Raw genomic sequence first — 63988 nt, forward strand, 5'->3', positions numbered from 1 at the left:
CCAATAAAATTGCCAGAACTACCAGTGGTTCCCTAAGGTGACTTTTCTGCCGACAGGGAGAAATGTATTAAGCCCAGCTTTTCAACACTGTTCTGTGGGAAAACACAACTGCCTTAATGGCAGAAGTACAGAAATCTGAAATGCCACCAGAGTCAGCCTTTAGAGTCAGACTTTTTGCAGGTAAAATTAAGCTCGTAAGAAGCCGTCTTCCCTTATTATGTAAATGTAGTGGCACAATAATTGAATGTGTAAGATAGGGTCTCACACAAGCTTGCAGTACAGTTTCCAGCTGTGTTAAACCTCTGTCTGTGATTTGGGTTGCAATTCTTTTATTGAAATGGCATCCACGATCGCTTTGCAACCATCTTAAGGTATTCAGTAATTCAAGCAGGGTTATTAGGCAATTCAGACTAGGCAATGTGACTGTTCTGTCTGAAAGAAGATCCTCCTTCATCCTCTTTCTCTGTTGCTACTCTTATCCCCCTCACCAAACTCACAACCACTGTGCGTGCAATTAGTGAGATGAGTAAACACACTGCACTTTGTTCAGTGGAAGCTGTTGCATCCCCACAGCAGAAGGCAGCTCTTCTGCACCCTTTCCAAGGACAGAGCAAGCAGAGTGGGAGGGAACCTCAGCCCTGAGACGCCAAGTGGCTGAGCCAGGTGTCAAATCTGCACATGCTATTTCTGACCCCATCACAGTTCCACCGCAGCTCTGAGACAAATCTCTTCCTGTGCTGCAGCTTCTCATTTGAAATACAAGAAAGTATTCTGTAAAACGTGGACTTTTTCCACCACTGATGTAAAATTAAAATTAAAAAGCTGTCTGTTCTTCTGCTGGCACTGTGTGGAAGACACATTGATGGCATTGGATAGCACAGACACATAGCGAAGACATGCTGCACAGCACAAATCGTTGGCCTGCAGTCCAGTTCTTTAATTTTAAACACAGCAAATTACACACGATGGCTGCCAGATGGTTTAATATCATCTTATACAGCTGGTCAAAAAAACAGAATTCATACTCATAAAATTGAGACAATTTCTGCTACTTAAAAGTGTACTAAATTGGAAACTGCCCACTAAGTAAATTTTCTGCTAGCTTTCCTAATGGGATGGTGTGCGCTGAAGTCTTGTAAGTGCACTTTGCCTGTATGATTTTAATCTTTCTCCATAAGCCATTTTCCTGATCTTTCCTTACTCTGAATAGGGGGAATATCCTGCTCTCTTAAGTACTTTTGACAGTGCCTCTTTCATCCTCTTTCTCTGTTTCTACTCTTACCCTCCTTACCGAACTCACAAGCTCTCTGCTTGCAGCTAGTGACATGAGTAAATGCACTGCACGTTGTTGAGTGGAAGCTGTCGCGTGCCGACCGACACACAGACGTGTGAAGAGGTTGCAGAACTGGTAACAAGGCATGCATTGACACATTATTTCCAATGAGTTTTGTAAGGGAAGAAATTGGCCTCTGCTGTCTTTGAGCGTGTGCAGTGCCTGCTTTGTCCCCATCCTTAGCTGCACTGAAATTTTGGTTGAGGCAATGTACAGGGTGCAGGTGTCGAGGAGCTGGGATCCAGGGGCTGCTCAGCCCCTCAGCCATGATGGTGGCACCTTGGGGAAAGCGGGGCAAGGGCAAACTGCTGCACAGTCAATGAGGAGTGAAGGGAAGAGTGTGAGAAACAGCCTTACAGACACCAAAGTCAGAAAAGGAGGAGGGGAGGAGGTTCTCCAGGCACCCAAGCAGAGCTTCCCCACAGCCCCTAGAGCAGACCATTCTGGAGCAGGTATCTACACTGCAGCCCATGGAGAGGGCCACGCTAGATCAGGTGGACATGCCCTTAGGAGCTGTGGCCCTTGGAAAGCCCACACTGGAGCAGGTTTATCTTGAAGGATGGCAGCCCATTGGAAGGAGCCACCCTGGAGAAGGAGAAATGTGTGCGGAGGAAAGGGAGGCAGAGATGAGCTGTTACGGACTTACTATAGCCCCCATTCCCCAACTCCTGTCCTGTTCAGGGGGAGGAGGTACAGGAGTCGGGAATGAGAGAGTGAAGTTGAGCATGGAAAAAAGGTGGAGCTGTAGGGAAGGTGTTGTTTTATTTGTCTTTCTTTCTCAGCATGGTACTCTATTCTAACTGGGAATAAATTCAATTAATTTCCTCCAAATCAAGTCTATTTCGCTCATGACAGTAACTGGTAAGCAATCTCTCTGTCTTTATCTCCACACGTGAGCTTCTTCGTCTTATTTTCTCCCCCATCTTGCTGAGGAGGCGGAATGAGAGAGCGGCTGGGTGGGCATCTGGCAGCTGGCCACGATCAACCCACCACGATCACTTACAACACAAATCATTACGCTTTAGGAGACACTCTTGGTAAGTACTCAGCTTGATTATTTTTACCAGCCCACATTACACGTGCCCAGTTACTATGTTTTGTTTCTGCAGACAAATTGTTACCCACTTGCTTCTAAAACTTTGCAGAAGTACAATGAATTCAGAAGCCAGGACTACAGCATCATTCAGAGAAGCTGCAGGTCACTTTGCTCCTGTTAATAAGCTACTTTCCTCTGGCTTCTGCATACTGCTAATTCAATTTAGAAAGGGAATAGCTTCTAGACACCTTTAAGGTGAAAGGCAAAGATCAGATATGTTCACGCAAAGTTTGAATTGCTTTCCCATCAAGGACCAAAGAAACACATAGATTTGTTTTCAGGGATCTTTTGATATGCTTTGCAGCATCAAGAAAGTTTACTACCTATGCATGATTATTGGGAGCATGTGTTACTGGAAGATGCCAGCCGTTCATCATCCAAAGCGCTTGTTTGCTTTCTCTGAGGTTTGTCACAGCAACAAGCTTCAGTTTTTCAAACTTTTCCAGGAAATGATCTACAGAATTAAACAGCCTGTTATGGTTCTTCTGGTGAGCTTAATTTTATATCAAAGGATTTGAAGCTTCTCTTTGTATCAGAGGGCAGGTTTATCAGTTGTCCTGGCCTTTTTCTCCAGTACTGCAGACTTCTTATTTTTAAATACTCCAATGTCACCTTTAAGGCATAGGAGGATAACTCAGCTGTGAAAATGACATTATTCACCAGCTGACAGTAAAGAGCTAGTTTGCTCATCTAGGGCTCCCATATCCTCCTGAACTTAATTAGTGTTCTCTCTCTATTTGCTTTTGTTCAGTTGTTGTTCTTTTACAAACTTCTCTTGACTCCTTTTATACACACATACAATACTCACCTCCTGAATGTAAACACTAACTATTTTGCTTTCTAAAGAAGAACAACCAAAGATTCCTCCTGAGCAATTAAAGAAGTCAGAATCCTGTTTTACTTCCAGGTAAAACATATTATCTAAAATTCATTTCTATTCCAAGATGATGTGCCACTAGATAGGTGTAATCATTCTTTGTGGATGCTACTTTCCAAGAAAAAGAGAATTCTTTTATTTATAATCTTGAATTTATTAACAGAAATATGTTTAATACTCCAGAGGGCCTTCTTAAATTATGTGAAGTGGACAAAAAGTTTAAGTCTTATTCAGAAAACCTGACCTTAGCTTTAGCTTTGAAAAATACCGTGGCACTGAAGACTATCAAAAAATTAATACAGAAAGAATTTTGTTCACTTAAATTTTTTTTGTGAATTTTTGGGATGTTGTGAATACATTGTTTTCTTTGACATCAGGCTGGAAAATATGGTCTCAAACTTCTAACTGCAAAACCAGGGTTGTTATCTTTGAGTAAATCTCCACGTTTAGACGAATTGCTCTAGGAGGTGTATCTTGTGTCTTAGACAAATCACATCAACATGGTGATTTTTAAGAACTGTGAGAGAAGCAGTATTAGTCTATTAAAGGTCAGTTTTCCAGGCTCATGCAAACAGCACTTGCTGTCAAGAATATTCCACATACTTCACTGTGATGTGCTTTTCAAGGGTGAGGCCTGGTTTAGTAAGGAAATTAACTTGGGGTACTCTAGAATATTTTTTCCCATCTCTTTCTTCTACGGAAAAGAACTTGGTAACTCTTTCATGCTCACTGTTGCATGCTGAACATGTGATATTTAAGGACTTAGATTTTTTTCTTGTCATCCCATATCTTCCTGGGACTTTCCACCAGTTCAGTGGATACTGTGTTCTCTAAGAAAATGGAAGCTTGGAACAGATTAGAGACATTCTTAAAATGCCATCTCGTGAAATCGGAAGATCAGTTGAGGTCTCTATTTCCACCTAAGTATACTAGCTGAGAGGAACCTACTTGGCTTCACAAACAAAATGTGTAACCTCCATTTCTTAAGCTAGAGAGCACTTTTCATGAAATTAAACATCTTTGGAACCCCAAACACTTTTTTTCCCCTTCACTTTGTTTCTTTTCAAATTCTGATTGCAAATCTGAATCCAGTTTTTCAGAGTTTAGAGTTCAAGTAGTTTACTCTTAACTGTGAATGCTGATATGCTGACCTATTACTTGATGATGAAAATACTTTAAAATGAAGAAAAAAAGTCTGTAATGCATCAGTAAAATTGTCTGGAAACAGTCATCTTTACTTTTTAAAGTCTACCAGATTTCCTGTGCTTTTATTTTAATTGCATGTACTGATTAAGCATGTACATTCCCCTCCTAAAATCACTGAAGTTGTGCCTTCCTACTCATACAGTGCAACTTCGTAGTGAAGACTAAATTCTCCAACATGTATTTTCATCTTCGTCAGTTTTTCAGACTGAAACATAGTTTGTCAATATTTTTTGTCAATGCTTGATGAAAAATCACTTGAATACATGTTGTGCTTACTGATATTTTTTCATATCTTGAAATCTGTAAAGAATTACAGTAGTCAGGAACTATCTTTGAGTTTGCTGTGGTGGTGAGAGACAACTTTGCAGCACAGTCAGTGCTGCATAGCACAGTGGTGATGAAATCCCTCTTGAGGAATATAAACTATAAAAGTTCAAAAGATTTTCCCACATCTTTCTTTTAAACTAAATTCCATGTTGGTTTTATTTTTGTGCATTGTCTCTCAGGATGTAATACCAAATGTTGATAGTACGATCAAAAGATTTCAGTTTCCGTTTTGTTTTCTTTGTCTTACCTTGTTAACAGATTTGCTGTCAACTGTTAGGGGTCCTCTGACAGAAAAACAGGAGGGAGAAAACAAAACTTATAAGTTTTTTCAGTCTGACCTCAGTAATATAAAAAATCTGGCATTGTGGCTGTTAACAGGCTGGCAAAGGTTCAGATAAAACTTTTTGGATATGCTATGAAGTAAGTTACTGTAACCATCTGAGTCCGTTCTGCATCAGTTGCTGTTGACCAGACAGGAACCATGGATGTACCTTACAGCCCATTGTTTGCATGTCCTCGGTTATGGTTTATTAACCATGATGGCTTATTAGTTAGTAATTCTCTACACACTGATGAATATTTATTGTAGTTCTCAGCAGAAATATATTTTAAAGTGACTGCAGGGTTGCCTTATTCAGGATACAAAACAAAGCAATCTCTTTACATTTGAAAGACTATTCCATTCCATTTAAAAAGCAAAACAAAAAAAAATAAAAAGAGGAATATTCTGTCCCTCACTGCATCTACAAAGCAGAGTATTACAGCAAACTGCAGCAAAGCTGTGTGGTGCAAACACAGAGGTTCAAGGAAAACCTAGTAGCCTAAGGGGAAAGATGGCAGAATTACTAAAGCACCTTCACAGGTTAAATTACATTTAATTTCAAGTATTTCTAGTTATTGAAGAGAAGACAGAAAATGTGGCCTGTCCTGGGCTTCCAGAGTTAGTTGCATGTCCATCTACAGGCATAGATGCACAGAGGTGGCATAGATGCACAGAGGTAGCATAGACGTCCATCTATGGATTATTTGTAGCCTGGGAGCCGCGCCCTGGTGCACCGGAGCTGAATCTGCTCCCATTTCCTACCGAGTCCCTCTGCACCCAGGTTCTCAGAGGGAATGTGATGCTTTCTGTGCTGTGAATTCCTATGCCTGTTCGCTTAGCACTAATCTTGCCACTTAGATAATCCCAGACTCTATCTAACCCAGCAAAGACTGACAGATTAGAGGCAATTACTGCTGTCAAATCAATTTATGATTTATTTGTTAAATGTAAGATTTCTTTTCAAGGCCAGTGGTGCTAAGCATTTTATGTATGTTCTTCAACTTGAGCCTGTATAATCACTTTACAAATATAATTGATAAATGTTTTCATTAATACCTTTTGGTGAATTTTATAATATTTAATATCCTTCGGAAGGAGGAACAACTTTTATTTACCCTATCTCTTTTTCCCACTTGGAGGGAGGGAAGGAGGTAGTTGCCTTTGGCATTTTCTTTAAGATAAAGTAGTGTCTGTGTTGCATAAGAGCCCCAGAAAGACAATGAAGTCACCTCAATACTTTATAAAGGGCTTCACTGATTATAAAGAATATTAAGTAACCTTACCAAGCATCTAATGACATTTATGAGAATCATTGCAAATTAATTATTAATAATAATGAAAACAGTAGAAGAGCAAGAATTATGGGTTAATTTCCATCTACTAATCTCCTCAGTGTAGGCTATCACAACTCTTTCTGATTTTTGTTCTCTTATTAGCTGATATCAGTAGAACCCTGTGTTTGTCCCTGTATGCTTCATGACTTTGGTAGCAGACAGATTTCTGCATATGTATTTTTTTGTCACTTAAGAAAACAGATATAGGACATAACACAGTAATAAGCCACTAATTTACAGGTTTATTACTGTGTATTCAGAGAGGCATATTTTCACATACAAGGACACTGAGAAGCTTACAGGCAAATTAAAACAGAAAGGGCCCTAATAAGGAATCACTAAGATTGTGTGAAAAAATGATGGGAAGATGCAAATAGAAACTGCACATAAAAATAATTTACATCAATGCTTTTATGATAAATGTGCAAATTACCAATAAACTGGGTTCGCCTGCATTGTACCCAGACAACCATCTAAGACAGGACTTTCGAAATAGTGTCCTTTTTTCCAAAATGTTTGCTCTTCATTTGTTCAGTCTGACCACCAGCTGGATAAAGATAAGCCAATTAAATGCTCTTTGCATCGTGTCTGGTATACAAAAATAGCCATACTTCAGGTCAGGTCAAAAGTACTTCTGGTTCACTCTCCTATCTCTGGCAATATCCAGAAACGTGTGCCTAGGAAACGGGTACCCCTCCATTACTATCTCTGCTTCCAGCAGCCTGTGGCCACTCAATCAAATAACCAGTTCAATAAATGGGTTTGATGGGCTTTTCCTCCATTAAATTTACTAATTGATTTTTGAACTCATATTTACTTTTAGCCTCCATACCACCTTGTGGTAATCAGTTGCACAGTACAATTACACAAACATTCTTTTTTTTATTCCTAAAGAAATCTGAGTGATCCTCTCTCAAATTATTTTGGAGGAATATTTAAAAAAATTCCAGAAAGGCTGTCTTGAGGTTAAAGGAAAATAAGACTTTTCAGTTCCGTGACCTGCAATTTTTATGATCACAGTTAAGATCGTTACCTGTCACTACAGCAAAGAGATCAGATAAAAATTCTAAATGATGATGTCTTCCCGCATCCTTAAAGTCCAAGCATCTTATTCCTGTGGATTGCAGAGACTGATGATGCTAATATATAACACTGAGAGAGATTTAGTGAGAATTTTGCTATGGGGAAAAAGCTGGGGTCAGAGTTTAGTCCCTTGAAGCTTCTCCATAAAACAGCTGTTAATCTCTCTGTCCTGATATCGTTGTCTTCATTGTCTGCAATTTTTATCTTTCAAATGCTTCATTACATTTTCCTCTATATTTCACAGCTTCATGCATAGAAACTTGAAACTTCCTAGATAAAGATTGCCAGAGCCTCCAAGGCCTTTATTTTATAACCTGCATTAGTAGCATTGAGTCACCTCCATTACATACGATGGCGCCATCTGGTACAATGATGAGAGGCTCCAGGTTACCTGGCTTTTTTTCCCCAGTCATGTTCAGAGGAAACTAAGCACATGGTATGTATTTGATAAAGGCACTACTCGGGCAATAGGTTTCTGTGTACACCTGTTGATGCTGGATTTAAGTCTTTGGAATTAAATTCTGGTTTTCACTCTGATCCATAAGTTCAGCTTCTTCTTTCCTGGCCTCACACTTCTTTTATGGCAGAATTTTTTTTTTTTCAACCTTTCTTGAAGTGCTTTATATTCTCAAAGTCCTGTCAGTCTCTCTCCTATGTGTTTCTTTTCCTCTTCTAGCTGCTTTCCCTCCCCTTTATATTACATTGCCCGCAGACCTACAATGCCAGTTCTTCACTACTTCTGCATTCTCCGTCATTCTGCTTCTGGACTTTGCTTGTAAGGTCATACATGTGAAGAAATATAATCCCCAACTAACCTGGATGCACAGATATGATAAGTCTGAGGAAAACCATGCTTTAGCTAGAGAAGTATCTTTTCCTCAGAGTGAAACCAAGGATAGTATTAAATTGCTAAAAAGAACAGTGTTGCCAGCATAGCGCTTCTAATCTGTGTCTTCTGCAACACTATAATCCCCCAGTAAAGCTGTGCTAACAGGGACATGGCCTACATGGACTCCTTTAAAAGCAGCTTCTCCTACTTGAACTTTATTCTAGCTTCCATGTTTCCATTTTATTCTGGGCTAGTGTACTGCTGCTTCAAGTCTTCTGGGTGTTCTCTCTTAGTTCTTTTTGAGTTATAACCTTCAATGATAAGCACGTCGTGTTTGTTCATATGCTGATTTAGTCAAATGCTGCAGTGTAAAATGTAAGTTTTTTTTCAGATTCCTCAAACGGATGATTAAAATGTGGATTTCTCTGGCATTTTAACCTTGTCTTCTGTAAGGACAATAACAGGGTTAGGAGATTCTTCCATGCCATATGAAAGAAATATGCATGTCTTCATGGACTGAGATAGCTTAGTCTTTGATACACACATTTATGCTGTCACATTTTTCATAAGTACATTTGAAAATGAAAATGTAAAAAAAATAATTGTACTCCTGTATTTTCAAAAAAAAAATTGCCTATGCCTTCTGAAAGTTGAAATCTTTGATTCTTCCTTTGAACACCATTGTTATTTCTGAAAAAAATGGAAGTCTGAGTAACATTTGAGTTTTAAAACATTCCCTCTTTTTGTTGAACAAGAAATTTGGTAGGTATACACTTGGAAAATTCTGTGTTGGCGTTTTCAACCACTAGCTATTGAAAATTTATATTTGATGAACAAAGGTAAAAGACTGAAGATTGCTACTTCAAACTACCTTTTTTTTGCTTGCCATTCTTGGTTATTACAAATACAGCATTCTATGCCTGCTAGTGATATTTTGAAGTGGAGTTTTTCCAAATACCAAATTCACGTTTCAGATTTATTCTGGTGTTGTTCAGCGTTTTATGTAGTTAACCCCTGCTGCTTCTCAGTATTGAAGGCCTTGATCCTATAACTGACAGCATGTTACCAGACAGCTATTGTTGCCCTGGGCAGATGGTTGAAAGGGGTGCAAGAAAAGACTAGAGATTAGGAAAATCACCTTTTAAAGATAGCTAGCGTATATGTGGCTATAGAAGTCCTCCAGGCGTTCAGGTGTGTTTTTTTTCCCTTCTCTCCCTCCTCAGCAGCATTGCCCTGGCTGGCTGCAGACTCCGGTTTATGAAATGTATTTGTAAACACGTGCTGAAAGCCTGTTCCAGTCACAGCCCAGCTTGTTCCAGCCCTGTCACCTTTTGCAGTGAAGACTTGTACCTATTTCTCAGAAATATTTTGAAATTCTGTTCTTACAGGACTAGTGTGTCCCAACTCCTTATTTGCCTAAAGAATTAAATAGAGCTCAAAACACTGAATGGCCACGTGAGTCTGCATGCTGTGACATACAGCCTGCCTTAAACTCTGTGCTGCAGCTTGCCTGGGTTCAGTTACTCCACCCTCACTGCGCACACCCAACGGACACACCACTGCTCATCCCTCGTGTCACCTGAAAACCAGGTTTTGTGACGTGTCCAAAAGTACCATTCTGTTTTTTTGCAGATTTGAGAAGAAATTTGTCTCTCACGACTGTCGATACCGCTTTTGCAGCTGAACGTTGGCCCAGAGGAAAATTCAGCTCGTGGGGCTGTACGGCGCTCTGGGGCAGCCGGACTGCGTTCTGCTCTGCCGAGCAAGGCAGAAACGCTTCTCGGGTAGTGCTCGCTTTTCCTCTTGTGAGGCACCACCAGAGTGCCATCGGTGAGACAACACCTTTACAGTAGACTTAAGTGTAACAATTGTATTTTTACATTCCAACAGTTTAGTGTCTAACTACTGCGTGCCATATTATATGCTGTAAGGCTTAAATGCTATAAAACTGTAAACTGCTATGTACCACTATACAGCACAGACATTATGACATTACACTACAAGTTTCCACAGAAATTTAAATTGGCAAAAGAAGCAGTCCTGCACACCCTCTACTGCTGGCCCCCCTTTTCCACACCCGCTCAGTCTGTTCTCTTGTACCACCCAAGGTTTTCTGAGACTAGGCAACGCAAAATCTAAACGCTGTTGTCTAAAGCTAACTGTATTTGTGAGATCTAAATTTTACTGCAAGCTTGTGCCTGGATCTGTTCTTAAAGCTGTTCCCAAGTGCAACCACAAACGCTCCTGCTGGCCTAAGGGAAGGGAAAGCATGGGACTGAATGAGCAGTGGGGGAGCAGTTTTTAGGACATCATTGGCTTATGTAAGACTCGGATCCTTGTAGAACTTCTGTCTAAAGACATTGGCAAGCTTTTTGTGCTTAGTTATAGATGCTTTAGTTCTTTTCAGGCTATCCAAGTCAAATCATGTTGCAGTTTTGGCCTGCAAGGTAAGATTTGGACCACAGTACACACAGAAGTAATACTACAAAGCAGCTGCACAAAAGGCATCCAAATATAAAAATGAGGCTGAAGGTTTAGTTAAAATCTTGTGAATTATTAAAACAAAGGTTTAGAAACTACTCTCAAAGACCCTGCATGTTGTTTATTCAATATTCATCCAGTTTACTTAGTTTTAGCACCACGGATGCCAACGCAAGGTAAGAATCAGCATAATCGGTCCTCATGCCCTGCTGAGGCTTTGCAAACTGACTGTGCAGAAAGACTGTAATCAGCTGATAAAACCATGAGGCACTAAAACCCGGGTGCCAGCAGTCTTGCTAGGGTGCTATATTTACTGAGTCTATATTGGTAGTGATCTGTAAGCGGCTTAAAGTAGCTCTCAAAGGCAGAATTGATGTTTCAATGATCACTGCTGGGAAGCAAGAATGAACTTTTGGATGAATAAATACTGAAAAAGGTTACCTGGTATGTTTGATGCTATGGGTGCTGCTGGATCGGCGGATGACATTAATGCTATGGAAATTCACCATTGGTACACAAAATTTATGAAAGAGTGCCCATCTGGACAGCTTTGTCTGCATGAATTTAAACACGTCCTGGATCTACATGGACTTACTCCAGAAGCTAACAGCTACGTTGAACAAGTATTTCACACATTTGACATGAATAAGGTAAGAATTCGTGCTGAACTTCCTGGCTTTCTTATGGCTGTATCATTTGATGCATTCAGGGACTTGTCTCAGAGGGCTGGCAGTGCTCACTATTCAGAGGTAATGGAAGTGATTTAGAGGTGATGCAATAGAAAACTATGGGCAAATTAACATGAGTGGCAGGCAAACAATTTTGAATGTTCTGTTCCCAGTACATTTTGCCATTTTGAAAATTGTACACAGTCATTCTAATACAGATTGAGTAGTTTCTCATCTTTGAAACTCGGATTCTTCTTATTATTTTCAGTGTGTGTTTATAATTGGAAGTTTTATTTATATAACTCTGCTTGAAAAATGTATTTTAAAGCAGTAAGTGTTTGGCTGGATCCATAGGTATTAATGCTATAAGAACATGCAACATAGGCACAATATGATTCCTTCTGTGACTGTATTCATTACGAGCACCTTCTATGGCTTAGTTTGGTACCAGTCAATCCCCCTTTTCCAAAGACACATCTGTCTGTTTTTGACCCATCAACTCATTTTTACTGCTTAACATCTTAGGTCATTCGAAAGGAATCCAGCAGCTGTTACTCGCTTTGATGTCTTGCGTTCTTCCAGCTCGGTGTTCATACAGGTTCCTTCTAGCCATGAGATCCATCCAGAAGACTGTGCCTTGTTAGTTTTAACCTGAAGCCAAAATAACACTTTTTGTGAAATGTTACAAAAGAAGTGGAAAGTCATCTGTAATTCCTACCGAAGTGTTTGTCCTTGACTGAAATAAGGTTTAGGCTGGGTTGTCAACACTGCACAAAGTCTGCTTCCAGCTAATAGAACAGATGGGCCCATCATGGTATAAAAACTTTTTTTTTTAAAAAAAAAAAAGTGTATTAGTGTTCTCTATCCATGCCATTGATCTCAATGAATTTAGAGATGTAATGAAAAATGTGTTATTACATTACATGAATTACTTTAGTGGCCAGAATAAAACTGGTTCAAATTGTAGCCAGAACTACTCCAGACAGTTTCAATTTCCAGGAATGGCCTTTCTGTTCTTTATTATGAAATTAATTATATTTGTTTCAAAAAATGCTGAGAGTATTTTGTACTTTGTGTGTTTTTATATCCAAGCTTCACTTTCTTGTATGGTGCCCAGTAGACTAAGAATTCTCAGAGTCAGTACCTTTATTACACCATTTTCTTATTATGTGTATTTCCACACATACACACCCAATTCAGCTTGATTTTTTGGTATTATATAATTATTATCTACATAATCTTCAAGGACTGTTCCTATAATATCGGGCTTGTCACATGCTCTTTTCTTCGCCCTGCCAATTACCAGATGGTTAAACATACTGGAATTTGATTAAGTAGCATCACCTAACTCAATAAATGTGCTAGTTACAGACGATGAGCAAACTTTTAGTCCATAAACATGGAATTTGACTGGCAGAAATTGTCAACTTACTGTGTTCTTTTCAATTAATAAATCAATGCATTAGTTCCCCAGTAAAGCTTTATCACTGCTAACTTTCTTGGGTAACACACATAGACAGTGTCTTAGCTTATCTAAGAGCGTTTTCAGTTTAACTTTGATGTTTACTGCAAAAAGCCTTCGATGTTTCAGTGCTCTTGAAAAATATTTGGAAATATTTCCAAAATTTATTTTAGACAAATATTTTCAAAGCGACTAGTGACTCAAGGATGTTTCAGAAAACTGAGCCTGTAGCTGGTTTTAGTTACTCTTTAGAAAACTGGACCATGAAATAAACATCTCTGAAAATCAGGATTCTGTCAAGGTTATAGCATACCAGTGCAGGACCAGCCTCAGTGTTTGCCATGAGATAACTGAGAATGTGGAGAGGGAATAAGAACGTACCCTTCAAATAGTTTTGCATCAACAGAAATGCCTAGGAGAACGTGCCACTACTGCTGATATTGGTCTATATATTTGCAAATAACTACTGCATCCAGTACAGGCAGAGAGTGCAGAATAAATTAGATACAAACCTTCAGGGCACAGTTGCTCTTCACCACCATACCCCATTCAGATTTCTCTACTTTTTGTAGTCTTTGTAATGTCATGTCTAATCAAAACTGTAGCAGTTTTCTTCACTTGTTTGTATTACTTATAGTATTGAGAATGTGCATATGGACACTGACATTTGCTTTTTATATACTTCAAGCATTATAATACAATATGTTACAGCTGTGAAGCATACTTTTCTATATCTAGGTTATTTAGAGTACCTTTCCATAAGGAAAAAAATATATTGCAGAAGCAGCTAGTCACCCTGCTTGAAGACAAGCCTTAGGTGAACCTGGAACCTGTGTAAACAGGGAAAGAGCTCCAAACCAAAAAGGTGGGGAGCTTTTTGGGTTTTTTGGCTTTGGTTTGGCTGGGTTTTTTTTGCGTAGGGGCAGGAGGTGTCTTTTGGTTGGCTAGTTTTTCACAAATTACTAATTGCAGGGCCTCCCTCCCAGTTCAGATAGCTTAGCACCCAGGGAGCCAATTGCTCAAGTTATCTGATTAATATTAAGACATATGCCTTAAACCTGTGAGGTTATACACATATTGGAGTTTGACTGCTACATAGTTCTATCCGTCAATCTCTGCTCCCCTTCTCCTGTTTCCCCATAACTTTTTAATCAACGGGTAGCACGGGCACACCCAGAATGAATGCCCCACTCATGCAGAATTCAGCTTTTATTCATTGTTTAAGGCAACAGCTGGCTGGCAAAATGATCAGGTACTTCTTTCCTTTTGCCTGGTGAGGAATTGGGGTACCAGGGTGTGGAGATTTAAGGGACAAAAGACAGGGTCTGTAAAAATCTGGGCTTTTGTTTTGCTGCTTCCAAAAGGGCTTGTTTAATTAATGTTCCATGTTAGACAGAAAAAGATGTTTCAATGATTTATGCATTTGGAAGCCTTCCCCCCATTTTAATGAAATTAAACAATGATTTGGCCTTTGGGGCTTCATAAAATCCACTATAAACCTGCTTATGCTAGGCTTATAACTTCATTATTTAATAATGAGCTCCAGCTAAAAATCTGGTATTCATTTCCAGTTCTGCAAGATGTTGTTACAATCCTCCATTAGCTACTGTAATCTGTGGCATAGATTTTATCGTATATTTTCTTAATTGAGCTGTTGCAGCAATAGGCCTAGGAAAAGTTATTTAGTAGACAAGACTAAAATGGCACATTTGGAATAGTCATATACCTGGGACTGTATAGTCTGTACACATTTGCAGCTGGAAATAATATGAAGAATGTGGCGTCTACTTTCAGATAAAAAGCTGGCAATTTTTTCTCCTTGTGTAATCTATTCATACAATTTAATGCCTGGAAAGGCTAAAAAACACTTAGAGAAATTAATCCAATGAACCAGAATGTTTTACCCAAATGTTTTACTTTACCTTTTTAATAACAGAAAAAAAGAATAATCCATTTTTGATGAAACAGCAATACAATTTTTAATGAAATGGCAACAGTATAACTGAAAGATTCAGATACAACACGTAGTATCAAGATAAGCTGTAGCTCAGTTTTATTCTTCTCTTGCCTTGAATAAAGTCTTGTGAAAGCCTTACTGCAAAGCCTGTGGCAAATGAGGACCAGGACCTCTCAAGCCACATGCCAGGATTTCATAAGCTTCCCCTTTGGGATTCACACCGAGTCTGTTTAGTTTGATATGATGTGTATATTTATCTGTTGTAACGTATGTTTCCTCTGAAGTAATTCTGTGGGGCTTCAGGCTAGCTTAGGGAACCAATTTATGTAAGGAGAACGAGTTGTTGGCATATTAGCTTGCCAAGAGTAAACGTATATGGGATTTTTATGGCTTGGCATGGGCTGTCTCAGTAACAATATCCTCATACTGCTCTTAATCATCCTGACTATATCGACACTTCTCTAACAAGAGCATGACTTATGTGTAGTACAATCAAGACGCATTTGTCTTCTGCTTTCTGGTCTTAATACAGAAATCCAGTTCAAGACTCCTTTTCATGCTTAGCAGAGCCGAAGGATCTTATTTCAAGATGACTCAGCTCTTTGCAAGTGAGATGAACCAAGTTTCTCTGCCCTCCCTTATACTTCACAGGAATAATAACCTGCCTGATTTGGTCAGCTGAAACTATTTAACTCTTTCTTAACAGAATAAGCAGATATCTATATTGATTTGTGAAAGACACTACATGTAAGTCAAGGTTCTGAAGTGACCTAACATTTAGAGGTGCAAAAACTCATTATTGTTCAGACTGTCTTGCCCACTGCAGTGCAATTATATTTCAAAGTTGAAAATTGCAGGGTTAGTTTTCTTTTGTTTGTATCTTTTTTTTTCCCCTCAAAGTCTCTATGTTATTCTATTTTTCTTCTGCTAGAGGATCAGATTTTGTCTACTGCCATGATGGTAAAAATCACTGCCAGATCTTTGACATTGCTGGATGAGGAGGAGAATTTGGGATCTAACCTCTTGCAGCACACTTTTGGCATTTAGGAATTGAGATTCCAAGCAAACAACAGACTTTGGTGCACTGCAAGCGTCTCCCTGAACCTGAAATTCCTGAAGGTGCCTCTGTCAGCTTCTAGTTTCTATGATAGTGAAAGTGTCGTACCTTAAATATTCATATTTCTATCACTGTACTATCTGAAAATCCATCACAGAGACTGTGTGAACAGAACGTGTGTGTTAAGTGGATTATGCAAATGAAGAATGATTACTTTTTAGTGCCTCCGCACACTCTTACTGTTTCAGAATTTTATAAAGAAGGACATGTTCCTAGTTCTTTTTGCCATAAGATTATATGAAATGTATTTATCACATGCTTGGTTTAGATGGGATGTTAAGTCAAATTGAAAGTATGTACTTTTAATTGGAGAGTCATGAAGAGTCTGCCTTCAGTTAAAAAGTCCCATTCCTGAATTTCACTAGCTCACTATATCCTTTCTTCCGGTTATGGTGTGTGAATTTCCTATCTTTGTATTTAAATAACCTGATGTTTCCTGTGAGAGATTATCAGAACATTTGCTTTCAATGTTAATGTTATGATGCTGTATAGTCTCTCTACATATTACCTTCCTTCAGCTGGATGAACACTTACTGGCACATACCACAGTCACTATACACATCATTAGTATTTTGCAGGATTTATGATTCTCTCTGTTTTCCAAGGGGCTTAACGCAAAGCCCCCCAAACAAAGCACAGCAATGCCATTTCACAGCCTGGGAGGCATTCAAAGTCATCTTAGCCAGTGCATTTTTAGTACAAAGCATTGTAAGTTTAGCAAGAGTACCAAGGCTGCAAGCCTGACATAGGATGTTGCACAATGTGAGCATAAATTTCATGTTTTGTCTTCAAGAGAGCCCCTGGAGAAGCAGGCTGAGTTGTGGGATCACGTTGAGGTGTCGAGTTAGCTCCAGACAGAGAGAAGGACCCACCTATTGACAAGCCTGCTTGCATTCAAACAGGTCACGAAGGATGACCCTGTGGAGTTTCTATTTTTACCCAATCCAGATCTTTAAGAAGTTTATGGTAGTTTTACAGCTCCTGGTTTGTGGATGAATTCTAGCTGGAGGTGAGCCAGGGAACATGTAAACAAACAGCACTGCGTGTATGGAGAGGAAGGGTGGATGGTGCTATGGGTGCCGGGGAATCAGCTGATGACTGTGCTGCTATAGAAAACAGTCAACAGTACCAGAAATTTATGAATCAATGTCCCTCCGGTCAACTTACTCTCCATGAGTTTGAGACAATACTGGGTTTATGTGACATGAACCCTCAGGCAAACAAGTATGTTGAGCAGGTGTTTCACATCTTTGACATGAATCAAGTAAGAAATTTTCTTGGACTGTTTTCACCATGAAGCATCTGTATTAGCGTGAACAGTAGAGGACTTTGGCCTAGTGATATCAAATAAGAAGCAGTAGGTAACCAAGAATTGAGGGGTTTTTGTCACTAATTTGCAGCAGCTGTTCAGCATTACTTAAAGTGAGAAAAATGGATATGTTGGATTCTTGTCAATGTCATTTAGACTGCTTAAGAGGAGAGCTCTTCAAAAATTTACTAAACAAGTTTGATTATTTGTAGATAGGGCTGGACAAGAGTCTTAAAACCCTCATGTTCCCCACTTTCATTGCTGGAAAATTGCATGAATATTTCTGTCTTCACTCTCCTTTTTAAAAATTATTTGCTTCGCCATTTCCAAAGCAAAGTCTCCTCAGATGTCGAGACGTGTTTTTGGACAGTTACAGTGAATCTTTTTTTTTTTTTTTTCTGTATTTCATTATCACCATTTTTATTCTTATTTGGAAAGTTTGTAAAAGAGTAAAATAGCTGTTTTGGTTCCCTACCCACTGCTTAAAAAAAAGTAATTTTTAAAGCTGAGCAGTGGAAGAAAGGTAGACTTGAATTCTTGCACAGATCAGAAATCAGAAGACCATGTTACTGCTTCAATAAATAAATAATGATAAATGGAAAGAATCAAGAAATGCAGTGGAAAAATTACAGTCAAAAACCAGGAATAGCCAGGAATATGGTAAATAGATACTGCTTTTCCAGGAGGGGGAAGAAACAAGTGAAATGTAAAACAAACAGTCAAAAAATCAAATTAACAAACTTCAGGCACAAGTATAAAGAGATGGAAATAAATGTTCAAAGAGCAGAAGGAGGAAATAGTATTTCCTCCCTTCTTCGTATGTTAATTGAAACCTTTGTGGAACCAAAATGCAAGCTGTGGAGAAAGTGTTGACAGCTAGTTAAAATCTTAGCGAGAGACTCATTTTCCATCAGAAAGAGAGCTCGGACAAAAACAACATCCCAGAATAAACGTGGTCGTTTTCTCAGCTGAGTGAGAGGGAGAAGCAGAGGCTGGTAATGGCAGCCACAAGATCCAGCCCCTCGGGGTGTCTCTCAGCAGGGCTCCCCTCTCCCACTGGCCCAGAAGTGCTCTTGGACAGGAATTCCCAGCCAGAATTCCCAGCCAGAAATATCACTGTGCACTTTAGCAATCACAGCGAACCCTTGCCTTGCTGACCGGAGCCACCAGGAGATGCAAGCCGCTTGGTGTCTGTCCGGTTTGGGAAAGACTTCAGACACCAAGAAGGAGAACATCTCCAATCCAAACAAAACAACGGTCCCTAATCAGGGAAGACAGCTTCTGCTTTTAATTAAAAGTTTACTGTTCCCTCTCTCTATTGGCTCAGTTTTCCCTCTTCCAAAACGCTTAACTCCGTCCAATTTATAGCGGGGGGGTGGGAAAGATGATTTAATATCCAAAGTTCTTCCAAATAGCCATACTGCCTAGAAAGATAAAAACAGGAGGCTGGCATTTAAAGTTATTTAAGAATCTATATGTAACATTATAAACTGAAAAAATCCAAGTTGTCTAAACTGAAATCGTTCATGAAAACAGGCTGTGGCATCAAAATGCCTTTGGGATGGGGGGTTAATTCAAAGATACTACCCCTAACACAAAGATTTTGGGGGAGACTTTTGGAACAAGAATTTATTAACGTAAATTACTTTTTAGAAAAAAGTGGTAACTAATAGTACCTATAGATAGTTGAAAATACAGTATTTCAAATTTTTCCAAAATTAGGTATTTTTTGTGATGGGTTTTTTGGGTTTTTTTCCTCCTTCCTCCCCAGATCATCAGCATGCAAAAGTTCAGGGGTTTCTTTTCTTTTTATTTCTCCTAGTTGGAGTCAGGACACTTCATTGGCCTCTCAAATTTTCTCTGGATGAGAGGACTCTTTCCCTTCATTTCTAGTAAGACCACTTAAAAGTAATAATTTAACAGTCATTACACTGCCTTTCTGTCCTTAATTAACCTCTGCTAGACCCACTTGCGGTTCCCTGATGCCCACAACATAAGGCGCAGCCCTAGCTCTTACCAACCTTGAGTTCAGGAAAATCGGTGCATTTGCAAGAGCTACAAAAAGAAAATATTCCTGACTTATCCTCCTGACAAAGGAGATGCAGCTCTCTGGCAATTAGAAACCTTGATGAAAATCGTAGTTTCAGGAGTGGGCCCTCATTGTGTTAAGTCTTTAACTCCAAATGGAAAATGTAAAGTCGGTATCTCTGAGCACTTCCCACAACCATTAAAATGAAAACAACTGCACTGCAAATGGTTCTGTGGGATGTTATTTCATTATGCATGGTCTGCCAGCTATTTATAGAGACCGATGCACTGTGGCATGTGTGGCTAACAACACGCTCAATATCGTGTCTGTAAGTGGTTAGTTTAATGACAAAAAAAGGCCTGGGCTGGACTGTGCAAAACCAAGATAAGCACAATTGCTTATCTTGTCACCAAGACATGTATCATTGTGCTATACTCATAATCTCCATGTCAGAAATAATGAAGCAGCAGTACAAAAAGGAATCGGATATAATGGGCTTCTATAGATGTATTTTTAAATGGTCACTGCTTTGTGTTTCAGTTTTAAATCCACACACAAACCCAAGGAGATAACTATTTCTAGAAATATAGTAACAGACACATGAGGAATGTGATTATGAGCTAACAAAGTTGTGCCAGTTCTTGATCAGTGTTTTCACTGAGAGAATAATTAAGTGATTGTATGTATATTCTCACACAGTTTGCTGTGTATGCCATGCTTAAAATGCCATAGAAAGTAGTGATGGCATGTCTTTTCCTCATGCCCACGCCTGAGTTAGCAAGAATTTGGTGAGTCCTCTCCTTTCAGGCAGAGAGATTAATGGTTGTGTCCCTTGCCTCATCAGGGCAAAAGCTTTCTGGTTTATGAAGGAGAGGAAAACAGTCCTTAACAAAGTTAATAGAGGGAGATGGCAGGATAGGGGGAAGGAAACTACGCTCTTAAGTCAGCTGGCAAGGCTGGGACATGGGAATGCCTGCAACAGTGCTTTTTGTGGTCCTGCCCAGGTAGCTCCCCTCTGCAACTGAAATGAGCGGTGGCAGATCTCTGTATGTGCTCAGCACTGACAGGAGCCAGCATCTGATAGCAGTGGAGTGCAGGAAAGAAAGGGAATGGAAAAAGAGAGAGATAGGGCAAAGTGCAGAAGCATGAGCTCAGTCACACAAGAGAAAGAAATGTCATTTTTCAGAGTAAATGGCAGGTAGAAATTGCCAAGGAAGGAAAAAGAGAGTGAGGCTGGAGTGAACCAGAGTGGATTAAAAAATCAAAAGGAAAGGACAAAAAGTTAACTGGCAATGACACAACTTTTAGATAAGAAATCTGTAGATAAGCTTTTTGTTCATATGCATTTAAAACTTGGCATTTGCCATTTCAAACACTAGCAGTTGTCTTTTTTGCCTTATACTTCAAACAGGTAGCATTCAGTTGAATCTATCAGAGTGGAAAGACGTGTGACCTCCTTGTTTCACAACACAGGGATTTAGTATCTGCTGCCTACAGAAAAGTTACTGCTGCTTTCACAATACCCAAAAGAAAGGGAATGTCATCTTTATTATCTTGCTTTTCTGCCTTTTTTTTTATATCAAGGTAGTTGCAGATCACTCCGTTGTGAAGTTTAGGGGTGTTTTTTTTTTAAAAAAGAGCAACTGTTATTTTCAAACTCTGTCAAAAGACTACTTCTTTTTCACTTGTAAAGAAATCTAGATGACATTATGCCTTCCAAAACTGATGATATATTATACCACTTTCAGAGCAGCATTAATGAATCTGCTTTTTTTTCTCTTATGTTTCCCTGCAAAGAGAGTTTTGCTTTACCTGCAGCGTGCATTTTCTGCGTGCCCCGTGTTCTTGCAGTTTAGCAACAATCTGCCCTTGAACCAGCAGTCTTCTTTATTACAGGACTGTCATTTTCAGAGCAAGTACATAGTCCCACTGTTGCCTGTTTGTATCTTTTTCTTAATTCCCATAATATTGTACAGACTACAGAAAGCTTCTTGGCACCTCTAACGCAGATCTCAATAGATACTCTTGATTCTGTCTTCACCTTTTATCATAAGTTGATTTTGCTACAGATAGCTCATTTGGAATTGCTTCTCTGGTCTTCCTGTATACAAACTAGTCTCCGTACCCACTGCTTCAGTGTTCTTTGAAATGGCTTTAATATATTAATTTAATTAGTTCAGCTCCACAATGTTACAATTTTTTCTATTTTTATTTATAAAAGTAGAAATGTTCCATTGCCATTGGCTTTAGGAACAGGTGATTTCTGTAGAATTTCTACTATTTCAGGACTTGTTTCCTCTGTGAGTTTATTAAGTGCTGTCAAACTATGCTGTGGGTTATAAATTTTAGCCTTTTGGTGCTCCATAAAACTCACCTTCCCTTTTTTGTCAGGTGTAATATCAGCTATTACATACTATTCCGGTCCCCTGCTAGAAGTGAGGGATGCTGTGAGACTGAAGTATACATCAGATTGCTTTTTCCCCAGGCATTTTTGCTGTCTTTTACAGGTATTTTAGTTATTATTATTAAACTAAAGGGACCCTGAAAACAGGTATTAAATTAAAGTTGGAATGATTTTAAAGTAATGTTCTCTTGTAAGTTTTTTACCAGAAGGTACAAAATCTGACAAAAAATCTCGTTTCTAAGGCCCTACCTTTAAGTCACTATAAGCGATCTCTCTCGTGTGCCTCATTCACCATGGGTACACTTCCCAAGACTTGCCATTCAGAAGCAAGTAGCAGCAGTGTGTTTTTCCAAATGAGAAAAGAGGAGGGAAGGGAGAGGCCTCAGTAGATGCGAGCAACTCCCCGGTTCCCTATGCCTCAGTGGGATCCTGTGAACAATGATTGCATGAGGTCAGTGAAGAGATGCAAGAGAGTTGTTATTGTCCAGCTGGAAGAGACAAAAGAGGAAGGATGACTAGCACTGGGCGAGTTACTGATGGACATTTCTTACTTCACCATATCGTCTAAAGATTGCAGCCTGCCTAAGTCCTGTTCCTGGTGCACTGTCTTTCTCTGGCATTTGCCACAATGACTGGTCATTGCTTTAACAGCAAGGCATGATGGCTGAAGAAGAAAATATGGGATTTTTGTCACACTGTGCATACCCATGAGGTTTGTCTGCTTATTTCCTTTCACCTCCTTTGTCCTCATTTCCTTTCCCCCACCTCCACTGCTTCAGCCAGCACTCACCTGCCAATGAGATGTCCCCACTCTCCCTTAGCCATCAGGATCACACGGCAGTTCTAGGGCTCAGAGACAGTTGCTGGGGGAAAGGCAACACATTAACTACCCCATTTGCTGTATGTTCTTTTCCTACTGAACCAGTTTTGGCTAAACCAATGGCAGTGTCTGTATCTTCCTGTTTAATCACAGAATCATAGCATCATAGGTTGGAAAAGACCTCTAAGATCATCAAGTCCAACCATCCACCCAACACCACCAAGCCTACTAAACCATATCCCGAAGTGCCATATCTACACGTTTTTTGAACACCTCCAGGGATGGGGACTCCACCACCTCCCTGGGCAGCCTGTTCCAGTGCCTGACCATTCTTTCAGTAAAGAAATTTTTCCTAATATCCAACCTAAACCTCCCATGATGCAACTTGAGACCATTGCCTCTCGTCCTATCACTAGTTACCTGGGAGAAGAGACCAACACCTGCCTCACTACAACCTCCTTTCAGGTAGCTGTATAGAGTGATAAGGTGTCCCCTCAGCCTTCAAAAGTTCATGGGCACTTGAGGAGTGTTCAAGCTTTCCTACTCAAATGCCACATTTTTAAGTGTATGGTATTAAACTCAATGATGTCCTTGCAAAGAGAGCTGTAGATTAGCCCGTTAAGAGTATAGAATCATAGAATGGTAAGGGTTGGAAGGGACCTTAAAGATCATCTGGTTCCAACCCCCCCGCCATGAGCAGGGACATCTTCCACTAGACCAGGTTGCTCAGAGCTCCATCCAACCTGGCCTTGAACACTTAAAGGGAGGGGGCAGCCACAGCTTCTCTGGGCAACCTGTTCCAGTGTTTCACCACCCTCAGGGTGAAGAATTTCCTCCTAATTTCTAACCTAAATCTGCCCTCTTTTAGTTTACAGCCCTTCCCTCTTGCCCTATCACTACACACCCTTGTGAAAAGTCCCTCTCCATCCTGCCTGTAGGCCCCCTTCAGGTACTGGAAGGCTGCTACAAGGTCACCCTGGAGCCTTCTCTTCTCCAGGCTGAACAGCCCCAGCTCTCTTAGCCTGTCCTCGTAGGAGAGACGCTCCAGCCCTCTGATCATCTTCATGGCCTTCCTCTGGACCCACTCCAACACATCCATGTCCTTCTTCTGTTGGGGGCTCCAGAGCTGGACGCAGTACTCCAGGTGGGGTCTCACGAGAGCGGAGTAAAGGGGCAGAATCACCTCCCTCGCCCTGCTGGCCGTGCTTCTCTTGATGTAGCCCAGCATACGGCTGGCTTTCTGGGCTACAAGCGCACATTGCTGGCTCATGTTGAGCTTCTCATCCACCAGTACCTCCAAGTCCTTCTTCTCAGGGCTGCTCTTGAGCCACTCTCCGCCCAGCCTGTACTTGTGTTTGGGATTGCCCTGACCCAGGTGCAGGACCTTACACTTGGCCTTGCTGAACTTTATGCGGTTCACACAGGCCCACCTCTCCAGACTGTCAAGGTCCCTCTGCATGGCATCCTTTGCCTCCAGCGTGTCAATCACACCACACAGCTTGGTGTCATCGGCAAACTTGCTGAGGGTGCACTATCCTTTTCAAAAAATTGACCTGATCCTATAAGATATTGATTGCTTTCTGGCTTCAGTTGGGCTGGAAAGAGGTTGCCATTTTTCATGAGGCACTCGGCACCTCACAGGACTGTGCTCTTTAAGTCCACCATGTGATTATAAATGAAAAGGATAAGTGAGTGGGAGTGTCTTGTTTCTGCATCTCTAACATCCTACAGTTTTACACTGATATTTATAGCTCCAAACTTGTCTGTGCTATAGTAATGCTCCTGAGCCACTCATCTCCTTGTATAGCAGTTAATCAGTACAGAAGTATTATTGATACCTAACCCCCTCCCTGGCCTTAGAGAAGAAGAAGGAATTCAGCTCCTGAAAGCTGTAAAATAAAAAGCAGCACTAGAGCACTGACCAACATCAAGGAAAATTGTAATTAATTCACTTCTCAGACCACAGTGATTCTTGTTAAAGGAGTGACTGTAAAAGATTCCTCTTCCACTCAGGTTCTGTCATGAGCTGGTGACCAAAATTGTACGTTTTATCTGGGGACCCGTGCTGAGAGGGGGCAAATACAGTGCAATTTCACACAAATACAAGATACCTCACAGCATATTCATAATAAGAACTGCCTCAAGGAGGAGTCCTAAGGGCTCTGTCTTTAGAAAGGCTTAATCCACCTACAATAGAGAGAAGGTAATAATGGGCATGTCTGTTTGTACTCTCAACATTTACCATCCTTATTTACAGCATAAATTGTAGCTATTCCTTACAGTCAATCCAGGATTACACTTTTACATGTTGATACTGGTTTGCGTATAACTCGAAGTCAACTACTTTGAGGATCTCCTCATTTTTCTTTTGCTAATATACACATTTGTAGTCAGTGGGAGAGTTTGGATTTTCATGAAATATAACTTGAGCACAGCTTTCTTTACTTCTACTTTAACCCCATTCTGAAATTCCATCTGGTTTAGAATTGGGCATCAAAGGTAATCTCACATGAGTACAGATAGTCACTAAATAAAAATAGAAACGTACGCTGTAAGAGGTTTACCGTGGCCATTTAAATGCAGTATTTGTCTGAGTTGCAGTCATCAGCAAGACTCTGAACCTGAGAAACGCAAATGTGAATATAAAAAAAAGAGACACTTTCTGTATAGTAACATGGGCGCCAAAGAATCATTACCAGGTGATGGCTCTGCCCCAGAGATGCATCATTATTACAGCAAATTTATGAGAGAATGCCCATCTGGGCAACTTAGTCTGCACGAATTCAAGAAACTCCTGGGTCTGCAAGGGCTGGATCCAGAGGGAGATCTATACATTAAACGGGTGTTTGATATCTTTGATCTGAACCAGGTAAACCTTCTTTTCTTTACTTCTTTAATCTCATACTATTGCTTTATTTGCGAGTTGTTGCCTGCAGGCTCTGCTTTGTGCTTTGCTCACAAAACTGCTGCTGTGACAGGGCTGCCATTATGATGCACTAGAAGTGAAGATATGGGACTGTGCTTTGAAGGTTTTCAGTAGGATTCATGTTAGTATTTCCCAGGGGTACTTAAAAAATGTCAAGAAACTATTCTGAAAATGAGATGTAATTTGCAGTTCACTGGTTATTCTTCTTTCCTTTGCTTTTCCTGCACTTGTATGTTAGCATATGAAAATATTGGTATGCTCAAATGCAAAGTTACTAAGTTTTTACAGCAATATTAGACAGAGACGAAAATATGGTCTGCACTTAACCGATGAAGTGCAGCATAGATAAACAGATTTGTCCAAAGCACCGTATTGAACCTGTGGCAGAGAGGAAAATGTAACTCAGATGAGGAGATCACACACAGTGCCCAAATATAAGACTGAACAGACTATCGAATGAAGAGGTGAAGCAGCTTTTCCAGGGTAATTCATGCTCCCTGCCAGTGCAATAACTGCTTGTGGTTGCAATCCGCTCTCCGTAATATAGCTGGCTCCCAGACAGACAATATATATTTTCCTTAGGTGTACAGACAAGGCCAAAGCCATGGTCATCTGATAGTTGTGTGTAGTACCTCTCATTAGGTGTAGAGAACCTTAGACCATGTGGTTGTGGAGGGAGAGGGCAAAAGACATCAGAGAATCTAACAACTGACAGAGTGGCAGACAAGTGCGGGCTGTTTTCTAGTTCTGTCCTGAGCACTGCCTCATGCTCGTAAGGTGCTGGAGCTGGCCACCTTGAGCCCTCCATTCACTGCAATGCTGAAGTGTCCCAGGGCACTGCCTGCCAGCACAGTCTCTGCGGATTTGTGAAACCTTCAGATTTGTGAGACCTTCAGATTCTGGATTAACGTAAAAGTGATGTGAGTGGAATAAAAGCTGGTTTTAGAAAGAGCGTTTGCTCACATTTAGTTGCTGTGGCAGTGGCCAAACACACTTAAACCAAAATGGGAACCCTCTGCTAATTGTTGCTTCTCTTTCTGGTGTTTCAGAGTTGTGTCACCCTGCTCTGCAGGCTGTCATGACTCTCATATATGAAGCAGTAAAGTTGCTAGATAGCAAAGCAACTTTTCCTATAAGAAGTAGAGGGCAGATGCTTGGAGGGACTTAATACATGTGTTTTAAGCATAGAGGGACAATATTTATAGTGTGGAGGACACAGAGGCAGGATGAGCTGCACCAGGATTGTTTGCTGGAGAACATGCCATTTTTTCAGCATGGCTTTCAGGATCACCATTCCTGAAAGAGCTCAGCTGCTTCATCTGTGTGACTGAACTTCTTTTACCAGGAACTTTCTTGCTGCATCTTTCTGAACTTTACCTTGTCGTTATCTTCATCCCCATCTTCCTCGGATGAACCAAGATCAATCAAGGCTAAAAGATGGAAAAACAGGGTAATGGCCAGGAATTCAGTCTCACAGAAAAACTGCTTCTTCAGCCATCATATTGCTATCACACCTTTCAGGAACACATCCTTTGGGGACAGCAGGTTATGGCTGTATAGTCAATACAACAGAAAGCATTTCCTCCTACTGTCTTCTCCCAAGTCTCTGTTTTGCAATGCTCGGGGTCACAGATGCCAGACCAGCAAGGGGTGGCCTGCTTGATTACAGCAAACTGGTGGGTTGGAACAGCAGTCCCTCCACCAAGGAAGGCCATATGTGTCCAGCACCAGCATCTTGCCGTCTGCCAAACAGGGACTGGGCCACTCAAGTACAGAAAACCTACACATTTGCAAGACTTCACAGCTCAGATCTTTTCCAGACTCTCATGTGCATGGCCATTGACAGAAATTGTGATCCCTGAACACCTCTCCGAGGGTCTTAGTGTAGCACCTCTTCCAGTTCCCATAGATATCTTTTTTTTGTCTAGGTGTTTCACACCTAGGTTTGCTGAAAATGTCAGCTCTCTGTGTAATGTGCAGTTCAGCTGTGGCTACAGCAAGGAGATCCCAACCTGTAGATTAGCTTCCAAGCTAAAAGAAAAATGAAGGGGAAAAAAGCCAGAAAAATTAAGCAAAGGAATGGATGTTAAACTATAGAGCAGCTGGGAATCAAGCTGGAATGTACCGAAGCTCAGAAATCTATGTTGATCACTAGCCTGTGAGCATTTGTAAAGGTATGTTAGGTATTGAGAGGATCAACCTTGCTAGTGAAAGCTGTCAGCAAACATAACTAAATTTGGTGTATCTGAGACCAGCAGAGGTTTTAATTCAGAATAAAATTGGAAAGGAACAATTTAAGATGTAAGATTTACATCTGGAGCCCACGGAAACTTTTTACAGAGCTTTACAGATTTTTTGTATTTTAATCTCTATGAAGTATAATGATTGAATTTCTGTTACCATGTAACTTTTGTTTCTTTTTCTAACATTTTTAACAGCACTCTGTTTTCCTAAGGTTAATTATATTTTTTCCTTTGTTACCAAAACTAATAACCACCATTTTAGAAATAAAATGCATCAATCAAATATTTTTCCAGTATATGGCTATGATGCTTTTTTTGTGGTTAAGCTGGGAATGAAGTGGCAACAGACCAGCCTCTCAGGGCAGGAGAAAGGAATGTTGCATGTTATCAATGAGGTAAAATAAGAGAATCTCCTTATTCCATACACTCACTTTTTGTCCTATAACCTTTCTACAGCTTTTTCTCCTCCCCAGGCAGAAATGTAGGCTTTGATCCTGAAAAGTGCTTTTAGTTAAGTACAGATGTGTGAAGAGTGGTCAATGGATGGCTGACTGGGAGTATCACACTGTGGGCTCTGAAATAGCAGCTGCGATTGTACAAATAAGGGGTCATTATCCTTCTATGACATTATGTAGTACATTTAGGCACTGTGCGATATTAAACACATGATAATCTTTCATCTCCAAGTCACAGAAGTTAATGGATGCAAGTGGTTGCTTACATAACACGAGAATTCAGAAATAATCTAGCCATTCGAATTTTTGCTTACAATCAGTTTCCTTCAGTAGTATAGCAAATTCTCAGGTTTGTAGATCAAAATTGTATCTCCTTTGCTAATTTATTCTTGTCTGGTTGTTGCTTTCTAATAAAGGGGCCATTATCCCACTGAGTGGTGAAGTGTACTTCATGGAAATAATTTCCTTTCTCTTAATAGTACCCTTTATATAGAAGTGCTGTTTAGCTAGACAGCTAGCAAACTTGAGCCATCTCCCATGCTTTCCCCAGATGACTTTTATAGGTATACGATCTGAATTTTTCCTTAGCTAACTTTTTGTGGCCAGACAATACCATGGTTTAATTAATACTGAGGTTTTTACAGTTTAAAATTATTATGAACTCATTGCTGAAGCTTAAATATAAAAGCACATAGCATGAGGACTTGTTTACAGTTGATCTAAATCTAAAGAAACTCATTCTGGAAAACTTCAGTAATTTAACAAGGTCTTCTACTCTCATCATAAAATAAATTTTTCTCGTGTAGGCTTCTGTTTTCTCACAAATAGGAATGTGCTCAGAAAGCTATGCTAAAGTGTTAGGCCTGAGATTAATCTATAATTCCAATTATAGCAGCCTAATGCTCCTTGAGTTCAGTTGGGGTCATCCATGCTTGGAAGTATTCTACCATAGAATAAGACAATAAAACACTCTTAAAAGGTGCATAAACTTTCTCCTCTGTGTTTCATGTATGCCTGTCTTAAAACCTCTAGCAGGTAAGCTGTAAAATATTAACCTCATACGATGCCAGTGGGTCTTGGCGGGGTGGGAGAGAGGAGGAGCGTAATTACAGTTATGAATTGCATTTCACCTCCTTGTTGGCCTTGTTGCTTCCAGCTGAAGTCTGTTACAGACATCCTTCTCCTACTTAGGAATTCCATTTTAAATAAACAACTTGCCCATTAACTGGAAACAAGTTTAAAAGGAATTATGGCAGCCTGGTAGGTTTTTTTGCAACTTGTGACAGGGTGAAAGCCTAGCCGAAGATTGTTTCACTCAAGTCAGCCCTACAAATACCATCAGGAATTGAGTTGTAAGCCAAATCTTATCTTTCCCTGCATTTCTTTAGCTTGGAGATAATAGACTAGTTCAGCTCCCCGTACATGGAAATGACTATGGTCAGCGGACATCTGACAGGGAGGGGAACACCTTCACAGTCCAACTCAATGTCATGTAGATACTGTGGTTACCTGTGGTCTTGGCAACAGGCAGACCATGTAAGCTCAGAACATTGATTGCGCTAACTTATCATGCCAAAGAGCCAATGCTGCTGTGGCTGTATGGCTTCTTGTTTGGACTTGGTTATCTTGCATGTTTGTATGTGGCAGAGCATAGGACTACACAGGTATTCACGCCTCTGGCTCAACAGAGTGTTTTATACATTTGAACGTATAAAAGCTGTTTCCAGTCAGTGCCAGCTTCTATTAATGACATAGGCTATGTCCTAAAAGCTTTCTTCTCAGGAACATACTGAAATAAATACTAACCATTTCTGGTGTGGCTCTTGTGCAGACCACCAGCTGTTTTATAATTCCATGACCTTATAGACCAAGTATGAAGATATCTTTAATTTTTCCATGTTTCTTAAAAACAATGGTTCTATGTCAAGACTTTTCATCCTTTCCCTGAACTCTGTGGGATGCTTTGCTAATTATTAAATAAACAAACAAATAAATAAATAGGCTAATGTAGTTTGAAAGTTGTTCTTCATTATTCTTACCTCCAGTGAAAAATAAAGATGCTGAATGTTCAGAACTGTAATTGCAATGTTAACTTTCCTTGAGATTATCATGAGGAGTGCAGGAGCTAGCATCTGAGCAAACGTTTTATTCATGACTCATACATTAATACTTTTAAGCATTATATACAATGGCTTTGGCAGTATAATAAATGGTGGGTTTATCATTTGCCACAGCTCTCCAATGAAAACCTTCAAAAATGTTTTTATTAAATGTAGTGTAACTGAGTTCATTTTTTAAAAGAATCCCTTTATTGGGTCACTTTAGGGAAAAATAGTCTCAGTCTTCTTCACTCTTAAGATATTTGTAATGCAAAAATCAAAAAGCTGCAACCACATAGAAGTAAGCTGAATTCTTCATGCTTTTTTTATTCCTTCTGCATCTCAGTCCACGCATAACTGTCATGCAGTCCTAGTTCATGCAGCCTACTCATGAATTTGAGAGAGAAAGCAGTTATGTTTATCTAAAATACCTCAATAGTTGCCAAGTATACTGATGCATATTTAGTTTTCTGTGAAAATATGTATCGTATTTCAGAGAGATCATATTCCTCAAAATGAGGTTACACCAATGTTAAAGGAGAGAGCATATCCAGGAAAATAATGTCTGCTGTATCCATAATATATTGGAAGTGTTAGTTGCTCTTAAATAAAAGAAACATTCTATAGTCAGCACTGCTACTATTTAACACTTATTCTAAAAAATCTTTTTTTAAATCCGAAATCCAGATCATTGTCATCCACTTCCACTGGCTTGCAGGTAGTTTTTTCCACCACTAAAAATAAAAATTGAATACTGTAAGAACTGATTGATTGATTGACTGGGTTCTTATGACCTGTGAAGGACAAAATTTGCATAGCTCTTTAATATGTGAAGCAATGTACTGAAAATGGGGTGCTGCTATTCTAGTTCTCTTATTGCTTATTTTGGCATTAATTGAAACTAGCTACAGGAATAAGTGTCTGTTGCTTCGTAAGAAAATCAGATTTTAAAAGGTAGGATATACTGTGAAGGGTAAAGAAGATTAACAGGTACATGGGACTGAAGGAAAATTATGCAAGTTCAAGGATTTTCTGTTTAACATTTTATAATGCATTGTATAGTCCTCAAAAGCAAAAAGTATTTTCTGATACACTTCTTATGCAGAGATAAAGTTGATAGATGCAGAAAAATGGACACTCCACAGCAAAGAATTTAAGAAATTAGATAAGGAGCCACCAACTAATGTTAATCTTTAGTCACCTTTCTAGTTAGTGCTGTTTCATTTAAAATTTAAAGTAGTTCTGTGATAGAGTTCATCTGACATCATTATGCAGATAAGAACTATAAAAAATATTTTAAAACGAATCCATTTTAAAATCTAAAGAAGAAAGTTAAACCAGACTGTTTGATGTAGAACAGATAATAAGAAATGCAAAAATGTGTTACTTCAATAGAACTTTGTTGTGTGTTGAAATTTACTTCAATAAAACTTTCCTGTGTGTTGAAATGACTAGTAAATCTCAAGTTACATTTTTCCACCCCCACTCGCCCCTTCACTCATACTTTACACAATGCTGACAAGTGTTGGGAGGCAGACCACCACGCCTTTTATCCTCATCCTAGCTCCTTCTCCACTGTCCTGCTGTGTCTTTATAGTTCTGAATTTCAGGTAGACTTCTCATGATCTGATTCTGTGTTCTGGCTATAAATAAATGTTATCCTCTCTAGTTATAGGGACATGAATGGGATTAGCCAAATATATCTTCTCAGGTATTGTAGTAGAAGAAAATGAGAATCATTTGGCCATGAAATTCTCTATGAAAGCAATGGTTGCACCCCACATTCTAAGAAAAGTGTGCAAATGTTCACAGAAAGATGCAATATTTTTCAGAGATGTTTTGATGATTAATGTAACTCATTCTTCATTTGACTTTCAGTTGTTTTCTCCCTCCACTTTCCCCCCCTTCTTAAGAATAGTGAGAGACAGAGGAATATCATTTTCATCAATATGAGACAGTTGCTAGAGATTCTACTGAAGACTTCATTTTATTAAAGATTGACGTGGCCCAACTATGCAACGGTTACCTAGTACTGCGTGATAGCTGCCTTCCACACTCTTATTGAAGGCATGAAGAGGTCTTAAAAGATGAAATAAAATGACTGCTAATGAGCAATACATGGAACCTAAATATTAAGTGATTCCATCTCTTGTGATATTAATTATAATGGCTCAGGGCATCTTTGCTAGCCCTCATTTGCTGGAAAATTTGATCTTCAGCTGGTCTCCCTTTCTCAGATTGTCTTACTCTGATGTGTCCTCAGGACCAGGAACAGCTGCTGTGATAGGAATTGTCAGGCCGCCTAAGCAACTGCCTAGACTGTTTGCTGCTCCCTTACCTGTTCGCAGGCATTACCGAAGTTGACACAGTAGAACTGGGTGCAATAGTTAATAGTTATCCAAAGCAGGGTGAGAGAGGATGATAATTATAGAAATATTTCCCAAACTTTCCTGAACAACTTTCCTCTTTTGTATCCTAAGTCTTCAAATAGTTATGCAAACGTAAATTCAGCAGCACACAAAATTTTAGGGATGTCGTCAGGCTGAAAGACTCCCTGGACAAGTACACTTTTCTTAGCCTCCTCTAACTAGCCAGTTTAACCAGGGCAGTAAGGCTGCAGCAGCAACATCTGCATTATAACTACAGTATGGGGCCAAGAGCCATATAAGCTGGTATTGTGGTTAGCCAGACATACTATGTTTTATGCTGTTCCTTCTCCATGCTTCTTGAGTTGGTCCAGCACATGTGGATAGCACTACCACTTTGCTCAGAGAAGTCTAACTCTTGCTTGTTCTGGTTTTGAACAATTTTCATGCACGATCACCTCTAATTAGTCTCCACAACAAGAAATACTTAGAAAACTTATTTTCATTACAGTCACTGCTATCACATTGTAAACTCAGTGATAAAAGCCTGTGTGTCAAAATCTTAATCAGCTTCTAAACCAAGGGCTAGAAGAAAATAAGAATCAAGATATCTCTAGGCCAGAAAGAATTATTCTGTCAGAAGTAACAAAAATCTACAGCTCTTACTTCCTGAAATATTCAGGCTTCCTGGAGCTGACATGTACATGTACAAATCCCTTTCCCATTCCCATAAACCAATAAAAGCAACAAAAACAACAAATCCAAACAATTTGCTTCTCCTTAGTTTGAAGTAATGTTGCATGAAATTATCTCAAATGTAAAGTAACTAGCCTGATTACTGTAAATAAAGAGAAGGTTAAATTATGCTTTGCTGTGTTCAAGGCAGTGTAGTTATATCATTTTTGTCAGCACACTTAAATACCTCTGAAAGGTATTGTATCCTTGTAAAAAAATCTATGGAATAGAAACGATGTTCTACAAGTATTTCACCTTGTTCCATGAAACACTATTCTATTTATTTGTAGACTGTCTTAAAGAACGTCTTTGTTCTATTTCTTGACTACCTCCAGAATTTTTTTACATCAAATTTTATATATTGATTCCAAAAATGAATCTATTACTTTGTAAGGACTTCCCACAATTACTGGTGCAATTTCATAATCTTGGTTTTGTTTTCTAGTGGTTTGGCACAAGACATACTGCCGTGATTGTACTAATGCATGCTATAATAATGTGTCATTATCAGCTAAAAGCCTACGTTAACACTACCATTAAAATCATCACTTGCTTAATGTCAGTACAGTTGAATTCTTGACTATAGAATTTGATGGTACGAGTTATGATCTAAAAGTTTTAGACCAGAGGTAATTCCCCAGTAGTGGCATCCCACCATCAAGCTTGGGAGGCTGACTCTTTCTGTGGGATATTAAAGTGAGGTCTGCCTCAGATTTCTGTTACAGCGCTGCAGAATTCAGTGGTTTTTTTTCACATTTCACAAAGGGTAATCTGAATGTCCACGAAATTTTCTCTTTAAAAACAAAATTTCAAAATATTCATGTGGGCTACTGCTATTAAGCAATATTCCAGTTGAATTTTCCTTGCATCGCAGTCTTGCTGCTTAGCTGGATTGCATCAAGCTCTGCGATGGGGCAGGGGTACTCAGTGCGCACCGTGGAGCGTCTCCGCCTCCCTGAACAGCCTCTTCCTTGCCATCTGTGCACAGCATGTCCAGGCTCGCTGCGTTTGCCATAGGGATTGGCTGCACTTGGGCAGTAGGCCTGTCACACTGTTGAGCATGTCCGGATCAAAGTTCATGTATGACGCAAGGCCAGATGTGCTACATCCACCAACGCGCTGGCAGCTGGCTGTCAGGAGTCCCCTTCCACACTAGGAGCCAGCACCTGAGATCCACAGGCTGAGACAGCCCAGCCCATAGGTCTCATATGAAGCTGTGATGCCAACTACGTTGCACAAGAGACCTAGAGAAACTGAATCACTGCATTGGATACAGAGAAATCAGTGGCAAAAAATACTGACAATAAAAATTAAGCACTTAGAGATCTGGTCAAGTGATTCTTTGGCTTAATGTTTTTTCTTTATTTTTTTTTTAATGCGGATTAAATTTGTATCACAGACATTCTTACTGAGTGTCCTGCAGAAAAAAACATAGCAAAACTCAATGTGAGTCAGTATAGAAGGGGAGGAATATGAAAGAATTATGAAGTTAAATTTTATTTAAAAATCTTCATTGTCTACACATTCTCCCATTGAGTTGTGCTACCTGAGTTCCTACAGTCCCTAATTGTTTTTAAAACAAAAGAAAGGGTTTAGAGTTGTCTCCTCTGCAGTTACTCAGTGACCAATATTACTCATCAAACTGAAGAGATTACAGTTTTCTAACATCATATGCAGGGTTTCTTTGAAAATTTCTTTTACGTGTAAACAAATTATCAGGTACTCTGCAGCTTTCACTGAGCTTAAAAAGCACTTGGAGCATATTGCTACCATTACCAGCTAACACTGTAATTTTGTCACATTATGTGAATAGGCAATGAAGATTAACTGTGTACAATTAATTGTAATTACTTTTAAATACTGCTTGTTAAATTATTATGTAGCTAAAGGGAAAAGTAACTTTAATGAGAAACAATTCAGGAATCTACTTCCTATATGTAAAGACTTTTTAAGTATTTTCCTTAAAGTGCAACTTTTTTTTCTATTTATTTCCTTATTAATTATTAACAGAGTGATTAGGGGCTACTCCAGGTCTACATTTTCTTCATTTTCCTCTTTATGGTTTAAGTGTTGCTTTGAAGCACCGAAAATTCTGCAATCATGATTCACACATTTGTTGGTGACAATGTTAGTGAACCACACTTTGGAAATAATAGTTGCAGAAAAAATGGAGCAGAAATTGGATGATCTGTTTTAACTAACTTGGCCTCAAACTCCTGTAATGACTATAAATTGGTAACTGCTTTCTTCTGACAAAGTACTGTCAGCTATTTTCCAAGTCCCCAGATCTCGCAGGTCCTCATCATCTGGTTAAAGCAGAACCTTGTATAACAGCTTGGTCACTATAGCCTTATCTCTTTATATAACAGTGGGTATGCAACCATCACAAAACCACTTAATGATCTGCAGCTCCTAATCCCCTGATTCATTCTTCATCCTTATCTAATAGCCTTTCCTTGCCAAGAGTCTCCCCCCTCGCCCTGTGACAAACGCCAGCTTTGTTTACTTCTTAGGAAGAGGCTCTCCAAGCCTCAAACTGCAGTATCAGACCTTAGGGATATGCCAAAGTAATAGAGTCACAAGTAGCTCTGTATTTCTTCATTAATGCATATGCAACATTTGAGGAGCAGCTGAAAGTCTTCAGAAGCAAAAAGAAAGCAAGGAAGTGGGGGAAGATGAAATGGAGTGAAATTAATCCTCCTTAAGGTTTCTGCGGGTGGAGAAAGCAGCGCTATATTTGAAATGGGGTCTATGGAGAAAGAGAGAAGCACACAGGATTAGCTATAAATTTCACAGTTATTCTGAGCTGTTGTAATCTGCTGTTTGACCTGTGCCTCCTCCCTCTGCCCTATGAGGTTTAAGTAGTATTCTGAAAGACAGGGTCTGGGGAGGAAAGGTGGCTTAATGTCCCTTGGTTTGAAATGCCTAGACCGTCTACATTTGCACACTTGTTCATCTTTATAAAGCCTGTTGAGCTATTCTCCTGGTGTCAGGCTGAGTTTAGAGATTTTTCAGGAGCAAATCCAAAAACAAGACACTGCTTATTGTGTATAGACTCTTAGCAGAGTCCTCAGTACTCCAAGTAAGACAATGAGTTCAATTATCATAGGGTTCTGCGGGGACAGAAATCTGCTCTTTCCACATGCTCTGCCGTGGTGTGCTGTGGGAGGTGGGTGGCTCGCTGTCACAGTAGCACCACATCGACACGGTTAGGAACTCACGTTCAGGTAAGGGCTAGGAAGTCAAAACGCCGCGTTCAGATCGTGCCGGCAGAACCGTGAATTACCGTGCCGTTTGAGGTCAGCTGTGTATCCACAGCTGACAAGTCAATTATTTTTAATCTGTATTCAAATAGCTTGAAGCCGTGGGAGTTTTTTAAGGACCTGTGAAGATTAGCAATGCTGTTTTGGGAACAGAAGGATAATGCCCTCCTACAGCTCCAGGCTGGGGTATTAATTGCTGTTGTGTAACCCTGTGGTCCTTCACTGCCTGGCTTTGCCCTCACAGGACGCACAACCCCGTCCTCACCAAACATAAGCAAGTAGTCTCCAGAAACTGCACATAGGCTGACATTCTGAAGCAAAACATCTCATGAAAGGATAAAATCAAATTGCGTTCTCCTCAGGAGATCCAGTAACTAATGAACAACTGAAATGGGGCCTGGGACCTGGGCAGGGGCAGTCAGGGCTGATCGTGCACTCAGGGCCGTGAGGATCAGATTGTTATCTATGGTAATTTCTTCTTCCAGTTTTGGAACCTTCTTTTGTCTTGTTTTGTGCATGAAACTGTTCCACGCAGCTTAAAAAATCACTCATCAGTGAAAGTAAAACAAACTACAAAAACACATCATCGAAGGGCACAAACACATGCACAACAACAATGCATCCTTAAGTTTTTAGTTCATCTGGTCAAGCCATTAAGAGACTAAAAAAAAAGTATGTATTTCTATTACGTCTACTATACTGAGCGCAAAGTCCAGAAGACTTTGGGGAACATAAAAGAAGTTCTGAACCCACTTTTTGGTATCTCTCTGGCCCACTCCTCAGAACCGCATTAGGAGATTCCTGCCTCCCTATTTTACACCATATCCAGAGGAGGTACGCTATGACCTTACCCCAGCTGGCTCTCCACTTTTGGGCAGGGAAGGGAGCAGGACGTCACCGCCCCTCCTTTCTACCTACAATGCATGGGTTTTGGTGTAGAGGAAAAACAGTACATTTCTCATCAATGCTTTTCTGCAATGCTTCTGGTTCCACATCATGTAGATAAACATGTCTGCCTTCTCAGTATTTCTGTTTCTGGTGCGCTGGCTACCAAGGTTACCATGTTGCCAATGGTCTTTGCATGTCTAGAGAATGTGTCTGGGGCTTTTCTGGCAACTACAATTTCCCTGAGGTGTTTTTCAGAGGTAGACGTTTTCTGACCTTGGACTTCAGCCCTCTCCTGCTTGGGACAGGCCAAATGATCCACCAGATCAGAATTACATACCCAAACATATTAAGCTGATTATTACGTTGTCCAGACTTCTGATATTTTGTCAGACCAACAACAGTGACACAAAGACATAAGAAGAAAGCAAACAAAATACTACTTTCCAAAATCCAAATGTAAAGCAGAAAGAAGAAAATTAATCTGGTCATAGACATCCAGTAAGCTTAAAATTAATCTGTAGTTTCAAGAAGTAGTATGAAATGCAATAAACTTGCAGCAATGTGAAATGCATTTAACCACATTCTTAACAGATCTGTCAAATCAGATGATGGAAATGTAATCAGCAAAACAAACCTCACCCTCCAGTAATATACTTGATGAGATGCTTCTTGAAATAATACCTCCAAAACTGAAATTCAAGCTGGTGTGCCAAAAATAAGCATAAAGTTTGTGGTACACAATGTGTCATTTTTTGGTGAAGCATCTGCTTTTAATACTGGTCCTAATCTTGTTTGAAAACCACATGCAGTTACTGCCAAATTTCATTTAATCCCAAACAGTGGCTGAATGGTGCCTTTGCTTTTGCTGAGTTTGCTGTGATTGCAATTACAGTAAATCCAGCAACCACAGCAGAACCTGCGCAGAGAGTCTGTGAAGCAGTCATCAGTCTGCACCAGTTATGCATGCACCGTTTCTGCATGTACATTGAATCCAGTGCATATGAAACACTGAATTTACCTCTCAGGTGCCACTTTGCTGAAAAGCCTTGTGTAGGCACTACAAGTATGGCAATGAGTCACACTGCACCTCTACAGCACTTCTTTTCCTTTGGTCTAGTACAGTCTCAAGGACAGACTAATGTCTGCTGACCGGAAAATCTCAGCTGGCAAGACGTGTGTTGATATATGACAATAAAAATAAGTAACATGTGAAACCTACTGAATAGTCATCCAACCTTCTCTTCTCAACCACAGGCCATCTGAAAGTGATAACAGTCTTTCCCAGGTTTTCCAAGCGACTGGATTCTGACCAACGTAAAGATCACAAGATTAAATTTACCAGCTGTTAATTATTTTTTTAAGCACATGAGAAACAGTTAGAGCAAATACTCTCCAAAATCAGCAACTGTTTCTTCCATCCTCACCACATTTTTACAGAAACAAAGGAACTGTCATAGTGGCTTAGACTACCGGACATGGAGGCCTGTCCTTGACAGGTTTCCATCAGTAGCTTCAGAGAAGGAAGCAGAAAATAGGGAATTAAATCAATCTCAAATGCTGTTTCCCTATTAATATCCCCCAATCCTCACTATTTAGAAGCTAATTTACGACTTGAAGCTTTTCTGTCCCATGCAAAATATACTAGTCAGAGAGACCCAATGTTAATACGGATAAACCACAGTACCTGGGGTTCATGCCAGGTTATTGGTTGCCATGTACAACACTTACTACACAAACTCTGAGATAAGTAATACCTGGAACAGCTCTGCTGCACTGGAAATCATCCCTAGTTCTTCAGTACCTATATAAACATAAGGAACTCCACTGTAGGCATCTCATTAGTACCAAACCAGATATCCCAGACTCTCTTTTTCACATATGGACATCTACAAGAAAACTGTTTCTCTTCTTCTCAAAAAATGTCAATAATAATGTCTCAGAACAGATTTTCCCACATCACTACTGCCCTCAATTTCAGTGGAGAACAAAGCTGTCTGTGCTAACACCCCTTCCTACAGTGCTTCCAGTTGAGCACATCTTTTTTAAACACCACAGGAGATTTCTATGTTAAGGTGCTTTATAAATCAGTGTGTATTATAGTGCATTTGATGACCTGTTTCTGTGAAATTGCCAGAATGAACAGAAAACCAATGTTGTTAAATAGGTTTTTCTCTCTTTCTCTCTCTCAGGATGGATTTATAGACTTCTTGGAGTTCATAGCTGCAATAAATTTGGTCATACGAGGGAAAATTGACCAAAAATTGAAATGGTACTTTAAGCTATACGATGCTGATGGAAATGGATGTATTGACAAAAAAGAACTATTAAGCATATTCACGGTAAGCAAGTTATGACCAATAGCAAGGACATTTGACATAGCACATTGCCCGTGAAGTAGTGGTTCATCACATGTTGTAAATGGATTACCTGTACTTTACCTAATGTTTTACAGTTGTAAAACCAGAATTGTTCTCACCAGTGACACTTCTAACATTAGTTTCTCGCTTATTGAAGTAAACACGTATAAGTAGTATTTTACTTTAAACCATAGTTCCACAGATATAATGCTTCACTGAAAGTGAAAAACTGTAGATACGTTACTGTGATAAACTATACTATCAGGCAGTGTAGAACAGTAGCAACATAATGAATAAAACAGCTGGTTACAAGTGTTTGTGCCAGTCTGTTGTGGAAAACTGGCCCTCAAACTGAACTTGCTGCAAGAAACAATACAGATGACATAAAAATATTCCAATATTTTAATTTTTTAAAAGTTTTTCAGATTCCTTTACTGCAAATGCCATTAGCCCCATTTTAAAATTAAACTGGGAAAAATTAATTTTGTCATTAAACTATGCAGTGACATTTGGATACAAATATTGTAGAAAATTTTGCAGAAAATGGGTCCATTTCAAACCCGTAAAACCAAAGCAGTGTAATTCATTCTTCAAAATGATTTCTGCATTTTTCAGCTTGCTCTACTGAAATAATATTTTGCAATTCAGTAGCTGCTTTCATCCAAAAGTTATTACAGGATTCCTTGCAAATATTAATGACTTAATACTGTTCCCTAAATGTACAGGACTCATTACAGATCAAGGTTTTGCTGCAGGGAGCACAAAATCTAAATAGGTATTTAATGTCATAATAAACAAGGAACGTACTTTGCCTGGATTCTGTATTACTCCTGGTGTCTGGCTAGTCACTGCTAAGAGACTTTCAAGAGCCACTGCCCAAATTAAAAGGAACTGGAGCCAGATGGAGACATGGGGTCAAACAAATAAAACTGATGCACCACCTTCTGAAGAGCAGCTTTCTAAAGGTAGAAGAAGAGGCTGCATCTCCTAGATTTCTCCTCATTTGAGACTAATGATATCTTTCTTTTGCAGATATTATCCATCATTTTTCACCCAGAGACAATGAGGCAACTGTGTTTTGTCTTGGGCTTTATCCAAAAAGAGAATTAAAATCCTTCTAATATAAAGAAGATTTCTTTTTCAACTTACCTGGTTTTAAAAACAGTTTAAACCTCTGTGTGTTTTCTTCTCTTTCGGAGTTCAAGAGCTTTTAACTTAAACCTGCCTAGGTTTAAGTCATTTGACCTAGGCTAGATTAAAATCTGTAGGCTCTGAACAAAAATAAAAACACATGGCTCACAGCCATTAAGGGCCCTGCTTGTACTAAGCATCAGAAAACAAGGGCTTGTCCGAAAAATTATTTAATATCCGAGACATTAATTTAAATCACTGAAGTCCATAGCATTGCACAGCCATGCAAACTTTGGACCAGCAGATCATTATCAACCATCAAAATTCCTTCCAGAGAACCATGCATGCTCTCAGTGCCTTTTAACAGCCCTGTCAGTAGCAAAAGGAAGGCTCAGTAACAAAAGGAAGGCTAGGGACAATGTGGGGCCGCTGCTGAATGAGGCGGGTGTCCTAGTGACGGAGGATGCAGAGAAGGCAGCGCTACTGAATGTCTTCTTTGCTTCAGTCTTCAGTGCCAAGGCAGGCCCTCAGGAATCCCAGGCCCCGGAGGTAAGAGTAGAAGCCCATAGAGAGGATGACTTTCCCTTGGTCGAGGAGGACTGGGTGAGGGATCGCTTAAGCGATCTGGATGCCCACAAATCCATGGGCCCCGATGGAATGCACCCACGAGTGCTGAGGGAGCTGGCGGATGTCATTGCTGAGCCACTCTCCATCATCTTTGAGAGGTCCTGGAGGACAGGAGAGGTGCCCGAGGACTGGAGAAAGGCCAATGTCATTCCAATCTTCAAAAAGGGCAAGAAGGAGCACCCAGAAAACTACAGGCTGGTCAGCCTCACCTCCATCCCGGGAAAGGTGATGGAGCAGCTTATCCTGGAGGTCATCATCAAGCAAGTGAAGGAAAAGAAGGTTATCAGGAGTAGTTAGCATGGATTCACCAAGGGGAAATCATGCCTGACCAATCTGATAGCTTTCTACGATGGCATGACTGGCTGGGTAGACGAAGGGAGAGCCGTGGATGTTGTCTACCTGAACTTCAGCAAGGCTTTTGACACTGTCTCCCATAACATCCTCCTAGGGAAGCTCAGGAAGTGTGGGCTGGATGAGTGGTCGGTGAAGTGGATTGAGAACTGGCTGAATGGCAGAACTCAGAGGGTTGTCATCAGCGGCACTGAGTCTAGTTGGAGGCCTGTAACAAGTGGTGTCCCTCAGGGGTCAGTACTGGGCCCAGTCTTATTCAACTTCTTCATCAATGACCTGGATGAAGAGTTAGAATGTACCCTCAGCAAGTTAGCTGATGACACCAAACTGGGAGGTGTGGTAGATACACCAGAAGGCTGTGCTGCCATTCAGCGTGACCTGGACAGGCTGGAAAGTTGAGCAGAGAGGAACCTGATGAGGTTCAACAAGGGCAAGTGCAGAGTGCTGCACCTGGGGAGGAACAACCCCATGCATCAGTACAGGCTTGGGGTGGACCTGCTGGAGAGCAGCTCTGTGGATAGGGACCTGGGTGTCCTGGTGGACGACAGGTTGACCATGAGTCAGCAGTGTGCCCTGGCTGCCAAGAAAGCCAATGGGATCCTAGGATGCATTAGTAGGAGTGTGGCCAGCAGGTCGAGGGAGGTTCTCCTTCCCCTCTACTCTGCCCTGGTGAGGTCTCGTCTGGAGTACTCTGTCCAGTTCTGGGCTCCCCAATTCAAGAAAGATGAGGAGCTACTGGAGAGAGTCCAGCGGAGGGCTACAAGGATGATGAGGGAACTGGAGCATCTTTCCTATGAGGAGAGGCTGAGGGAGGTGGGCTTGTTCAGCCTGAAGAAGAGAAGGCTGAGAGGGGACCTAATAAATGTTTATAAATATCTCAAGGGTGGATGTCAAGAGGATGGAGCCAGACTCTTTTCAGTGGTGCCCAGTGACAGGACAAGGGGCAATGGGCACAAACTGAAGCACAGGAAGTTCTGTCTGAACATGAGGAAGAACTTCCCTCTGAGGGTGACGGAGCACTGGAACAGGCTGCCCAGGGAGGTTGTGGAGTCTCCTTCTCTGGAGATATTCAAGACTCGCCTGGACAAGGTCCTGTGCAGCCTACTGTAGGCGACCCTGCTTCGGCAGGGGGGGTTGGACTAGATGACCCACAGAGGTCCCTTCCAACCCCTACCATTCTGTGATTCTGTTATTTTATGTTATGATTTATGGTGGTTCTGTGGTAGTCCGTGATTCAGGTATTTCAGGAACCACTGCTTTACTCATAGCACTACAACAAATTTAACTGTGGCAGTGGTACAACCTTCTTCTGAAGACTGCATCAGGGTCAGACGTACAAAACATCAAAAGTATCTGAAGTATGAATTAGTAATACAAACAGATTTATGTACCTATTTTTGTAAAATTCTTGCTGCCTTATGGAACTTGTTTGTGCAAAGTAAGATAAAGACAGTGGTCAAGAACTCCACATCAGTTTAACTTATGTTTTATTTAAATATAATGATTTCTAATATAATGTGAGGAATACTGAAAGAAACAGCTGGCACTTACAGTGAATTATCTCACACAACACAGTTCTTCTCAAGATAATTCAGGTTTAGAAAAACAAATTCTGTAGTATGTCCATTACAGAACACATATGCACATGTATTTATAAATATATATGCACATATTTTCCCAGTCATTTACTAATTGTGATACTGAGTTTGAATCCAACTCTGTAAACGCATTCTATTAACATGTAGGTTCCTATTTTATTAACACAAATGATCACCATAATGCAAAAATTACTGTCTCAGTGAATAGGGTACAACTTTGCAAAAATATTCATTTATACCCCAAATATTGGGTCCTTTTGCCACAGGAAAAGTAGAGGGGAGACTTCTGGTTTTCTTAATTTGTTTGGAGGACAAGTAAATTCTGCCAACTTCCAGGACTGCTGGTCTGACTTTTTTGTGATTACTAAGTTAAACGTGTCTTAATGGAAAAATGACTTAGGCTTTCTACTCACATGCTTTCAGCTGTGAAAAATAATACTATATTTAAATGACACAGACCATAGGGCACTCTCCAAAGACACAGAACTCTCTAGGGCCTAGAAAAAATGCTAGTGTGGAATCTAAAATGTATTGCAGAGCAGAGGTGCCACATGGTTTCAGAAAACCTTCAGAGATATGCAAATTAGTCTGTAATCTTCAGGATGTGTTATGTTAATTAAATTTCCAATCCTCATTACTGAAGATTTACTTGAACTAGCTATTTATTTAGTGATTTTTGAAAGGGATGGTGAACTAAAGAGCTGCATCGCAGTTACTGCAGTTGCCAGTGTATTGTTTTCACAACCTCATGGAAAATGTATGAAAGAACTTTCTGCATTTCTGCCTTCAGGCTATCCAGGCTATTAACGGCCACACCAACATGTCTGCTGAAGAGTTCACAAACATGGTATTTGAGAAGATAGATGTGAACAATGACGGTAAGAATCTAGGTTTTCTTCGCATTGGCAGGGATTTTCCCCCATAAGGAAGTACAGGAGCAAGAGGGGAGTTGAACACACAATTGAAAAACTGACTTGTAGATGAACTGAAGGCCTGAATCTGCTCCTTACTCATAGTGCATCAGCTTTACAGTGAGGCGTAAATTAACTGACTCTATTAAGATGACATAGGAATTACATGCAGTAGGGGTTAAAACACAGAGGTTTTCCACTGTTCATCCAAAATGCCAGTCCTCTGGTTGCACAGCAAAATGAAAGTATGATCAAGGTTATTTTTTTAGTATATTTGTGTTGGCTTAACCTATCTAAAATGGATAAGAAAACCAATTAAGACACATGGTTGCACTGGCTCTAGCATGTTCTAAAGATTGGACAGCATATTGGATGTCCCTTGAAGGCTGATCGTTAACACGTGCTAAGACACATGCTACTGTTTTTTCTCGAGATAGCTAGATTAAGCCAATTGGACTTGCATTTGGAAACTAAAAATTTAACTCACTGCTTCAGAGTTATCTCTAAAAGAAAAGCTGTCACGTGTGAATGTCTGCCCTCATACTTCTAATCATGAAGATCCTCATTCCACTGGCAATTACATTTTACATGAATTACTGCAATCATTGACAAAATAAGAATATCAGGAAAGCATTGCAGAGCACAATCAGATTCCAGCTAGGAATTTTGGGCATTTTGTTATTCATTTTTCTGGTCTTATTTGGTGTGTTAAGGTTACTTTTAAAAAAGCTGTTTAAAATCAGAGTATAAACAGTGATCTTGTGATGCATGTGAATAACTCGTAGAGGATTTTTTCCCCACCTGCTTGGCCCATCTTTCAGTAAAAGCAAATTACCAAAGGACTCCAAATAATACTCAGTCATATTCTAGAATCTAACCCAAATTCTATGATTATTCATACTTTGGCCCCCACTTGACCATGTGTTTATTGAAAGCAATAACTGTATCTGAGCTAGACCATGAGCTGAAAAAAAAACTTTGTGTCTTACATTTTAGCAACGATATGAAATATTCAGAATTATGTTCATAATACTCCCATAACAAACTGCTTTCCATAGTTTGTTATTTTTTAAATAGCTGCAAAGCAGCTCCACCTGAGGAATGGGACAAATTTTACCAAGTTTAGCTTAAACTGTGCTACCTCCTTGTAAGTTCTTATTAAAGAAAAGGGCAAACAGGCAAATAAGTTGCAATGTTCTTCATCACATTAAAATACAAGAAATAATCCCATGGTTTTAGGGAGCAATTTTTAAAACAGACCTCCTGATGGCTTTGCAATTTATTTTCTCTACCTCAATGACATCTGAGACCCATGGTCACAGTGAGTCTGGGCATGCCAGTGTAATCAGCTGTCACTGTTAAACTGCAGTGGTTTTTGTATGCTTCCACATTGGTATTGGTACTTTGAAACATGTAGCCTGAGACTGAGAGGAGGGAATTCAAGACCAGCTGACCTGCATAAGCAGGAAAATGATGCAGTGTGTCCATGAGATGAGTCCAGGAACACCACCCACCCAAAGACCTCAGTCAAAGGCAATACCAATGGAAGGAGATGGGAAGGAAGAGAAGTGCCTGGGATAGGAGAGATCAGAGGAAGCGAGTGGATGAGCAGCAAAGCCGGAGGATGCAGCCAAGCGTACAGAGGTGGCTTGCTCCATCTCTGCTCCTGGGATGATCATATAAGGGCACCGGGGTTGAAAGAGGAGGCACGAACGTCCTCAGGGCACTGCACACCAGCTCCTGGAGAGGGTCTTACTCCTCTCACTGAAGCCTTACAGCCAGGACTTCTGCCAAATGATGTCTTTCCACTTTAATAGCGTGTATATGAGCCTGCTCACCAGTGCAGCAAGGACCCATACGACTAAAGAGGAAGCAGCCTTAGCTGCCCAAGGGTAGAAAGTGATTTTCACATTTTTCAAATGCTGATCATTTTCCTTTTTCACATTAGATGAAGTTTCCAAGGTTGCCATGAACAAAAACCAAGACACAAAAAAACTCCGGGGAGTACTTAAATCTGAAAATAGCCACAAGTCATCTAGCTAAGCATTCACCAGAAGTGCACGCAACTTGAATTGCTGCTTCCCTTTACCCTGGGGCCCTAAGGCATCCAGCTATTTTCCTCTTTGCCTGGCCTCTTGTCGTTTCTTATTTCAGTGAGAAATCATTCATTGTTATGATTTTAACAAGAAACTTTGAACTGTTCTCAGAGGAAAGAATTAAGCTCTTGCTATTAGACCAAGCTCTGTTTCCCCTTTCAGAGAAAAAAATATATCACTGGAATAACTTCTAACCAGAGAATTGTGTACACTCCTGTGTACCATAGGAGCAGACACATTCCTAGGACTGGCCTTTGCTGACAGAGAAGAGAGCAGGAAAAGAGGAAGAATGCTAAATGATATTCCTGCTCCTCAGTAAAAGAAATTTTATGGTTGTCTCTCAGCTTTCAAGGTATTATCTGATTATGACATGAGCCCAGAAAATCACGCTCTAAATGGCCATTTCAGTTGCTTGGAAGAATTTAGCTACTCAAACCACTTCACAGATTTTTTTTTTACTACATTTTATTGTGGCTCTAAATAATCCTAGTAATCAACACAGGGAGTATGCATGTAATCCTCACCAAATCATGCCTAATCTCTGTTAAAACCAACTCTAAGATAAATTTTAGTTAGTTCAGTGAAGGGTAGTCCATGCATCTAAATTCAGCCTTGATACAGGCTTCATTAGCACCCTTTTTCACACATTTCTGTCACCATAGCTACTGAGCACTCATAGTTTTTTAGACTTCTGTGAAATATGTGTTTGGTCTCTTTTAACAGAAAAAAGCAAGTCTAAATTTTAAGATCTGATGCAAAGTGGGAGAACATTAGAAAATATTCTGCCTGCATTTGCCTATCAGTAGAGAACGGGGAACCTTCCTGATGGATTCAATCTGGCATGAATGGCCTTCTGTGGGGTTGAGAGTGATTGCTGGGTTCCTTGGTTCCTAAGAAGTATCTGATTTCCTTTTAGGGGAACTGACTTTAGAAGAATTTATCAATGGTGTGGAAAGAGATGAGGACCTCTTGGAACTGATTACAAAAAGCTTTGACCTTTCCAACGTACTCAAAGTCATACAGAGCGGCAGAAGACACAGCATCTGATGGATCCAGTGACAGATGTGGCATCTGTGTCATCAAGGAAGATAATATTTCATACATTCAGAGAGCTTGATGTCTTCAATGCCTGCCCAGGCTATACCGAGCAGCCTGTTCCAGGAGCAACAATTTTCACTCTTGACTCCGTATCTCTCCTTTTCTTGTCTTTATTCTTTCCCTCGCTAATGACTGTGGCAGCCACAGGACACAAACCTTTGCCCACGTATAACAGAAAAGCCATTTGATGCAGTACAAATAACTTATTTGGTCTCTATGAACATTGTTCAGAGTAACCAACAAAACACTAAAACTATTGCAAAGTGCTGCCTTTCCGGAAGACACAGAGTTAATAAATTTATTCTTTTAAGTACAGGCTCTTTAACCTACTGTCTAAAGTGTGGACATAAACTCGTAGGTAGGGCTGGGTTCTGTCCGGATCAATTAAGAATGAAGCCTGGTCTGTATTAACTTAACCTTTGCTCTAATAGGTACTCAAAATAGGAGTAAGCTCTCTGGGAAATGCCTCAGTCAGGTTAATATTCCTGAGATGTGCATCCTCCTTAACAAGCTGTCTACCGTCATGATTTTATTACATCCATAAATTAAAATAATGTGATGTTTTGATGGTTTTGGCAAGGTTCAGGTACTGTTCTTCCAAATTAACCTTTTACTGAAGCGCTGGAATGAAATTTTGTTATCTTTGTAGCGTAAAATTAGATTTCAAAGAACAGCTAAAACAAAATCATTTTGTAAGCACTCTGTTTTCCCAAAGATTTGTGTCCTTTGACCGGTACGTCCTCCTTTTCCAAACAATTAATTTTCACTGGGCTCTTTGCCATGGCTGCATGAGACAAAAGGTAAGAGGTATCATGACTAGTTCCTGCTGATGGGACGGCTGGCTTCTGCCAAACAGACTGTTTAACAGCTGAATTCTTCCTGCCTTTCCCTGACAGGGAGAACTAATTTAAGTATCTTTGCCCTGCCTAGATACCTGGGTGAAAGCTTTTAGCAATTTAGTCTCTTTGAGAATTCTACCTTCTTTCAAACTGTGTTGCAATTGTCTTTGAACATGGCAGCTGCTAGGAGTGCAGGGAAGGCATTCACAGATGGCATGATCACGTATGCCCCATTTTCTCAGGAAACTAGGCTAAAAACAACTGAACCTTCCTTTATAAATAACAAGATTAATTCTCTGAGCTGAAACGGAACTGCATGAACTGTCTGCAAAGGAAAAATTATGGTTCCCTCTGGTTCTGCTGGGACTGATTGTCTCTCAAGTCTGCAACAAGTTTTATCAAATTACTACATTATATCATAAGTTCTCCTTGGCTGACAGTGACCTGCAGGCATCACACTAATACTAGTTGTTGTTAGAAGTGTAAGTTTTATGCAAAATAATTTGTGCACAGATCGATGCAGGTTGAATGAAACAATTATTAAGACTTCAATATGAAAATGTTTTTCTTCCAAATTCACTTCAAATCCATGTCCATTTGCACAAGAAATGTGCTCCATCATCTGCAACTATTATCCCAGATTCTGGGTTGATCAATGGAATATACTAAGAGCATGCAACATGCATCACTTGACATTATAAACAGTCTGACATTATACTTCTGACATTTGAATCTTTTATATACATTCCCTCCCCCAACAAAAAAAAAAAAGAGAATGATGTATGAGATTGCTGGTGGTTCAATTTTTAAATTCTTGTATTTATTCATCATGGACACATTAATATGTCATTGTCAGTATCAGTTTTCTCACACCCAGACTTCAAAAAATCCCTTTTCGTAATCCAATGCTTTTAGATCCTATGAGGGTGGTGTCCTTCAGAACTGGCTTTAAAATATTTAAAATAAAAGGATCCAATCTATGCAATTTGGATGTATGGGAACATTTGTATTTCAGATTTTTACTTTTAAACTAACGAAGTTACAGACTTTGAAAAATTACTACTCTCCGTGTAGACAGACTCTTTTTTTTTATAAAGGGTTTTTAAAGAGAGTATCTCCATTTAAACTTGTCTAATTTTTATGTCTAACCATTATTATATGAAGTGAATTACCAATTCAGGAGGAGTATTTTGTTGTATTTAAAAAAAATGTATCTAAGGAAATTGTTTGCCATTTTTTTGTTAAACTGAATTTTAAAGGAGTATTTGACATGACCATTTTCCACACTTTAATCTAAAATCATTTAGTAGAAACCTGTGTAATTAAGAAAGAAGTATCTTTGCTGTTTAATGTAAACACTCTGGCATATAATTTCCAAAAATAATTACCTACAGTAACTCCACATGTGTTTGGGACTAGTCATAAGATTCTATTTTTTTATGTTAACATAAATTTCCTTTAACTACCTAAACACCATTTGATACACAGCTGCTCAAGAGAAATGTGTTATGGGCTCAGTTTACTATTGGTCTCATTCTTCTAAATTTGTCAGCTGCTTATTAAATGTATCAGTGAAATCAGGTGGCACGTGGAAAAACTCTCAAGTGTGACTCCCAAAAGTCTTGTTTTAAATCAACGTGAAGCTGCAACTTGTTGTGGTGGATGTGCCTTGTAGTCATAGAATCACAGAATCACACAATGGTAGGGGTTGGAAGGGACCTCTGCAGGGTCACCTACAGTAGGCTGTAGAGGACCTTGTCCAGGCGGGTCTTGAATATCTCCAGAAAAGGAGACTCCACAACCTCCCTGGGCAGCCTGTTCCAGTGCTCCGTCACCCTCAGAGGGAAGAACTTCTTCCTCATGTTCAGACAGAACTTCCTGTGCTTCAGTTTGTGCCCATTGCCCCTTGTCCTGTCGCTGGGCACTACTGAAAAGAGTTTGGCCCTATCCTCCTGACACCCACCCTTCAGATATTTGTAAGTATAAGGTATCATGAAGGTACATAGTAAGTCGTCCTGACTATCGGATGCTTATTGCTAGTTTAACAAACAGCAGAAAAGGAAGAAGAAAGCCTAGTGTTAGCTCATGTTATGTTATAACCCTCAGCAAATACATGAATGGTTAAGGGGCAGTGCTGAGCTACTCATCCTGAAGGCTGCCAGAGGCCATAGCAATGCTTTGGCTTCAAAGCCTTGCATGGGAGAGAAAAAACATTACAGCACATGATCTCAAGAACTGTCTTTGTCAACAAGATTGATGCAAATGCCAGCTGTGAGCATCTGGAGAAGCTGGACGGCCTGTGTCATCATCACAGGGGGGTAGGTTTTAACTAAGGTAGATGTGTACTGAGAATAGGTAATGCTTATGTCACCACGTTCACCTTGGAAAGAATCACAGGTTTCAAATTCACTCTACGCAGCTGGGTGAGCTTTGCCAGTCAACGGGGTAATTGGTAGCTTCTCTTCTAATATAGGAACTTTTACCTTTAAGCAATCCTAATGACTGTATGCTCTTTTTGTTGCATCCAAACAGCTAAAGGTAATTAGTGTGACAGTCCCCTTTTTCAAACAATTCTTAATTGTCCTAAAATTATCTCCTTTTCTTTTCTGGAAGCTCAATATGCTAGGAAAATAAATAGGTACTTTTTCTTTTGAGAATCTGGGAATTCAAAGCCACAAGCAAATTGCCTTTTCTCGTAGATACAAAATTGCTTATCGCATTAACAGGCATGATTAAACCTTATGCCACAGTTATGCACCCCTGACAAAGTGGGAGGATAGCTTGCTGTGGTGTGGAAAAGATCTCATAGCTGCATTCAGTTTTTGACCTTATGTAAGATTAGTTGTGCCGTACAGACCATAACAACTAAATATTCAACTAAATATTCAACTAAATATTCAAAGCTTGGAGTCCCTGTGTGCAAGGGCATATGCCCATTTACTTGATACTGGCTCAAGATTTTCCACATGGAAAGATTTCTAGCAGCCTGTCATGATTACAGAAATTGCTGAAGATATCAAGGAGGGATATTTAAACACCCTTTTAATAACTTCTGCTCAATGCAGTACAATATTCCAAAGGAAATGCATGTAGCTTTATACTGTACATTTTGACCTGCCCTTATCAGAAAGCTGAGGGAGAAAACAGCTCAAGTATGTGATTTTAACATGGCAAAATCTGGCTGACTTGACGTTGTAAGAGCTCTGTCCGAAATAACAAGCGTAGTGACCCATCTCTGGCTGGAACAAGCTCTTTTCTCCGGTCCCTGCCCAACCTGTGTGCATCATGGGTGTTTCTACATTAATAACTAGGCTTTGGTGAACTCTTGCTTTATTCTCCAGTAATCTGACAACTCCTTCCGACCTAAAGATGAGGAAAGGAGCCACTTCTCAGGTGGTACATGTAGCAGTCAGGGAACTTTTTACTTCTACAGCCCAGCTGGGACACAGAGCAGAAGGCAAAGCTCCAGCTTTGAATGAAGGTATATGGATCACCTTAAAAAGTGATGCCTTATGCTTAGGCCTGCACTGATTTTTGCTTTACAGCAGCCCTGTGAGAGAAGGTTCAGCCATGAAAGGTAACTTAAGTGCTAAAGAAAGTTGTTCTGAAAGTTTTTGTGTATCATTGCTTAATTTTTATTTCCACCTCCTCTGCAGCAGAACTGTAAGAGAATTTAAGACCGCTCAGTACACAGCTGTTACTGTGCTTACAAAAAGCACTGTAATAAAATACTAGCTTATGAGTTGCTAAGCCATCAAATACTACTGGCTCCAGTTTGAATGTCTACTTGCTTTTAGCAAGGCCTGAACTTCTCATTTCATTTAAAGCTGCACTGCTTACAAAAACCATAGACTGCCCTATGTCTCATGTAGAATACTGGATAGACTGGGAAGGTGGACAGGAGTGAGTCACAGAACACCCAAAAAGACCATGGGGAAAAAGGAGCAGGAGAAGAAACCTGAAGAGGGAGAGGAGGTAGATGAGATCAAACTCCGTGGAACGGACATCATGGTGTGACAACCTCTGGCCCTAAGCAACATGCTCTAGAGGAAAGTTCAAATGTCAAAGTATGGAAAGAGGAAAGAGGAGACTAAGGCTATGAAGAGGCGTTTTCATGTTGTGACTGTCCTGTGCCTCAGATACTTGACAACTCAACTGTTACTACAAGTGCTCACCAAAACCTTAAACAGAAAGCATGTAGTATTACATCTGAGACTCTGTCTGAGATTTGGCCCTCCTTGCTGCCCTAATGGAATTAGAAAACTTTTCCAGCAATGCACTGTTGAAGCAGGAGCCCAAAAGAGGTCATACACACTATCCTGTACATGCCTATCTCCTGCACAAATGTACAAACTAAAATTGCCTTGAGATTGTCTAGCGTTCAGAAAGAACTGGATTAGTAATGTTACAAACACGGAATTTGAAATAGTGATAATTCGCACCAGCAGGTTTTTCTACCTGAGGATAGTGCTGGGGCACTACTGCTGTTGCACTTTATTTCTCAGATACCAAGGGAATTAACCACTCAAGATGTCTTCTGTTTCTTCACAGAGGATGTTCAACAGCTCAGCAAAGCAAATGTACCTTTTGTTGTTCCTCTCTGTATTATTTTCATTAGTTGTCCAAGTCAGTAAGGTACCAACAGGTGTGCTGGCATGCAGAATTTTGCATGCTGTGGAAAACAGTTTATTTAGGAAACATAGTTATTTCTTCCCTTACAGGTCACTAAACACCCTCTGAATGGCAATGATACTCAAAGATTGTTTTTCACAACTAAGTCTGAGAAACTGATCTAAAGAGAAAATGATTGGTATTCCATTCTCCTATCTCACGAGCCATCTAGTCTTTGCGCTTTTTGAATACACATAGCAATTACAGATCTTTTAAACCCCACCTTTCTTGGAAAACTCAAAGCACACTCTGATAAATGAATGTGGACTTCTGGACCGTTTGTGGTCCCATATAGGTCAATGATCCTACTGACTGCAAACTGAAACAGAATTTCTTCATGCTAACATGTAAAGAATATATAAAATTCTTGATTTATTCAGAATCTTATTAACTTTTTACACAGCACAGTCTTTCTGTGGGCTGCTGCAGAAGGGTGCAGGGAAGGAATGAAATAAGTATTTTGAAAATACTTAAAAAAAAAAAAGAGTAATGCATTAGCGCCATGATCATTTTCCTTTTAAAAACAAATGAAATATTCATGGAAAGAGCTGACACAGTTTTGAGAGTATCAAAAGAAACTAAATTCCCATCAGGATTCAGGCACAGCTTTTCATTCTTAGCATCCGTTCACATATTCCTTGTCCCCAAAGCAATGAAAATGAAGTATTTTTTTTATACTGGCGGCATACCTCTGGCATATAACTTTCATGCTTCTGGACAATATGGCAAGAGTTTGCACTTTTCCTTCTTTTTTTATTTAAATTGCAAATATTTGACAAACTGCTTCTGTTCTGCAGGATTTCAAATCCCCTCAGATATAAAACACAGCTTACTTTTAAGGAGCTGCTAATACTTAGAGGAAAAAGTTGAACATTTGAAATTAAACAGGTTTTTATTGTTCTTTCATTGTTCCTTTGTCATACTAAAGGTGTTTATATCAAAAGAGGATCTTTATTCCCTTGGCCTCATTTATTTCTTAATTATGTCAGTCTTCCCTTTGATAATCCTGTTCACCAGCTCAGCCTCTAATGGCAGTGTCAGCTAGCAATCAATTTCTGGTGAAGATCACAGTAATTTAGTCATCTTCTAAGTAATGCAATGACTTCCAATAACATTCCATAAATCAAGAACATCGAACAGCTCATAAAACACAAACTATAACTTACAACCAGAGTTACCTCCAAGCAGAATACTTTTTCAGTTTTCCAAGAAAGTTTGGGCTCTTCCCTAGAACTTTACAGTGCACAGGGAAAACAGATACACAAAAAGTCCAAGTTTTTTATTTATCAGTCAATTTTTTTCTAAGTATCTAAGCTAGTGAGATTTCCAGGCACCGAAGTCTGGAGCTGGCTTTCCTTGGATAGTCAGTGGAAAGAGGAAGCTCTTGCAGTGGTAGATCAGCACATCAGAACTACTATCTAAAGAAGCCAATACGAACAATCAAGCAAATTAAAGGCACAGTGCTGCTCCCCAAAAAGGGAAGTTCCAAAAATGATGTTTTGTGCCTGCCAGGGTTAGTAAATGCCTCTGGAGAATACAATAACAAATCTTAACTCAGTATTTCCTGGTGGTTTTGATTGTTGCAGAGAGCACATTTGTGCCCACCCAGATACAGGATGTGTTCTGCTGTCACCTTCTCTGCCTCCTACCCCAAAAAGTGACAAATGCTGCCAGGCCTCTGAATAGAAGCCAGATGTGCACAACAGGCAAGCAGCTATTCCCAGGACTAAAGCGAAGTGCCGACCAAGGACCTTAAGACAGCCCAAAGTGAGGGTGGACATGTAAGAAACTGCTGTCTGGCAGGTAAAAAAGTCAGGAGGAAATGTTCCAACAACTAAACTATATCATTGTTTCAGAGTGAAGAGAAATCCTGAAAGCAAAATCCTCCTGGCCCCAAGAGTTTTTCCTGAAAGTGGCGATGGCAAATTATGTTTGATGCAAGACAGTCCACCGCTGGCAGGAAGGAATATTTTATGTGAAGAGCAAGCAAATTGGATATGAACAGAGTATGACGGGTTGTTTCTCCATGTCTGTTTTCCTGTTCCCACTGTTTTGGTCTGCTGGTGGCTGAACAATGCTTTTTTCCCCTCCAAACTCTTTGTGCTTTTTTACTACTTGCCCAAAGTGCTACTGGAAGCTCGAGGGAGAGGGAGTCAGACCCTGCGATCAAGCAGGAGAGGACAGATAAAAATGGCTTTCCGGCATCTGGGGAGTAGCTTTGTGCTGGAGAAAACCATTTACTCACAGATGTGCTGCTTCTGCTGCTTATTTTGATTTCTCTCATTTCTGCTTTGCATTGACATTCCAGGCACATTGAGAAGAGGAACTTTCTTGTTTACTGGAAAGATATGATAAAATATCTTTTCCTACATGTCTCAATCAAAGACATCTGGACATGAGAGCCATGGTGCAAGGAGGCCTTGTGACACTATTCCCATGACAAGGCTCTGCTTATCAGACTGAGAGAAGCATTTCACATGTTGTGGTAATTTGCGGTAAAAATTGCCACAGATGGTGTTAGTTAATGTTTGTGGAGTTTATGAGATTAGTATTTGGCTACAGATCTATCTCCACGTTTCTGTGATACCAAAAAGAGTGCAGAGATAGAGAAGCCCAAATAAACATAAATTTGTCTTAAAGGAGGTTTTGTTGAGAATCAAATTCACTATAACCTCTGTAGTAGTGTGGTGACAAGATACAGTGAGCTATATAAACCCAGCTCTAATTTCCAGTCTAAAAGTAATCCTAATCTATAGCTGTAAATGATTCCTGATCAGCTTTTGTTCTCCCACATGCTGCTAGTCTATGTATGGTATAGCTTTTAAAGCATAGGAGATACAACGCCTGGACTAGCAGCTCCTTTGCTCTTTCCCAGCACCCATCTCTTTGTTGGGGTGATCTTACACCACCTCACAGTCTGGATTTGTGTCCGCCTTACCAATCTTCTCTAAATGCAGAGAAATGTCTATGCAAATAAATGTTAACCTCATGCATTGTAAGCGTAAGGTCAAAAATTAATGCAAAGCACTACTTTTGTCTTTCTAAACTATTTGGATATGTCGTGCCAAAAGGCAGACCTTACCTTTCAGTTTAACCGAGCATGGTGACGTGTGATGCTCTAAATACTAGGTTAAGTGATGGGGAGCACAGCATTCAGCTTATCAAAGCAACCTCATGAACGTACACATAGCTCAGTCATAAAATCAGCTCATGTAGCTAGGGGTGCTGGACGATGCATGAAGAACCAGGGTATAATAATGTAGACTGGGAACATTTCTTTGAATGGGGTGTTCTTATGCATAGGTGCCACTAGGAAGCACTGTCCTGGCTTGCGTGGCTGGAGCTAGGGGTACTCTAACTACAAATCCATGAGTGTCAGATGCCAGACCAGACACGGGGTGCATCAGGTGCCACAGGTGCCTCAGGACAAAACAGCTCTGAAGAGCCCTGTGCTCTGCACTTGTCACTTTGTTTCCTTCCCAGATAAACTGGGAAAGGAATTGGTCTAAATCTTCCTGTTGTAGTGTTTTTCATGTGGGGTGATGTCGTTCCTTCTCACTGTCTTGGGAAAAGGGCCACCAAGCATCCACACTGTGTGTGTCTGCTGACAGTTCAAGAAAGTCTTCCAGCCTTCCCTGTTCCTCTTGGCCCTGCTCCTATCTGTACCCACCTCCAACCAAGCTACTGCCATCAATGCAACACAATTTTTTTATTTTCTACCCTGCACTCTGCTACCAAGTCTTTATCCAAACCTTTGGTTTTTCATCTGCAACCCAACCCTTCAACCAACTTCACACAGACCCCATTTTACTTTTCAAGCCTTCTTCACTCATAAAATTTCTTCCCACTTCCTTGAAAAGAACCCAAAGAAGAAGAGTGGGGGGCAAGAAAAAGAACTCCACGCACCAATGCAAATGTCCTTTGTGCCTCAGAAGCGATAAGCCACCCAAAGAAAGTGGAACCCCACATGTCCAGATGGGTTTAACTCCTCGCTTTGCAGTCCACAATGGTCAGAAGTCAGACGTTTCAGACAAGCAGGACACGTCTTTAAGCTATGCTGCCCACTGACCCCATTTGTAGCCATGAATTCTTATGAGCTTTGTGATGGGGGAAGGACGCCCACCACACCTTATTCTGAGTAGGATATAAGTGAATTGTACAACACATAGGCGTACATGCCACATAACCCTGATTTAGCCAGGTACCCGCTATACAAAAATCCTTGAGAATACAGCAGCATGTTCCAGGGCTCCCAGGTGTGTACAGGGGAGTCCATGCCCTGCACAACCCTGCCACCCTTGCTAATGCTACAACCCCAGCTATCTGGAAGCCAGCTGAGTTACTGCTGCCTCTGCTACATTCACATCTCCCCTTGCAGGGCAGACCCAGCAACACTTGACTTCCATAAAGCGATACATCAGATGTAAGAGAAGCAGAGGACTGAAAGAGGAAAGGAAATAATAGCTCAGGCAGAGCTCTGTTTTCTTTTTGTCCTCCACAGCAGCAAGTCTAGCTTAGAAAGGTGTGAATCTTCACAACTGCAGCCCAGAAAAACCATTTCCTGTTTTCCCCCGGCAAGCACCAACTTCCTCTGTGCTCTTGAACTTCATACAGCTTCTATAACCAGACACTGCCACAGCACCTGTGCCAAAATATGCCATTAAAAAGGGCCTTTCACCCTCTGCACACAGCAGCTCTCTCAGGCAACTGCAAATGTTTATGAGCAGCTTTCGAACAAGGACACAGACACACACATCCTTTTAATGAAACTAATCTTTTCTAGCTGAGGAACCATTATAATTTCATCTGGTTCGAGAAACCCAGCATATGTTGTTGAATCATGCAAACAAAATATTTATTTTGACCACTTCAAAAATACCTTGCAGGCTGACTCCAGTTTGCCTAGCTCTTTGTTAAACAATTGCAAATGAGAAACATTCAGAAAATCACAGCTTGTTTATGCATAATTTGTATGTTCACAGTAGAAAGGGCTATGTATCTCAGCTAAATCATTTTCAATGAATAATTCCACCATTTGGTACAGATGCAGAGTGTTGGAAGTTACAGAACATTATGGAAATATATCTTCCGTCCTCAGGAGATGGGAGAATTTTAATTCCTGGCACTGAAGGCAGATTTGAATGAGAATATGATTAAACTTTTATAACTGCTTGATGTTTTCTTGGCTCAATCAATATTCTTTTCAATAAGCCCTTGGCCTGTTTCAGAAGCACTGCCAATATTTGTTGTTGAGTAAATGTGGTTTTATTTTTCACTCCCGCTGATCTGATCAACAGAATGACATTGATCACAATGAGCACTGTGTTCAAACATTTTAAAACAATTTAATCTGCTCATGCAGGACAAAGGTTAGGTAGCCATGCTGATTGCAGCACATCTTTTAGTGGCCTGTTGCAGATGAATATGCTTTGATACCACCTCCAATGTATCCAACAAATGCAATCATTCATTTGTGCAAGCTGACAGGAACAGATGGGGTCATACAGAACGGCTGCTTCCTTTCTTTCAAAGGAAGACCTAAAGGGACACGACAGGTAGCCATGTGTTCCTCAGGAGCGATAGCATACTTGGGATATATCCTGAGCCTTCCATCCTGCTGTGTGTGAAAGTGCTCGGGGGAATTGGCTACGACTATTTAGATGTTAATACTGTCAAGCAGAGGGATGCTAGACTAGAATTTAGGATGTGCCTACAGCCTATTCACCAATCTGCTAACGGCATGTGCATAACCGTGGGCAAATCACTCAGGTCTGTGCCTTGGGTTTGCTATCTAATAATTTTTACTATGTTTTGTGAAACAGTTCGACATCTACGCAAGAGAGGTGTGATGTGACTGTTGAGTTGTGGCATTGGTTCAGCAGATTGGTGACACTTAGTTCTTTGCCAATCCAGGCAGGAGCTATTTCTACAAAATGCCACAGAGAGTGAAGGGTTTAGAGCAACAGTCAATCCAGACAGTTTCAGCTGATGGTGAGAAACTGGGGCATCAACAGGGTGCAAGTCATCAATAGGGGCAAGAATTGCTCATTCCTTTTCAAGGAAATTCTCATTCCTTGCCTATATTGTAGCACAATCCTACTAGGTCTGATATCTGAGCTTTGTGCCCTGAGTCCTGAATGATAAAAAGTGACTTTTCTTCTCACTTCTCCATTTCCACACGTGGTGAAAAAGAGGATTGACCATTCCAAGGTAGTGGCTGTCCTAGTAATCGCTTCTTCCTCTATTCACCGACACGGTGGTTGAACTTGGGATCTGCCTTTATAAAGGAGATTATAGTCTGTTGCGAACGAGTGGTTAGGTTGCTTAAATGATCACTCAAAGGTTTTGCAACAAAAGATTTAACTGAAAGTTTAGAAAATGTGATTTTACAAAGTTTGTTGGCAAGGTTCACTCTATTACTTATTAAACAAATGGAATACTAAATCAAAAGGGGTTTTGAGTGGAAAATGATTTACACAGAGGTAAAAGAAAAGTGTAAGGGGGAAGGGAGACCCTCCTGTTTAGTCACCAGGTTCAGACTGGACCCCCTTGATTTCTAAACTCCTTTTCAGAGAGAAGCCTGGGTGTGCCTGGATCCAGACCTGGCCTTAGACCACAACGGTTTATGTCAAAGAAGTATGTTTAGCAGCAATTCAAGGTGTGTTCACAGTTGAGAGGGAGAGAGAGAGAGAGAAAGAGAGAGAGAGAGTGATCAGAAAGTATTTACTAATACAATCACAGTAATAAGACATTATGCTTTGAATCAATTCACACACACACACTCAATCATAAAAATTCCCCTCAAGTTCAGTGAAATACTCACTTCAAATCACATCATTTCTCAACGGGCCAAGGTTGAGTCTCAAAGAGATCAGCCCAGGTTTGCGAGTTACTCTGAGAAGCATCCCATTCAGAGGGAGTTACTGGGCACAGCCCGCTGCAGACCAGAAGAGCTCAAAGGACATATTTCAGTGATCAGGTGGCTTCAGAAGTAACCAGGTGCTGTGAGTTGAGCCAGACAACAGCCAAGCACCCTCACACACCCCAGTGGAACAGCAGTGAGAACAGGAAGAGCAATGCAAGAAAACCCATGAGCCAAGATAAAGACAGTCAAGCAGGTGAAGGATAGAGGGGGAAAACACCCCCCCTACAAAAACCAAGTGATGCAAAGGCGATGACTCACTATGTCCCATGAGAAAAGCTCTCCAAGCAATGGCCAACATGGAACAAAAAAAACCCTCACCTTCTTCTTCCTCTAACCCAGTTTTTATTGCTGAGCATGATGTCATATGGTATGGAAGATCCATTTGGTCAGTTCGGGTCAGCTGCCCTGCTGTGTCCCCTCCCAGCTTCTTGCACAGCCCAGGCCTACTCTTTCTCACTGGTGGAGGGGAAGCAGCAGAGTGAGAAAAAAAAGATAAAGCCTTGTGCTTGCAAGAAGTGTTCAGCAACAGCCACATAATGAATGTCTTACCAGCACTGTTTTAGCCACAAACACAAAACACAGTACCGCAGGGCTGCTATGAAGACAGTTAGCTCCATCCCAGCCAGACCCAGTATACCAGGAAAGAAATGAAAACAGCAAAGTCCCACTCCGGCAGAGGACTGGTTAGACTGCAACCGATTAAATTACTCCCCCACAAAATTAAATATGCTCTTGAACAACTGAGGGCAGTAAACAACCTTCAGAGAACAAGCAACCCAGCAAGGGCAGCCTCAGCACCTGCTCCAGTTCCCTTCCAGCAGGTCTGCACACAACATTCAGAAGTAGGGAGCTAAATAAAGTTACTCAGCCCAGTACTGTTCTGGAGCTCAGCAAAGTATTTGGCTTGACAGGGAAGATTTTTGATGGCTTCCTGATGGCCAACTGTGGTTGGTTTTTTGTTTTGTTTTCCTTTATATTTTATACAAGCAGAGTTATGGAGTGGTTGGGTGTGTTTAATTATGATAAGGTTTGGAAACTGTTGTCTGTTTAATAGACACTCATGCAGGGACTGCCTTATGTGAAGGAACTAATTTGTGACTTTGGATAGAGTTGTGAGTAAGGAGGAGTAAAATACCATTTTCTGTCCTACATCTAGGAAAGCCGGGAAGGCAGAGCTCCTCACAGAGGCGATGGTACACAGCACCTGCTGCAGCACCTGGCCTGTGCTGATTCATTTACTGTGGTGTCTTCCCAGGATGTTCACGCTCCCTTTTCCACAGGCAGCCAGCTCTTCTGTGTGCCTACAGCTACTCTCTCCTCCACGCTTCTCAGTGGTTTTTCACAGCCTCTGAATCTCTAATTATATTCACTGAGTTGACACAAGCTGAGCTGTGCAAGGGTTTCTGGAAAAGAGCAGTTATTTTATGCTTGCATACTCCCTTGTACAAAGAGTGAGAGCAGCATGCCATCCGGAAGAAATATACTGAAAAGAGTTGAGTTTGTCATTTCAATAGTCAATGTGATGTTTTGGCTGTTTCTGAAGATCAGCGTTTACAGAGAATAGATGTGTACATCGCTTTTTATGTGGTTCTTCAGAGGTTGCTTTCAGAAAATGATTTACTATTCCAGATGCCTACATACTCAAAAATATTGACTGAATGGAGAGAGTTCAGAGCAGAAGAGTAAAAATGATCATTTAGTGCAGATGTTTTGATTTACAAAAAAGTGATAAAAAGATTAAAGGGATAAAATACAGCTTGAGGCTGGGCTGACTGATGAGCTAGAGAGGATACAGCCCTCTGCAAATACGAATAAACCCCATGAATAAAACAATCAATCACATATGGCAGTGTACCACTGGGTAAGCAATGGCACACAAACTCAGTCCCACAAATTATTCTTCTATAAGCCAAACTAATCAAAAAGAAGTTGAAGTTCATTCTTCTGTCAAACATTTCTGAGTAGACCTACTCAATAGAATTGCAGAAGATGTGAAGTTTGGACAGAACAGAGGACAAGCTTCAAGCACTACACAGGCAACAAAGAAGTTTTCTTCTTGCAATGTCTGTGTTTCTGCATCATATTAATTAACAATATTGTATTTTATAGAAAAAAATTGGCATAATGTTTGTTGTTTACTTAATCGTAAGATTAAAAATATGCTGGCTGTCTTCACACCACAGGAAATTTCCTGCTGACATCATTAGGCCCTTTCCCAGTGGCAGAGCAAGAGTGAGAACCTAAGAGCAAAGACTCAGAAGTCTGGCTGTGTACTGACTGCGGACACCCAGGCATTTTCATCTCTCCACTGGTACTGTCCAAGACCCATTCTTCCTCACGGAACATAGCACAACTACGCCTTAGTAACCCAGCAACCTCCACTCAAATGAGGACTGCAAACCGCCCCTCCCGGTACTCAGCTTATTCGTGACTTCAGAAATAGCTTTAATGATTTATTAACCATCTTTATTGGAGTAGAACCTAAGAAAGGACTTTGTTGCACTAGGTGCTGCATAAACACAAGACAAATAGGTAGTCCCTGTTAATTTACAATCTCAATAATTAAGCAAGGGACAGCAAGCAGCAAACACAAAAAGAAGTACAGAGGAGCACTAGGAAAAGACAGGCCATTCTCTGGTTACACAAGACAAATGACAGGTGCTGTTTCCTCTAGTGACCTTAACATCAAGGGTTTAACGTTACGGTTTTTCCTTGTTTCCTTTCTTTTGCTTGCTTGCAGTTTGATGCACTACCTGGCTTTGCAGTCTGCGTAAATGGATCCTCTGGGCAACAGCAATAGCTAACATTGTTGCCTTTGCAATTCCTAAGGTCATGGAGTTTGAAATTTTTGGTTATGCCTTATCAACTATACCAGTTACTACTGCTATAGGCCAGTTGCCATGCACAACTCCTGAATGCCACTCTCCTTTTCTCACAGGGGTGGTAGAAGGCATTCTTTGCAATTGAGTGCTCCTGTCACTCTAGTGAAGTGTAGTATGAATTCAGAGCAGCCAAAAGTAACTACTGGATAGACTGGTTGAAAGACTGCTATCAATATTGCTGTCTGCTATCAATAAGGCTGAAATAACAGGAACATACTCTTATTTTCCTAGGTTAGTGATTACCTCAGATATAAAATAAGTCTTTCTATTATTTCTAGTAAAAAATCCCCTATCAAGAAATTAGAAGACATTGAGGTTGTAAAGTGAGTGACTCCCAAACTAGGGATGTGAGAGGAAAGTAATTAATCTCATCCTATGGGTGCACTGTATTTCCATCTTTAATTATCAAAGCACTGCAAGGGGATCACAAAACCCCACAACAGAGGCCATGACGACCCTAAACCCTAGAGTGAAAAAACAGCCTTTACTACGCTTTTTTCTTACCAGCAAGTTTATGATGCATTTTTGTCCATGAGAATAGCACTTTATTGAAAGAACTGAAGAGTCAGTTATCCAGTACTTCCTTTCATCCTTCTTTAAGTGTGGGGCTTCAGGTCTTTTCTACTACTCATCATCTAAAGCTTGCTGTGACTTACTTTTCTACTAATAAACTTCCCACTAATATTCTGACCTATTTCAATAATTGACCATGTTGGAAGTATCACAGAATTTATTTTTCCAGTATTCAGGGGAGTAAAAATAGTAGTATCAGTCCTCTTTTACCCACAGGAGGGGAAAGATTACAGGGACTTGGTTCGAACTAATGAGTGTCCACCAACTTTACCAACTCAATCTGAGATACATAGAAGCAGA

At 40.3% G+C, this 63988-nt stretch overlaps 1 protein-coding gene across 1 annotated transcript; it reads left to right on the forward strand.

Moving 5' to 3' along the window:
* The first annotated feature begins 11062 nt into the window (after positions 1–11062).
* On the forward strand, positions 11063–50424 carry GUCA1C (guanylate cyclase activator 1C). The gene is made up of 4 exons (XM_009941228.2): positions 11063–11538; positions 39819–39968; positions 44484–44571; positions 47617–50424. The coding sequence occupies exons 1-4, from the start codon at positions 11335–11337 to the stop codon at positions 47745–47747; spliced, it is 573 nt and encodes a 190-aa protein (XP_009939530.1). The 5' UTR covers positions 11063–11334; the 3' UTR covers positions 47748–50424.
* Positions 50425–63988: the final 13564 nt, after the last annotated feature.

The sequence above is a fragment of the Opisthocomus hoazin genome, chromosome 1, assembly GCF_030867145.1.
Source record: "Opisthocomus hoazin isolate bOpiHoa1 chromosome 1, bOpiHoa1.hap1, whole genome shotgun sequence".
Lineage (NCBI taxonomy): Eukaryota > Metazoa > Chordata > Aves > Opisthocomiformes > Opisthocomidae > Opisthocomus > Opisthocomus hoazin.

Coding starts and splice junctions, on each gene's coding strand:
- GUCA1C (XM_009941228.2), top strand. CDS start 11,335: ATGTTTGATGCTATGGGTGCTGCTGGATCGGCGGATGACATTAATGCT. Junction 39,969..44,483: donor AACTATTAAGCATATTCACG/GTAAGCAAGTTA, acceptor TTCTGCCTTCAG/GCTATCCAGGCTATTAACGG. Junction 44,572..47,616: donor GATAGATGTGAACAATGACG/GTAAGAATCTAG, acceptor ATTTCCTTTTAG/GGGAACTGACTTTAGAAGAA.